The 69,127-nt window shown below is 52.8% G+C and overlaps 2 protein-coding genes across 2 annotated transcripts; one reads left to right on the top strand and one right to left on the bottom strand.

Moving 5' to 3' along the window:
• Window positions 1-17,355: 17,355 nt before the first annotated feature.
• ASB2 (ankyrin repeat and SOCS box containing 2) lies at window positions 17,356-46,343 on the top strand. Its single transcript, XM_061182838.1, has 9 exons — window positions 17,356-17,626; window positions 24,654-24,752; window positions 27,914-28,080; window positions 28,906-29,061; window positions 31,101-31,346; window positions 34,383-34,554; window positions 41,727-42,291; window positions 43,288-43,441; window positions 46,207-46,343. The coding sequence occupies exons 1-9, from the start codon at window positions 17,421-17,423 to the stop codon at window positions 46,341-46,343; spliced, it is 1,902 nt and encodes a 633-aa protein (XP_061038821.1). The 5' UTR covers window positions 17,356-17,420.
• Window positions 46,344-51,638: 5,295 nt separating this feature from the next.
• Window positions 51,639-52,532, bottom strand: FAM181A (family with sequence similarity 181 member A). Its single transcript, XM_061182837.1, has one exon. The coding sequence runs from the start codon at window positions 52,515-52,517 to the stop codon at window positions 51,639-51,641; it is 879 nt and encodes a 292-aa protein (XP_061038820.1). The 5' UTR covers window positions 52,518-52,532.
• Between the last annotated feature and the right edge of the window lie 16,595 nt (window positions 52,533-69,127).

Here is a 69,127-nt window from a genome sequence, read left to right as displayed (position 1 = left end):
TGTCCCTCTTCATCTCTTGAAACCAAAATAAACTGATATTAAGAGACAGCCAGGGCTGGGGGCCAGGACACCAAGGCTGCAGAGGTGCTTATTTTAGCGGATGATGTTCCATCACTGGGTCAGAACTGTCCCAGGACTCGGCACTGAACCACATCCCAGCTCCCACCCCCTTTTCCCCTTCTCTGGCTCTTCCTCTCCCCTCTCTCTCTTTCTCTCCTTCCTGAAAGAGGTATCGCTGTCATATGGAAAACATGCTGGACTTGGCTCCCTCTCTGGTCCCTACTAGGTTTGGGACTCTATGAACTGCCTCCCTCCCCAAAACTTTACTCATTGAATTCAGATTAAAATAAACATGGAGGGAAGCCTGAAAGGGAGAGGTCTGGTGTGTGTGTGTGTGTGTGTGTCTGTGTGTGTCTACGTGTGAGAGTGTGTGCAGCCAAGAACCAGGATGATGCTGGTGGACATGCCACAGCCCTTCCCAGTTTAGATCCAGGAGCTGTGTGGCTTGCGTGTAAGCACATATAGCAACAGCCATTTAATGAGCACCTACTATGTGCCAGGAACTGTTGTAGGTACTGATACTCAGCAGTGAACAGAAAGACTATTCCAGATGGGACAGGCAGGCAATAAACAAGTGAAAAATAAATGTGTAATAGTTAAGGGGGCGTGATAAGTGCTATGGAGAAAAATGAAGCAGGGTAAGGAGATGGAGAGGGAGGGAGGGGAGGCTCTATGTAGGATCAGGAGAGTAGAACGCTCCTGGTGCCATGCGTGAGCCTGGGGGCTTTCTCTTGGTGGCCCAACCTTCTTTCTGCGGCCCTGCAGGTTGACCAGTTGTTTGGTTTCTGCCTCTGCATCTATGCCCCATTTAGCCCTTTCTGTCCCCATAAAAACCTTCCCTGGAGGACTGTTCCACAGGACCACCTCTGGGGCCTTGCACAAAGGCTCCAAAGATCACCGGGGCCAGGACTTCTCAGATGCTTGTGTAATTTGTAATCAGGGACACATAAATTAAAACTGCAGTGAGCTACCACTATTGCCCATCAGAATGGATAATGTGAGAAAAGATGGAAAATGCCAAGTGTTGGTGAGGATGTGGAGGAACTGGAACTCTTACACACGGCAGATGGGAAGGTAAGTCGGTACAGCAACTTTGGAAAACTGGTAGTGTTCCTGAAACTGAGCCTATGCTGATTTTCTGATCCGGCGATTCCTGTTTTAGGTGTTGACCCGACGGAAATGGGTATGGATATTCATCAAAAGATAGTCTAGAAAGTTCACAGCTATGCTATTCATGATAGCCGAAAACTAGGTACCACCCAAAGGTCCATCAGCAGTTGAGTGAATTAACTGTGATATATTCATAGCATGGAAAACTACCCAGCAACAAGGAGGAACAATCCATAACTACATGAAACAATATAGATGGACTTCACACTATACAGTTCAGTGGAGGAAGACACAGGCGTGACTCCATTCATATGACGTTCAAACAACTTGAACCGCTAGCTGTTAGGAGACTGGTCACCCTTGGCAGGAGGTGGTAGGTGGTGGTATTGAGATGGGTGCGGAAGCAAAAGGGGTCTTCTGGGGTGCTGGTAATATTCTCTCTTTGACGTAGATGCTGGGGTGTCTGTGAGTTGATTGAGCTGTATGCTTATGATAGGTGTGCTTTTCTGTGGGTATATTATTCTTTAATGAAAAGTTTTTAAAAATTGGTGCTGTTCAGGCCTTGCCTCGGATGAACGAAATCAGAATCTCTGGGGGAGAGGCAGGCGTGGCTAAGTTTAATAGGATTCTAACGTACAGCTAAGGTTGGGAATCACCAGGTTAGCCTAACCTGTTCATTTTGGAGTTGAGTGACCTGTGATGTCAACAGACAGGCCAACCCGTGTTTATCTCAGGGTCTGTGGACCTTTATCTGCAGCATCAAGCCTCCCAAGTGGGATGAGTGAAGGACCAGCGGAACAGCAAATATTCACCAATTTATAGTCGTAGCCTTGCAGGGCTCCTTGTTCTGCCCCAACATTTGGATTCCCATTACCTGGGGGATAGAGCTGTGACTAAAAGCATTGGCTTTTGCATCAGGCAGATGTGGTTCAAACTGCTAAACCGTCACTTATAGATGCTGGGATTATGGACAAACTCCCCAGCCTCTCTGAGCCTCAGTTTCCTCATCAGTGAACTGGGGTGACAGTAGCACTTGCTGGAAAAGTTGTGTGAGTGCAGCCAGAAGACGTTATCATATATGAGTCAAAGTGTATCTGGCCAGTCCCCTCCCCCTGCTGTCCACCCCCAATGCACTTTCTGTTCCCCGTGATGCTTCACCCACCATTTGGGCTCTTAATTTTCAAAAGATGAGTGCAGGCACAGGCAACAGGATTTGGAGACTGAGTTTCTCCAGCTTTCTTGACTCTAAGTGGTTTGTCTGGACTGGCAGGGAGAGGCAAGGCAGAGAGTCACCTGAGAAGGGACCCTGTGTCTGCCCATGGCCCGGCCCTCCCTGGCCAAATCTGAGGTCTGTGACACATTGACAGCAGAGGAACCTGTGCCCCATGTCTGGCAGGGATCCCAAGGAAGCAGCAGGACCCCAAGGATGCATTCCATGGAGTCCACTAGAAATCCTTCCTACTGAGAAAAATTCCCAGACATTAAAGAGCCCTAGACAGCTGCCACCTTCTCCTGCAACCCGCCACCATGGCACACAGTCTGGGAGGGGCTGAGTGTGAGCTGTCCTTGAAGGGTCGCCAGCCACAGTGGCCTGGGGGGACTGTCCCAGCGGGAGTGATGTGAGTAGCTGGGAGACAGCCTGAGACTAATCGTGTCCTCCCGTCCTCAGCCCCGGGTCAGCCCTCCAGAACACTGACCCGACCACAGGGCACCCTGAACTCACTGAGATTTATTTCCAGATGAACTATGCAAAGTGAGCCACGCCAGGGGGTCATAAATCCAATATCCTGAAAGGGGGAAGGGGTCTTTGAAATTGAAATTATTTTCCATTTAGAGGAATACACCAAGTGACACTTCCAGCCACCTGACTCTGACACCTGAGATCTGAACGCAGATGCAGGCATATGGGTGCCTGGCATCCTGTGTGCTCAGTGCGTGTGCCTCTATGTGTGTTGTTTTTTGCCACCCGAGGCTGACATTTTGTGGCACTCCATCGATTCCAGAAACGGGGTATTCTTCCCTGGCCCTGGAGGAAGGGCTCCCTTCTGCTGTGTGCCTCCGCTCAAGGCTTGCCCACATGCTTATTTGCCCTTTGTAGCTCCAGCCCCACCCCATGGCCTCCAGCAGCTGGATCCTGGTACCTCCAAATATCAGGCTCTGCCACCTGCTACATGCGCGGTGATTTCTGCAAAGGCCCTTACACTGAACCCTCTCATCTTCCCTTCCCTCTCGTTCAGCCCATCTTCCTCCCTGCCTTCCTGCCTGCTCTCAATCTCCCTCCTTCCTCTCCTCTTTCCCAGCCTCCCTGTCTCCTCTCCTTCCTCTTACTTCTCTTCCCTCCATCCTCTCTTCCCACTTTTCCTCTTTTCTCCCCGTTCTCTTCCCTTCTCATCTCTTCTATACTTCCTTCCTTGCTCTTGTGTCTTTATCTCCCAGCTCAGTGTCTCTTACCCTCTGCATCTCTCTTCTCTCTCACTCCCTCCTGGGGAGTTCCAGAAACATATCCATATATGGCCTCCATGTCAGGGATCACAAGTGATGACATCACGGGAGGGCCAAAGCTCCGAGATGCTCCCCAAAGTGCAGTCCGTAGTTGACGCGCCCTGGAGGAACCAGGATCGCGGCTTCCCCAGTGTAATCTTTAAACAGGAAATCTGAGATTCATAACATCTTATAGCTTGGCTTGCCATCATTGGTCATGCGGTGGGCCCGAAATAAACTCCCTGCTTCAAAGGAGAGTGTTTCAGAACTGCCTGGCACAGCAACCAGGAGCCCAGGGCCAGGGCAGAAGGCAAACTCAGGGAGCATGATCTGAATTAAGACACTCAAGAAAATCTTTTTTATTACCCCTGAATTGTACCCTTGTTTCAGAGCCTAACAGGTAATGCATGCTTTCAACTTTCTTATACAGAAAGATTGCTTGTCTGGCTGGGGCTTACCGCTGCGGTGCCTATTTGTAACCTCTTAAAGTCAAAATATGTTCTTGCGTCTCCCTCTTTCTCTTATTCTCTTGAGTTATAAAGCAAGCTGGTGACTTTCATTTTGGATTTGGGGGACAAGAATCGGCTGTTTGCACGTACTTGTCCGATCTTCTGGAGGATTCTTGCTCAGAATATCACTCTGCTGTGCACTTCTAAAAATGGAAATGTAAAAGGAGTTATCAATGATGCTATTGTTGGTTCCATAGGCCTTGGGCAATGTCTGTGTCAGACAAATGAATTTCAGAAATGCTTTTAGGTTGAATGAAAGATATTTTCATGCATGGGGGGGTGTCAATTTCATGTGCCATTTATGGAGCATCTATGTGTGTGCAGTATTGTGTGTGGGGGGAGCAGGTGATAGCAACCTTGGATGCCATGGGCTATACCTACAATGACGTGGGGTTTAGGAGAGGGAATAGAATCTGCAAACAAGAACTATGACACCACGTAAAGAATGAGAAGCGTTGTGTGTGTGTAAACATGAGGACATGTTCAAGGAGGTGATGGTCTTTGAAAGGATGGGTGGATGTCTTCAGGTGGGTGGAGGGTGGGTGGGAGAGGGACCTCCAGGTGGAGGGGTGGCTCGGGCAAAGGCAGACAAGCCGGGGTGGGTCTGGGCTGATGGTGGGAAGCGCAGTGTGGCTATAGCAAAGGGTCAGGAGGTGAGAAGCAGGGGTGATGCTGGGAGGGGAAGCCGGGGGTGGGGATGGGGGATGCAGGTCCCACCAGGCGAGGCAGGAAGATGGAACATTTTCTGATCATTTTTGAGCAGAGGAGGCATGGGTGGAATCTGACTTCAGGCAGCTCCTCAGGAAGCCAGCGGGATGGCCCGGAATGAGGAGGCAGGGAGGCAGTGACCCTTAGGTAAGCGATGAAGACCTGAGTCGGGGCAGAGGCCAAGCCCCCTGCCCAGGATGGAAGAGCTTATGTGTGGGATAGGGGCTGAGGGAGTTCACAGGGGCCCAGGCAGATCCTAAGGGGCCAGCCCACCAGCCATAGGCCCTGATCTCTGCTGTCGGAGGCCTGGGGCAGAGCGCAGTGAGGCAGCCAGGGGCAGATGCTCCAGTCACTTCTGGAACAGTTGGACGGGTCCCGACAGCTGGTGGCAGGTCTGTTTACAACACAGCCTCCTCCAGGGGCTGGCAGCTGCCTCCACCTGGCACCCTTCTAGTTTGCATCATCCATTCTTGCACAAACAGGCCAGCCCATGATGCCCTCCTCCTCCTCCTTGGGGTGGGGACCCCGTGTGATCCACCCCTGGTGACCTTACAATTAATAAGAGTAATCAATATCTGTGAGTGTTCATTGAGCGTTTACCGTGAGCCAGGCACTGAGTCCAGGGCTTGCGGTGGTTGCTCTCAATGACTCTTCTCATGGGCATAAGTTAAAGGTGATGGTTACTCCCATTTCCCGGATGTGGAAACTGAAGTCCCGAGAGGTTAAGGGTCTCGCCTAAAGCCGGACAGCTAGGAGGGGTTGGAGCTGGAACTCAAATCCTGGCCTCTTGGCCGATGGGCCTCCAGTGCCCACAGTCTAAGCCGTGGTCTCTGCAGCCTCCCAGGGGACTGGCACTGAGGTAAACAGACACGTCCTGGCACCTTTGAAGCATCATAAGGTGCCGTATATTGTGGACAGGCTGGATCCAAGAGAGTCTTCCCAAAGGAGGCGCAAAAATATCTCTGGACCCACCCACTGTCCTTCCACTGCTGAGCTGTAGAGGGTCAGGCTGCCCGGAGTGGGCGGCTGTCGCAAGACTTGTTTATATCTTTACTTCTCATCCTCAGCACCTTCTTCTGGACTCATTAATGCCTGGGAGTATCAGTGAAGTCATTAAGAGCTTTGCGGTCGAGGGAAACGTTTTGGGGAAATGGTGGTAAGGTAAAAGTCAGGTGATTCCTAACCTGCCTGAATTTTTTAAAGAAAAGCACACAGAAGAGAGGGGTGGAAAAAGAGAGGAGAAGTAGAGAGAGGGAAGAAAAAGATTTAAATAAAGGCAGGAGAGCAAAAAGCAAACAAAAACAGAAAGGAGAACAATCCTAGCTGATTTTGGTGTGATCTCGAATAAAACAATTTCCAGCCAGTCCTGCGTGTGGTTAGGCTGGGTGAGGAGGGGGGCTCTGGGAGGGCACCCCTGCCCCTCCTGAGACTTCCCTCTCTGAAGCCTGGAGTGAGAGCTTCCAGAACCTTCTGCCACCCAGGGGCCAAGATGAGGGAGAGTCCCTGTCCTCCAGGTACCCAGAATAGGGCTAGGCAAGGCCATACTTGGGCTGCAGAGGGGTGGCGCAGCAGCTGTCAGAGGTTCAGCCCCAGACCGGTGAGCTGGCCCCTCCTCACCCCAGCCCAGGGTGCTGGCACAGATGGCAAAGCAAGGCATTCGCTGAGCCCTGGACAGAGACTGGGGCAGGGCCCTGGAGTCCTGCGTCCAGACCTGTATGTGCCAAGCCAGCCAGGCTGGCTGCAGCAGGAAAAGGCAGGGAGATGGACCAGGAGGAGCTTGGGAAGGCGCCTAGCTGTGCCAGGGTCAGCATAGCTAGGGGTCACCTCCAGCCCCTGCAGCGCCCAGGGGTGAGAGACGTGTCCTCCACTTGGGAGGCTGAGCTGACGGTAACCCACGAGCCTAGAGACTCAATAGCATGGGGCCCACAGAGATAAAACTTGGCATTCACTGATGCTTTTCTTAGCTGGTGCTCATGGCACCGCCTCAGACTGTGGGCCTTTGGGCCTGTGTGGAATTTATGCTTCTCCTCGGAAAATGGAATCTTTTCTACCAAAAACAGGAAAGAGGATTTTTTCCTCTTGTTCTTTCTTCTTCAGTCTCTCCCTCTCACCCTCTTTCTCTCCTCCTGTTTTGGGGTAGCTTCCTCAATGTACAACAGTAAGTAAATAATCTTCTAAAACTTGTCATCAGGGTCCTCGACCACTTGTGAGTGATTCATCCTGATTCAGGTTAGCAAGGGGCGCTCAGCTCATTTCAGATGGAGTTTTGGTCTCCAAAACCTACAGTGGGCACAGAGGGTCCGGGGGTGTGGTGGCGTGGGAGTGGAAGCAGCTTTGGACAGGTTCAAATCCCTGGCCGTCACCTCCGACCTGGGTAATTTGGGCCTGTCATGCCCCGTCCCTGGGGCTCAGCTTTCCCTCCTGGGCTATGGGGTCAGCTGTGGTCAGATCCCCTTGGTAACCTCCAACAACCCTGGCCCAGCTTCAGAAACCTAAAGTCCTAACTCCCGAGAGAAGCCGGCAGTGTGTAACCAGCATCAAATTTTCTTGGATTAGCAGAGCTTGGAGGGGCTTTGGAGCCTTAGAGTCTGGACAAAAGGCTCAAATCCCATTAGCTGCCAGGCCCTGGACACCAGCAGCCAAAGGCTTGTCAGCACTGCCTGTTACAAAGGCCCACCCTGGGGCTTTGACCTGGGCCCCTCTGGGGGCCAATGAAGGTGGCCTGGATTCCACTCTCCCTCCCCGCAAGGCCGGTTCACTCCTTAGCCAGAGCAGAGACTTCCAGAGTAACTAACCCCTGGCCACTGCCCTAAATATTCGGTGTCAGAAGGTCCGATGAAAAGAGGGGCAGGCAGGCTCTCTGCCACTTACAATCTGGGCCTCAGTCTCCTCATCTGGGCAATGGGAAGAATCCTCCCCTGACTCCGGAGGTTTTGAGAAGTCAAATGGTGCAATACATGAAATTGGCCAGGAAACAGTGCAGGGACCCACAGCACCAGCCTTTTTATTTTTATTTTTCAAAATTTTATTGAAGTATAGTTGATATACTGGAGCCAGCGTTTGGGACCCCGCAAAGGAGGCAAAAGAGGAGCTCCTGGAAGCCTCAGGGGTGGAGCCAGTCTCCCCTCTTCCAAGCGGGCCTTGGATCTCGACCACCGCTCCCTCCACAGGCCCCTGGCTTGACTGGCCGGGCACACTACACTCTCACTTTCCCTGGGAAAGGGCTATTTTTTTCAGGTGTACAGCAAAGTGATTCAGTCATATATATATATATTCTTTTTCAGATTCTTTTCCATCATAGGTTATTACAAGATACTGAATATAGTTCCCTGTGCTATACAGAAGATCCTTGTTGTTTATCTATTTTATATATAGTAGTGTGAGCACCAGCGTTTTTTACGGTTTAGGTTTTAAAGCCATAGGACCCAGGAAGGGAAGAGAATGCTTTAATGTTTTACAATCACGAGCTCTCCAGCTGGAAGTGTTTCCCCAGATTTCCTAGGACCCCTCTGGATCCTGGGGGAACAGCAGATCAGAAAGATAAGCTTTGACGTAAACATACTGGGCATTGCAAGGAGTGGGGTTGAGGACCCTGGGGGCCAAGGAACAGCCCAGGTCAATTCCTCACTTCCTCATATGGCCCCAGGCTCGCCAAGCAGCAGGTGTTTAGGACTGCCTTGGGCTAAGGTCATGTGATGTGAGGCCCTGGAATGGATAGATAGATAGATAGATAGATAGATAGATAGATAGATAGATAGATAGATAGATAGATAGATAATTAATTTAGTTTAACCCAGGCCTTTACTCAAAACTTAAAAAAAAACTGGAGGCTGTGGGTTACATAGGATGAGGACTAGGTGTGAAGTCAGAAGATGTAGCCTCTGGTCTCTTCCTCATCAGTTTCTTCCTGCTGTGCCTCAGTTTCCTCATCTGTAGAATGGGAACAGTACCCTCATCACAAATCTATCACGCAGCTCAAGCTAACAACATACGTGAGAGTGTAAATCAGCTGCAAAGGGAGGCATTAGGGCTGTGGTTCTCCCAGTGCTTGTTGCAGTGTCTGAACCATAGTGCTTTGCATAAGAGCTGAATTGCACAGTCCACACTCACACCTAAAACATCCAAGTGGACCCTGCCTGATATACTCATCCCGCCCTTACTACGTGCGGCCCTGATCCAGGAACTAAGTGCTCACCAGAAACCCACTATTGTCATTTGTAGGTGGTCACCTCATACATGACTTCAAACCCAGGATGGGGAGGAGTGGGTTGGGCTGTGGGTCCTTCTGAAGTTCCTAGGACAGCAGGTCGTGTCAGCAGGAAGGGAGGCGGCAGAGGGAGGGGCCCTGGGGAGCAGTGGATTTGGAAGTGGTGGGGAGAAGCCATCCTGCACCCAGGCTGGGTTTAGGGAGAGCGTGGAGATCTCCCTCCTTCCCAAGCTCTGACTCCGTTACTGACCCCTGGGCCCACCCAGCGGGTCTCTGCAGCGTCCCTCGGGGCTGCCCGGGACAGCCCGGGGGCCGACAGCCACAGCCGACCCTCCTGACCACAGCTGTCAGGGGAAAACAGTTTGCATGGAAACTGCCAACTGGGAACGAGTTCCAGGTGACAGCATCTCAGCAGGAATGGGTCAGAGCAGAGAACCGCAGCATCCTGGGAGCCATGGACTAATGTTAGCAGATTTTACTGGACCACCGGCCACATGCCGAGTGCCCTGTCCCACATTTCTATATGTTACCTCGTTTTGTCTGACAGCACCTCTGTAGGCCAGATGCTATTATTATCTCCATTTTACAGAGGGGCAAAACGAGGCAGGGGGGGTGGAGTAACCTGCTCCCCATCACACGGCCAGCTGGTGGCAGAGCGGGGTTTGAACTCAGGCAGTCAGACACCTGTGGTCACGCCCTCTACCACGCACAGTGTCTTCTCATAATAGCTGTACTTCCAAGGTTTGACCTAATCATTCATTCACCTGCCCATCCAACGTTTATTAAGTACCTACTGTGTACCTGGCCTTGGGTATGTCCTGGGGTTATGGCACAAATGTGATACAGGCTTGCTCTGTGGAAGTTTCCAGACTCTCTAGCGAGCCAGGCCCACAGTGGGCAGTCAGAGCACTAGAACGTCAGGGGTGCCCTTGGAGGCAGCTCTGGATGCCTCAGCCGTCAGATCAGGGAGACTTCCTGGTGGAGGAGCTGCATGAACTGCGTCTGGAAGGATGACTAGCCAGGGGATGAGGCCGGGAAGGGAAGGGAAGGCAGATGAGCGGAGGACAGGAAGCCGCTTGTCTGGGCTCTCACTCCTGACTCAAGTCCCCGGCTGAGGGGGAGCTTGATGCCCTGGAGGATGACCACCAGTCCCTTTCCTGCCCCCAACCCTCCCAGCCACACCTCCCACCCCCAGTTTCTGATAAAACATCCAGGAAGCCACTCTTCCTGCCGCAGGCCCCCAAACGGCTACAGAGACCCCACCGCAGCTCCCAGGCAGACCCTGGCTGTCAGGGAGCCTGGATTTGCAGAGAGGGGAAGGAACTGGGGAGAAGAAGGACCACTTTTCAAATGCTATTATTTAGTCCTCACTCCAGTCCTGCAGGGGTCCATGTTTCTATGCCCATTTCACAGATGTAAAGACTGAGGCCCAACTTAGAAGAGCACTGGCTGTGGATGGACCAAGCACTGTTCTGAGTGCATTACTGTGTTAACTCAAGGAGCCCCGTCACAGCCACTGTTATCCCCATTTTACAGCTGCCCTGGGAGAGGTGGGGGCTCCCCTGGAGCCAGCATTTGGGGCCCCACAAAGGAGGCAAAAGAGGAGCCCCTGGAAGCCTCAGGGCTGGCTCCAGTCTCCCCTGTTCCAAGCTGGCCTTGGATCAGCCACTCTCGACCACCGCTCCCTCTGCAGGCCCCTGGCTCGACTGGCAGGGCCCACTACACTCTCGCTTTCCCTGGGAAAGGGTTATTTTTTAATCCCAATCAGCCTCCCAGAGGGTCCCTTGAGACCGCTGGCCTCTCTCCAGGACTCAGGCCCAGAAGGTAGCCTAGCCCCCAGGCTGAGGCCTCAGAAATCAAGCTGGACAGCACGAAGGTGAGGAGAAACTGAGGGCAAGAGACGGGCAGGGCATCACCCAGGATCTCACCTCCTCACCCCTACCCTCACTCTGCCATGACATAGATACTCTTTTAGGTCCATTTTACAGGTGGAGAAATTGAGCTTCTAAGAGGTCACAGAGCTAATAACCAGCAAAGCTGTGATTTGACCCTGGCCAAGCTGACCCCATCTGCTGCTTCTTTTCTTTTTTTTTTTTTTCATTTTTTGGCCGTGCAGCGTGGCCTGCAGGAACTTAGTTCCCCGACCAGGGGTCAAACCTGTGCCCCCTGCAGTGCACACATGGAGTCTCAACCACTGGACCGCCAGGGAAGTCCCCCATAGGCTGCTTCCTAACTGCCCCCTCATGCTAAGGCTGAGCAGTTCCACCTGCCAGTGTCCTTGGCAGCAGCCCTAGCCTGTAATTGCACAGGCCCAATGACGGGGAAGTAGCCTGGTATCACACACTTCCTTCCCAACGGCCAGGCCCAGCGCTAGGCCTGTCTATGCTTGAACCTCTTAATTCTACTACCACCTCCTTAACAACAGTACTTACCAGGGTCTCCGTTTTGAACGTGAGAATTCTAAAGGTGGGGACTTACTCAAAGCCCCTCAAAGGCTAAGGATCTCAGTGAGAAAATCAAGAGATGTCCGGCCCCACAGTGAGGGTGGGGAAGTTCTTCTCCCTCAAGGTCCCTTCAAGGTCAACCCCCATCTGTGGGAACCCACCATGGTCCCCACCGCGCGGGTGCCGGGTGGGGTGAGGATGGCTATATTACCCCTGCCTGCTCAGAACCCTTGTGAGTGTCACTTACTTGGATAGGTGTCCCTGGAATTCCCAGAAGGAGCACTGAATTTGAGGTAGGAAGCTTGGGCTCCAAATCCATACCTTGCAGCTGCCTGTCCTCATGCAAACCTTTCCCTTCCCCTTTCTGAATCTTAATTGCCTCGTCTCTCAAATGGGATCAGTCATGTAGGGGCATCAAGTCTTTTTGAAAAGAGCGAGGACGCAGAAGAATTAATAAGTTAATTCAACAAAAAATGTTCTTACTTTCTAGGGCTGTTGTCAGGGCAATGCCATGGAACAAGTGACAAAAGGGAAAGTCTCTGGACGCTGTCTGATCCATGGGGGAGGGCCCGGGGAGTCTGGAATTAGCTGCGGGAGATGGCAGTTCCAGGTAACCATCACCTGGCTGCCCTCGCCTCCCTAGGAATCTGGTCAAAGAAGGGGTGCTTGCTGGAGCCGGGTGCTGTCCGTGTACCTCTGAGCTACCCACACCAGGCTGCAGGGCCAATGCTGCCTTAGGGTGAGGGGCTGGAGGGGTCCCCTCCCAGCTGCCTGCACTTGACCAGCACATGTATATGGCTCCTTCAACACGGTGAAGTGGGTTGTCTCATTCCCATTTTTACTGATAAAGGAACGGAGGCCCAGAGGGGAAGTGACTTGACCAAGGTCACATAGCTAGTAAGTTGCAGAATTGAAACTAGACCTAGGGTTCCTGACACTCAGATCTGAGATCCTTCCATTCCTGCTTGGTTCGCTATTCCCCCATGACCAATGCTAAGCTCTATACATATGGTGGACCTGTTGAAGTGACCATAAGGGACCCCCAGGGACAGAGAGTTTGGTGTTCACTAGCACAGAGCTAACCAAACATCTCAATGAGTTGTAGAAGCTTTAGAACTGGAAGAACCCTTGGAAACTTTCTAGCCAAAACCCTCTTTTTGCAGTGAGAAAACTGAGGCCCAGAGAGGGACAGGGATGTGTCTGAGGTCACACAGTACTTTAGCATCAACTTGGAGACTATAACCCAGGTCTCTGACTCTTAGTCCAGTGCTCTTCCCCCTCGCCCCTGGCCTGGAGCAGATGCCCTCAGGCGAGGGCACCACGACGCTGGGCAGGCACTGGGCGTCGGCACTTCCGGTCAAGGTAGCACCACATGAACTGAGCCTCTTCCTTGTGCCAGGTGGGGGTAGAGCCAAACTCCAGCCCTGGAAAAGCCAAGGCAGGGACCTCAGGCACAGGGAAGCAAAGAAGGGGTGGGAAGCAGGGCCTGGGTCAGCTGGGGGTGGGGACCACCTGGCTGCACAGTGCCCCCTTCCAGGATGGAAGAGATGGAGGGCAGGTTCTAGTCTATCCCGCCATTTAACAGATGGAAAAACTGAGAGCCTGAGAGAGAAAGAGAGATGCTCGTGGCTGAGCTGGGACGTAAACCCCCAAGTCTCTTGATTGCCGGTCTTGGGCTCTTTACACAATAAACAAAACTGAGGTTGTCGGTGCTGCAAAATAATAATAATGGTAACAATAATAATAATAATAGTACCCCAAACATTAGGCACAAAGTGATTTTGAGGTCAGAATGCCCCTTTTCCCTCCCCTAGTGTGGAGCACAGAGCAGCTACATGACAGTTGATGTGGAGCTGCGCTGGCTACCTACTAAAATTGTCAAGGAAGCCTTGAACATTGCAATGTTTGGCCGCCAGCCCTGGAGGCTTTGAGCTCTTGGTCTCGGGTGGGACTAGAGCCTTGGCATGTTTTCAAGACACTCGGTCAGGCCTAAGAACCATGCTTTAAGATGATTTTTGACTGCATATAGCAAAAAATCCACCTACCATTGGCTTCAACCATAAGGATCTTCAGTCTTTACCTAATAAGCAGGCCGGGATGGGCAGACCCAGCACAGGTTCAGCAGCTCAACAATATAATGAAGGACTCAGAAGACCTGTCATTCACTCCGTCAAACTCACTGTTGCGACACTGTCCCTCTCATGGTTACAAGATAGCTGCCACCACTCCAAGCAGCAAGTCCTCCAGCACAAAGCAGGGGTGTGGGCGAGGAGTCTTTTTCTTCACTGCTTTCTCTTTTATTAGGAAAAGGAAAGTCCTTCCTGGGAGACCCCAGCAGAATTTCCTTTATGTCTCTTTGGACAAAACCAGGCTACATGCCTACCCCTAAATTAGTCACTGGCCAAGGGGGTGAGATTGTCCCAATTGTCTTGGAACAGTCATGCTTCATCCATGGAAGAAGGCACACTGCTGCCTGAACAAAGCCAGGTTCTGCTATCAGAGAAATTGGGAGAAATGGCTGTTGGGTGGGCAATCAAGAAGGTCTGCCGTGCCCTACGATAGTGGAGACAGACAGCCAGCTGCACAGCAAACTTGAACCAGGCATTCTCCCCTCGTAAGGCACTGGCCTTGGGAAGATGACCCAGGGTCAAGTCCACACATGAACTGCTGACCACAGCCCGGAGGGAGAAGTTCTAGCAGCAGAATGCTCCTTGGAAGAAACTGGGTAGGCTTCCTGGAAGAGGAGGCACTTGCTCTGGGCCTTGAGGAATGAGAAGGAGTTCTTAAAATGCAGGAAGGAGGGAGATGTGTCCAGCACAGCTCAAGCAAGGGCACTGGGGTAGGAGCCACGGTTGGGTTGGGGGAGAGGTGTGCCCTCGCCTTACTTGGAAAGTCAGGGATGCAGAGAAAGAGGGTGAAGGGAGAGTGGGGACTGGATTTTGAAGAGGTGGAAGGCCAAGGCAAGGCATGCAGGCTTTATTCTGTTAGGCAGAGGAAGGACTTGGTGAGGTCTGGGGTGTGGGGCTGGGAGACCAGCATGAAGGCCACTGCGGAGGCCGAGCAGGAGGAAGTCAAGGCCTGAACCAGGCAGAATCGGTGGGGAGAAGCAGGTGGAGGGGAGTGACACCAGGAAGGCTGAGGCAGGACACAGAACCGTCGTCCCCAGATGCCCTTGTGCTGCTCATCTGCTGCCTTCGGAGCTGCAGCCTCTTCTAGCTGTGTTTGGAAAACCCAGATTTGTTTGATAATAACAACTCTCATTTGCTAGTGCCTTACAGAGCAGTAGGTGTTACTCTTAGGGCTGTGACAGGAATTAGACAGAAGAACATCTACCAAGGGTTCAGCCCATGTCAGATCCCACCCCTCGCCCCGCTCCCACCCCAGATGGGTGCCCCCCCTCTGCTTGTGCTTTATGGCTGGTCCTCCTGCCATGTGGTGGTTCCCAGTCACCCGTGGAGCCCTTCGAAGAAGTGTGATGCTCAGGCCACACTCCCAGAAATTCTGACTTAATGGGTCTGAGTCGGGGCCCAAACACCAATCCTTGTTAGAACCAGTTTTATATTCTTTTAAGTAGATGTGTTACTGTGGTATAATGTACAGAAATGTACAGATCATACCTGAACGGCTCCAGGGATTCTTACAAAGGGAACCAACCAACCATGTAACCACTTAGATCAAAAAATACAGCGTGACTGGCCCCCCTCATGTTCCCTCCCACTTAGTAACCCCCAAAGGTAACCACTCCCCCGACTTCTGTCACCATAAGTTAGTTTTGCCTGTTCTTGAGCTTCATACAGATTGAATCGTGTATGTATGTTCTTTATTATCTGACTTCTTTTGCTCACTCAGGTTTGTGAGATGCATCTTGTTATTGTGTGTAGTGGCAGTTTGACTATTTCAATGGTGCATATTATCCATCACATGAATATACCACAGTGCAGTAATCCATTCAGATGCTGATAGACATTTGGGGAGTTTCCATTGGGGGTTATTTTGAATAACGCTGCTATGAATTATTCTCAAACTTGTCTTCTGGTGAACATATGTACACCTGTCTTGGGCATAGAGACTGGAGTGGGATTTGGGGGTCACATGACATGTATATGTTCAGCATTAGCAAATGCCATCCCATTTTGACACTTCTGCCGCGAGTGGGGAGCATTCCGGTTGCTCCACTTCCTCTCCAACACTTGCCATTTCCCATCTTTTTCACTTGAGTCATTCTGGTGGGTGTATAGTGGTATTGCATTGGGGTCTTAATCTGAATTCTTCCCAAACACTTAGGAAGTTAAGCACCCTTACGTTTAGTGGTTGGCCTTTTAGATGTCCTCTCTGTGAAGTGCCTGGCCTAGTCTTTTGGGTATTGGTTAACTAGAGCCACAAGAATTCTATATGACAAAGCACCCCCAACAAGCGTTTATTCTCGTGCTCTGGCTCTGCAGGTCGATGGGCTGATCTAGGTCAGGCCAGGCTGGGCTACACAGCTTGGGCTACTCAGCTGCAGGCTGCAGGCCCACTGGACAGAGCTCCTCTGTGCAGGTTGGGTTATGGCCGCCCCAGGTGGGTTCACTCTGGGGCCCAGCTAAAGGGCAATGGCTCCAAGGGGGAGTCCTGGCGATGGCAGAAGAGCAAGTGCCACTGCCCACGCGCATGTCAAGTGGCTGCTTTATCAGGTCCACTAACACTCATTGGCCAGAGCAAGTTACATGGCCAAGCCCAATCTCAGTGGGGAAGGAGGGGCAACATTCTGCCTCCAGGGGAAAGGGGAGGGTGAATATTTGCTGAGCAAACCGAATTACAGCACTGGTATTTTGGATATTTTTTTAAAAGATCTCATGTGACTCTAATCTTCAGTCAGGGCTCAGAATCACTGACCTACAGTCACACTGCATGTCAGCCAGTCAAAACAAAAATCAGGCTCAGCTGATTTTACTTCATTTCCTAAAAGCAGTTGACTCAACCAAAGTCCATTTCTCCTTAAGGCAATTTTTTTAAGAAGACAGTTCCTGGAATTACATGGCAAATGATTTTAACAATTGGTTTTAACTAGATCATGTGATTCATCTCTAATAATCTCAACTCCAGCACAAGGCAGAGAAATGCGTGGATAGGGTGTTGTTGGATGATTGGAAGGAAGGAATGTGGGCACGGTTGTGTAATCTCCTTGAGGGCAGGGATTCTGTCTCTTGGGATCGTTGTTGTTGTATCACCAGTGCTTAGAAGAGTGTCAGACATAGAAGAGGTGCTCAGTAAGTAATCTCTCAGTTAATGATGCATGCACACGTGTATAGATAGGCTGTCTGGAATGGAAAAATGAATGGTGGATGAGTGGATGGTTGGTTGAATATATAGATGTATAGATGGATGGATGGATAAATGGATGGGTGGTGGATAGACAGATACATCTGAGGGTGAATAATGGAGAGATGGGTGGATGGTTGGATGATTGGCTAGACAGATGAGTGGATGGATAGGAGCATGGATGTTGGATGGATGATTAGATGGTTGGACAGATGGATGGCTAAGTGAACAGAGGGAGGGTGAATGGATAAATGAGTGGGTGGGTGGACAGCTGGATGTGTGGGACGATGAATAATTGGACAGATGGGTGGCTGGTTGGATGGATAGTTAGATAGGCTGGTGGAGTGATGAATAGATGAGTGGGTGGATGGATGTGTAGATGAATGGGTGGTTGGGTGGATCCTATGACAAAATGAATGGATGAAAAATGCTTGTGTGATTGCCACAAGAAAGCACAGCCTTCCCTGTGTGTAAACATAGCTACCTCGCAAAACTCTTAGTGACCAGGGTGGCTTTGATCTCCTCACAGACTTTTCTGATTTGATGCTTGCTCCTCCCCGCTGAGTGTCTTCTGGAGGCCAAGGTGAGAGGTGGAAGAGAATGGCCACGGAGATCAGTGCTCGGGGCAGAGAGCGTGCCATTGGGCAAGAGGAGTATAACCTGTATAGCAGCCTGAGCGAGGATGAGCTGGTCCAGATGGCCATTGAGCAGAGCCTGGCTGACAAGACTCGGGGCCCAACCACCACTGAGGCCGCTGTGTCCACACGTGTCAACCGCGAACCTGCACATTTCTACCCGTGGACCAGGTGAGCGAGGGGAGGCCAGATGGGGCGTCCATCAGGCACAGATCCCAAACACTGTTAATCCAAGACCAAATTATCCTGGTCTCTAAGATGCATTTTCACACTGTAATGACTTACATTTGTTATCTAAACTTACTGAGCTCTGAAGGTGCCAAGTACCACCTTGGGTGCTGTACACACTTTGCCTCATTTTATCCTCTTAAGGACCTTCTAGGAGGTTGTATGCTATATTCCCATTTTACAGATGAGGAAACCGAAGCTCAGGGCTGAGTAACTGGTCCAAGGTCACACAGCTAGCAGACAGTGGTGCAGGGATTGGAGCTATCTGATTCCAGAGCCCATGGCTTGGCCTTGTACCACTGGCTTTATGTTTGGATGCAAAGGAACTGATGTTCTGAATCTGGCCAGGGCTTCCAACCCTTCCTATGCCATCTCCCTGGCAAAACATGTCTGAGAAGCAATGACATCTGCCCAGCAAAACCATCCTGCCTCCTGTTCTGGCTCCCCCATCTCAGCACGACCTCATCATCCCATTAGCAGGACCATCTACAGCAGTACCATGTCGCACCAGTAGAAATATGACATGGGCCACAACTGCAGTTCCACAGATGCAATTTTGAATTGTGTGACCTTGGGCAAGTCACTTAACCTCTCTGAACCTCAAACAATAATAGAAATAACAGCAGCAACAATAAACAGACTTTTTCCGATGTCCAGAGTCAGTCGACACGGATGAAGGTGGGTGACGGTACATCTTGGCCCTGTGCCCTGATGAAACCTACCAGGGTGTTCCCCAAGTGACTTTGGCCCTTCCAAGGCTGGACCACTTCTGCCAGGAAGGCTGGGCAAAGGCCTGGGATGCCCATCACTCAGGAGCCCCCTGCTAAAGGGGAAGGCAGGCAACCTCCTTGGGCAGCTGGAAGGAATATGAAGGCTCCAGGTTACTGAGCTGACCACAAGGACATCCCATCCTGGGACCCAATCTGAAAAACAGAAGCCCAGAGCCAAGGACTCACGGTGGCTGATGCTCTAGAGACCCTGGTTCCTGTTTTGGCCAGTTCAGCCTAAGTCAGACCACAGGTTCCTCTTTCTCAGAGGGATCAGATAGAGAGAAGAGCAAGTTCCCTCCAGCGTGGTCTGCAGCACAAGCCGTACGTCCTGGGGCCTCTGCAGCCTTCTCCCCAGCGTGGGAACCCCCTCCAGGAGTCCTGTAGACACTTGAAAACATTAGAACTGGGCCCTGACCGCCTCCTTCCTCTAGTGGTAAGGAAGTGGAGGCCCAATGTGGGGTGTAAACATTTATCCTGAGAAAGAAAGCGCTCACGCAGCAGGGAAAGGACTTATCCAAGGCCATGCGGCCCTCACCCAAGATCCAGGCGCAGTCATGCAGGGCAGGAGGATTCAACCTGCATCTCCTCACTCTTGATGTGACCTGAAACCTCCTAGGCTCTGTTCTGCCCTTTCATCTCTGAAAGGAGGCTGGGTTGGGCCCTGCTAGGGAAGCAAATCCCTTTCATGTGATTGTTAATCAAATTCTCCTCCTCCTCCACATGCCCAGCCCACAGGCGTTCACTTGATCCTGACAAAAGCCACGCAAGGTGGATGTTTCTGTGCCCATTTTATGTATGACAAAACACGCGCCCAGCAGGGCCAGGAACTGAACCAAGGTCTGTCCCACCCTGAAGTTCAGACACTTGACCAGCTCTGCTGATTCTGCAAAAGCCTCTCTCTATTTCCTGTCCCTCCTCCACCTTGAAGAGACTTCTCCCCACAGAGATTCAGGGTCCCCCAAACAAGAGACACACGGATTTGTGCTCACACTCAGACATGGTGTTACAGTAAGTATGGGGCCCGATAGAGTCCGTGGCCACTTTTATCCCCAAATATCATAGTGTTCATCTAAGTAGACCCACAGCAGGTTTAGAAAGCGGACATCACATATGTCCCCAGAGGCTCCACTTGGCCAGCTCCGCCTCATCTTTGACCAGCCTCCCAGGTCAAGCAAGTTGCTCTCTTACTTTCCTGGCTGTTTCTTTCACTGCCCTGACTACAACAGTTTCTATGTATTTATTTCTGCCATTAACCTGTGAACTCCTTGAAGGCAGGGGCCTCAGCCGTCTTCCTTCCTGTGAGGCCTTGTGTCTAGCACACAGGGCCTGACCCGTGGGAACACCTCACAGCTCTTTGTGAACGGATGAATGGGTGAATGAGTGAGGAGGCAGCAGACTAGAGCGGGAAGAGAAGTGGGTTGGGAGGTTCGGCTCCTTCTTCTGTCACCTACTGGCTGTGTGTCCTTAGGCAAGTTACTTGACTTTTCTGAGCCCCAGCAGCCTTATGCCTAAAATGGCAATAACAAAAACTTGCCCAGGCCTACCTTGCAGTATTCTTATGAAAGCTAATCAGATGAGGTGGGTGCTGTCCCACATCCTGCAGCCTGAACAACTTCGCCCCACTTCCTCCCTGAGGACCCTGAGTGCCCGTCTCAAGGCTGCCTCTGTATCGTGGACAAGCTTTTGTGTCACCCTAGAAGGCATTACCCGGCCTCCTGAGGGTGTCCCCAATGACACTGTATGACCTCCTTGGGGACAGGGAACAGATATTACTCACTTTTGTATCCTCAGTACCTGGCAAAGAGCCTGGATCATTGTAGATGCCCAATGAATGTTTTTAGGCAAATCAATGCATTTTTAAAAAATATTTATTTATTTGGCTGTGCCGGGCCTTAGTTGCGGCATGCATGCGGGATCTAGTTCCCCGACCAGGGATCGAACCTGGGCCCCCTGCATTGGGAGCGTGGAGTCTTAACTGCTGCACCACCAGGGAAGTCCCTGCATTTTGAATCCAATAAAATTCTCTAGAAATATAATTTATTGTTATCAGCTTGTGACCAAATGTGGACGTAAAGGTCAAGCGGGTCTTTGGGATCCTAGAAATGAAAGCCAGCTCAGCATCCCAGAGAAAATATAATATTCCCTTTTAAAGTCATTTTCCAATTGGTTCCTCTCCCACCACAAGGTAAGGGGTGAAGTTTGAACATGTATGAGGATCATTTTCCAAGCCTTGGCCCGCTGAGGGCCCCCTGAAAGGCAGACCAATGTCCCATCCAATGGAGAAGTAGGGTTCATGCACTCATGAAACAGGGAGCCCAAGGGTACCAAAATAGCAGTCCGAGTGGGTCCAGGAAGCTGAGTCTTCCAGTCTGTTTAAACTTCTGCATTTTATTTAAGGTTAAATTTCTAAGAAGAAAAAGGAAGAAAGCATGAAGCAGGAACTTGCTTGGGCTGACGTGTGCACAGCTGCAAACAATTCAAATAAGCCACCTACACTTACTGTACACTTGCGATGTGACAGGTGCCTTCCCTGCACCCGGATGTGTATCAGGCCTTGTTCCTGTTCTCCCTAAGCTTTCAGTCTAATGAGGGCAAAGGCCCAGAGGTACATAATGATCCAACAGGATGGATGCAGCAAAGAGGCTTGCTTCAGTGTCAGAGGGACACAGGAAGGGTTGATTTACTTCTTAGTCAAGGAGGTGGGCTTTGCAGGATTAATAGGAGTTTACCAAACAGGCTAGAGGAAGCAAACCTCTCTGAGCCTCAGTTTCCTCATCTGCAAAAGGGAGCCAATTTCATCTCCTTTACAAAGTGGACTAGAGAATGAAATGAGATGACTTGTGCTATGTGCCTATCATAAGACTTGGTACATAGCAAGCTCTCAATGAATCTTAGCCATGGGTGGGAAGGCAGAAGTTGCTGCAGCTTGGAATCCATGTTCTCTACATGTGAGTCCTCTCTGGCCAGCCCAGAAAGGATGGATTGGCCAGTGGGTGAGGGGGAAACAGAACTCTCATGGGGGGAATAGGCATGGAGGTGGCAATCCTGTGTGAGCTCTTCCTCTCTCCAGCCAAGAGGGCAGGGGGCTGGTTCTCCAGGAATTTGAGGTCTTGGCATACAACCACACAGCACCAAGATTACCATACGGGACACTATCCCTACAAAGGCTTTTGTTTGCTTGTTTTGTTTCATTCATTTAAGTTTATCAAGCGCCTACGGCGCCAGGCCCTGTACTCATGACACCTGTGCTCGACATAGGGTTTGTGTGAGGACCTGGTGGGAGAACAGGTACAGGATGCTGCTCGGTGGCAGGCATGGGAAGACTCTTGTATTTGTCAGCTCCCTCGGCTATTAAGACGCCTGCTTGCCACCCGCGTTCAGCCAGGTCCAGGCCAATTTAACACCCTTCCTGGGACTGGCCTGGGCTTCTCATTAACTCAGACAGGGCCCACTGAGAAGTCAGGGGGCCTTGTCATCACAGCCCTGGTCCCCACTCTCACCGAGCCTGACCTGTGTCTGACGCCGGGCCCAGCTGGACTCCAGGACAGGGCTGTTGGGAGCTGGTGATGGTGACATACTACCGACCCCGACCTGCCCGCCCACACAAAGGACGTGGGGCCCTACCTGAGCCCCTTCCAGGGCATGACCTGTGCCCACATCCTGCCAGGTTCCTCTCGCTTCTGATGACTCAGCCCTTGTGGTTTCCTCTGCTGGGAATTTCCCTGCTCTGGACCTGAGGTGAAATGGGGCCTGTAGCCTTGATCAGAAAGAGCACGGAGCCCGGTCCGCGGCCTGGCTCCCCTTCCGGCTCTGAGCACTCATGCTGCCCGCCGCTAAAGCCTAGTTAACACGCTCAATTTCAGAGCGCCCAGAGCGAGTCCCCCTGCCTCTCTCCCAGCCCCTCCCTTGCGGCTCTGTGGTGGTATGTGTCCTCACCCCCCCGACCCCATGAGCCTCTGAACATCTGACGATCAACAAAAAGAAGTATGCCATTGATCTGCAGCCCCAGGCCCTAGCACAGAAGGTGCAACCAGCAAGAGCTGGGACATTCTTGCTGAACGTTCCTCCTCTGCACGTGGGACCAATACACCATCCAGGTGGCGGGGAGGATAGAAAGGAGGCGAAGCCATGCCCCATCGTGAGGGAATGTCGCCATCTTGCTGCCATCCCCACCAGCCTCACATTTCCGTTGTTGCTGATATTATTATACCATCAGAGATATGTCCTAATTTTAGGGTGGTGGGTAGGTTTTCATCAATGAGTTTTACCTGGTTGAAAACATTCTAACAACAAAAAGTGATGGGAGGCCACACATGGATCAATGATGACAGTGACTGGGTCCCCAGGGCCATGTAGAGATAGAAGCCCAGGGCTTTGTCATGACCACAGGGCTGGGGACTGCTCAGGTGGGCCTGGCCTCAGGCTGCTTCCATCTTACCTAGCATCCTCCGCTTTTCAGGGCCGGGAGCAAGTGCAGATAATGACACTGAAACAGCAGCTCTCAGGGCTGGGGAAAAGGGGCCCTGGCAGGGCCAGTCTCTGCGCCCCCGTCCCCAGGATGTGGTCTGAGATCTGTATGGCGTCCTGAGTTTCCACGTGAGTTCATTGCAGTGAAGGCTCCACGGCAACCACAGCAGCGAGGAAACCCCTGGTCTGGTCCTGCCTCCTCATTTTGCAAAGGAGGAAACTGAGGCACAGAGAGGGGTGGGGGCTTGTTCCCAGTTTCAGGGCCTGTCCGTGTGGCGGCCTGAGAGCCAGAGAAGGGACAAAGGGGCGGGAGACACCAAGCCTCTGGAGGAGGGAGCACGTGTCGGAGCTCCGCGGCAGACAGGAGTCGACTCTGCAGCTGCGTGTGGCCCTGAGGCCGTTTCCTGCCTCTCGGAGCCTCAGTCTCTGAGTCTAGGAAAGGCAGTGGCATTGGCACCCGCTCTAGCATTCATGGCATCATGCTCGGCCTCGCTGCTCAGGAGCAGGTGGGGGAGAAGGAAGGTGGAAGGTGATGACCGTGGTGTCGCAGGTGAAGGGGGCTGCTGGCATCCTTCCCCTCTCTCTCTCTGCTCCCTCCCTTTCCCTGTGCCCCGGCCTGGCTGAGGGTGTCCACAAAATCTGCAGGGCCTCAGGGTCACAGTTCCAGCACCTCCGTGGCCCACGGGATGCTGGTCACCCGTAGCAACATCCTTCCCAATCCCGCAGGGGACCCCGCAGAGGGGCGCAGGAGACCAGGCCGGGTCCGCTGGGGTGTTTGTTGCCCCAGGGTCTCCAACCAGCTGGAAGAAGGGCCAGCATGTCCTGTTCCCATTCCAGCTCCAACCAATCCAGATCTGTGCAGTGGCCACCTCTCCTCCTTTCATCCCTCCTGTCCTCACAACAGCCCAGTGGGATGGGAAAACTGAGACTCAGAGAGACGAAATAATGATGCAACGAATGGTGGACACGTGTGGAGCCCTGTGCCTGGCCCTCTGATAAGCACTTTACACCATTCACGCACTCAGGCCTCACCAGACTAAGTCCCAGAGGAGATGCACCTGTTCGAGGTCACACAGCCAGGGAGTGCCAGAGCCTGGATTTGAACCCGTGTCACTCTGACTCCAAGCCCTGACTCCGATGAACTTCTTCATGCATCCTTTTGCTCTACCCTTTGTACTGCTTGTTCCCGACCCTGGGACAGCAGGACCCTCTAATGAGGGTGTGAGCCAGTGAGGTGAGGGTGGGAGCACAGACCTGGCTTGGCGCCCCAGCTTTGCTCTCCTAGCCCCCCACCCCGGTGAATCTCTTGTCCATCCCTGTGGGGACCCAGCCTGGCCGCCTGGGACTGAGCCCCTTTCATCCTGGGACCTGCTGCTGACTACTCTCACATCCTCCTGGGTGAAGAATGTCACCTTGCTTCATATCTGCCTCCTGCGTGGTTGGCTGGGGAGGGGGACCTTCGGGGGTGGGGTGAGGTTAACCTCATTGTTGTCTTATATGGTCATTTAAATCTCCCAGGGCTTCCTCCAAGGGCCAAAAATAATCTGGAGACACAGCAGCTGTGTCCAGCGCACAGGGAGGACCTGGCCATCTGCTTTGGTTCAGAGCCCTGTGTCTGTCTGTCAGTCTCTCCCCCTCGCTCTCCCTCCATCCTCGTTCCTGCCTCCGGCCATGACCCGCTTCTCGTATGCAGAGTATTTTTCCCTCTTTCACTCCTGCCCTGCACCCTCCAGGTCCGCTGTGTCTCCTGAGAGCGCCCCGACCTCAGCCCCCAAGGGCCTGTTCCAGGAGGTTATGCAGAAATACAACCGCAGCAAGTCCTCCCAGCTGGCGTAAGTGCCCCCCCACCCCACCGCGCGGCCCCCAGACCATCCAAGCTCATTCTCCTCCAAACTGGGGTGGGGGTGCGGGGATGGGAAGCAGTCCCACAGCCCCCAGGAAGAGGGGTACTCTGGAGGGACTCCCAGGAACACCCCTCCCAGGTGTGTCCCCCTGAGACTCAGCAGCTCCTGCCGAGCTGGGCTTGGTGGTCGCAGGCGCCATCCTCTAGGAACTGCCAGCCAGGCTGAGCTTGTGTTTAACCCCTCACTTCCCCCAGAATGGGTCCTGCGTGCTGGAGTAGCCCCGTAGAGCTCTGAACCTGGGGACCCAGCGAGAGGGAGACTGGGGAGACAGCCCTAGTACTCCAGGGGCTCAGAGCTGAGGCCGATGAGCCAGCCCCCCGTTCTGTCTCACTTTCCCGCATGCCATCACCGTGGGTCTACCTGAGCACACCCACGACACCCACACCCACAAGTTTTGGTTTGCTCTGTTGCTTTTATTTATTAAGTGCCAGGTGCTAAAACCAAAAGATAATCCGAGCTGCAGGAAGGGCTCTGTTTGCCTGGCACCGGGGTGCTGGGCTAGGTGAGTCCTTGGAAAATAGCTCTGTGCTGTTTCCTTCTCTGCTCGACCCTAGAAGCAGCTAAAAGCAAAAAAGGGTCCCATCGCTGGAGCCCCTATTTCCTTGATTGGTTAAATTGTGGGGAGGAGACAGTTGGCCCATGTTTTGTTCCTTCTTCGCAGCCCTTTTCAAGCCCTGCCACCCCTCTCTTCCTTGGCGCTGCAGGTAGGATTTTGACAGTCTGGAAAAGCGAGACCCAGGTTCTGGTCTCAGTGCTGCTGCCACTTCCTGTGAGGCTGCCCGTGAGTCGCTGGCCCGCTCTGAGTCTCCCTTCTCCGTAGAGGAGGTTGGAGAGGACAGAGTGGCCTCCAGGGTCCTGTCCAGCTCCTCAGTCTCTGATGGTCTGATACCCCCAGCAGTTCCCCCCAGCCCTGGGGCGGGCACTTTGGCCGAGCTCATACAGAAGCTGGCGGTGTGTGTGTCTGAGCGCCCCAGGGTCCTTGCACCACAGCTGGACGAGGCCCAAGCTGAGTGGTGGGTCCTGAGAATGTTCTCATGATACCGCACACCCGCCAAGGCCACAAGGACAGCTAGCCCTCCTCCCTTCCGCTTCAGCCGGTCCCACAGGAGACCTTCCAGGAGAGACAGGACACCTACCCCACTGGGGATTTTCCTGACACCGACAGGGGCTGCTCTGGCCGCTCGTAAGAGGAACTCATCAAGGTGGCAGTGATGGCGTTGATGGGGACTTCAGGGCTTATCTGGTCAGTTACCCATCGTCCTTGCTGGGTCTGTCCTTAACCGGCATCTGTGCTCTGAAGCTATTAATAACCAGAGAGGCTGAGAGTCAGGAGGAAGTGCCGCTCATGCTGGAGGGAGAGGCTGAGAGTCAGGAGGAAGTGCCGCTCATGCTGGAGCGGGGAGCAGCTGGGAGGGTAAAGGGGCTGGCCCTGGAGACACTCTGGGCCGATCGTGGCCTCTGACAGGGATGACGGCCCTGGGACAAGGTCTGCCTCCGGTCTCACCTCCTCCATCAGGGAAATGGGACCACTTACGCAGCTCATTCCCCAAGAGTGGACCCACAGCAGTCTGTCGTCCTCACTGACTCTCCAAGGATGGGGGGAGCCAGCTCAGTGCATGAATGAATGAATGAATGAATGAATGAATGAACGAACGAATGAAGTGGCTTGGATGAGCCAAGCTAAGAAGTTGTCTTTCACATTAGCCCTGAAATCTTTTTGACATTCAGAAGTTTTAAATTGTGAAGGTGTCAAACGTATTAATCCTTCAGGTACTTAAATCTTTCAGCAGCTGAAAGTTCTAGAGGTGAGGAGAAGGGTCCGGAGAAAGGAAAGGGGTTGGGAAGACCCCAAAGAGATGCTCACTGTACGGCGTCCCCCTCTGAAGGGTCTGTGCCTTTGTCTCAGTGCAAACAGGCCCCGAAGGCGGAGGTGCTTGGTAAACTCTGGAGCGCTATGCTCAGGGAAGGAGTTTAATTATCACTAAAACCTCCTGTGGGGTCAGTTCTCCATCCCTTTGGGAGGCCGACACTGGAAGCCCGAATCCTCCTCGTAGAAATGGTCTTGGTATAGCAGATGCAGCCACTGAAAGCTGCAGGGACAGAGGGGTCCCCTATTTCTCTTTTGGCCACCAAGGAGCTCTGTTTAAAAGGGACCCTTGGTTTCCATCTGTGGAAGTGAATGAGCTGGCCATGTTTCTAGTAGAGTTTCCCAATGTGGTGCCCAACTTGGAGATAAAGACATGGAAACACTCCAGGCCCAGGGATGCTCACAGGGGGATGGAACACTGGCAAAGCCCGGTCCAGAGCCCTCACATCTATCTTCATAGGCCAGTGTGTCCTCCAAACGCTCAAAGGAGGCCATTGCAAAGATTGTTTTGAAAGAGATATAAATACAATCCCCAAAGAAACAAGCAAAACTCTAACAGGGAAGAGGCTGTCTTTTCGGAAATAGAAGGGATGAAGGAGTGAAATAATTGTTGGGGTTCTTAAATTCTGAATCCTTCCTTCCTCTCTCCCTCCCTTCCTTTCATATTCTCTCTCTCTCTCTCTTTCTTTCGAGTAGCAAATATTTATTAAGTACCTATTATGGACCAGCCACTGAGCTGGGCCGTGGGAACCAAATCATAAGGGATAAAAGAAGGACACGGGCCCTGTGGTCTTGGAGCTCATAGTCTCATAGTCCAGTGGGGGAGACAGACAGTGGGCAAACTATCAAAGACACGTAAAAGCCAGTGGTTAGCTGAGGGCTTAGGACCGGAGGCAGGGAGAGGCTGACCCGGGCAGGCAGGCTGAGGAAGCCGTGATGGGGCTGAGAGTCGGAGAGGCCAAGGTCGGGGCCAAGGTCGGGGCAGAGTTCCCAGGGCACGCCCATGTGGGTTAGGAAAAATTATTCTCCTTATTGAGAGGACACGGCTGCAGGGGCTGAGCACCTGTCCCAGAGCAGCAGGGACAAGCAGGGCTGTGCGATCCCACAGCCAGCCCCACTCCTGGTCACCAGCAGGCCCTGCTTTCCTTCTGGGAGAAAGGCCACCTGGCCCTGCCTCTGCCTGCCCCAGTCCTGAGGAATGACCTGCCCCTTGCTCTCACAGGCCCGTGGACCCTGTGCTAAAGGCCATCAAGGAAGGCGATGAAGCGGCCTTGAAGGCGATGATCAAGGCGGGGAAGAACCTCGCAGAGCCCAACAAGGAGGGCTGGCTGCCACTGCACGAGGCGGCCTACTACGGCCAGCTGAGCTGCCTGAAGGTGCTGCATCAAGGTGAGGCGGTGGGCTCTGTGCGCAGCCACAGGTGGGAACGGGACGCACGGCAAGGGCACTTTCCTTGCGGAGCTTTGCCTCACCACAACCATGGTGAAGGGGGCAAGGCAAAGTTACCACCCCCCTTGCAGAGTTAAAGTCATCAAGTTGGAAGCAAGGAAGTGCTTCCCCGCCCATCCCGCCACCTCTCCAGGCCTCCCAGGACAGGAGGGCCTAATTCCCAGAAAAGGAATAAGGGAGGGCTGACTTGTGGGAGAGCCACTGCCAGCTTGTTCGAGAATGTTCCAGAAGCTGATTTGGTGTGGAAAATACCGCAGCTGTGCCTGTGCCCTGCCAAGGCGGTCTCCAACAGCTGTGAGACCCTGGGCAAATCATGCCTCCCCTCTGAGCCTCGGCTCTCCCCCAGGCCAGATGTGGTTGGGTAACACCTGCAGGCAGGAGTTACCTCTGCCCTCAAGAAGCACGGACCCCAGGCAGCCCACCACACTCCAGGGCAGAAGTGACTACATGAGACTGACTTCTGGCAGTGGCTGGTGGGAGTGTAAGGGAAGGACAGGGTCATTCGGAGAAGGAGGGGGTTCAACCAGGGAAGGCTTCCCAGAGGAGGTGGCATCTGAGCTGGATTAATATGACCGGGAAGCTGAAACAGCCCTGTGAAAGTGACTGAATCCAAGGCCAAGGGGATGAAGGCAGTGTGGATGGTAAATTCAGGTGGAGGCCACTCACATCTGTCCCTGGAACTGGGAGGAAATTGGGACCACCCCTGTGTTGGAGGGGGAGGTGGGTATCTTCCTCCTTTTGAGTTTCCTGGTCTATCCTCCCCAGCATACCCGGCAGTCATTGACCAGCGCACCCTGCAGGAGGAAACGGCCCTTTACCTGGCGACATGCAGGGGACACCTGGACTGCCTCCAATCCCTGCTCCAGGCTGGGGCTGAGCCCGACATCTCCAACAAGGCCCGAGAGACACCACTCTACAAAGGTGAGCCCACTGGGGTGGGCTTCCCCGAGGGAGGGTCCAGAAACTAGGTGGGCAACGGGGAGGATTGCTTGCAAAGTGTACAACTCCCCAAGGGGGTCTACTTTGATGGTGCAGCCTCATTCAGATGTATAACTTACATAGTTGAACCATTCATTCGGGCACATATTCAGTCAACATTTCCCAAGTCCTCCCATGGGCCAGGCACGCTGAGAGCCCTGAGATGAAAAGATATGGTCCGTGCCCATGTGCTCTCCCCATCCGGTGGGCGTCGATTCACAGATGATGTAATAGTCAGCTACTGGCATTGAAGAGCTTGGCACAAGGCACCTGGGAACATTGGGGAGGGGCCCTGATGTGGAAGAGGGCATCTGCAGGAGGGCGTCCCAGAACTGAGCCTGAATGGGAGGGATTTACCAGCTGGACAAGCAAGGGGAACAGCATAGGCAAAAGCAAAGAGGTGTGAGGGAATTTGTACCTCCAGGATGTTCGAGAAAAGGAAACATTCCTGGCTCACTCAATACATCATCCAAGGACATTCACTGGCTTCCCTGGCAGTACCCAGGGTCAAAATCCGAAAACTCATGACAGTTGGTATTTATTGAGTGCTTACTACCTACCAGGCTCTGTTCTTTTTTCTAACCCTCATATCCATCCACGTACGAGGTAGGCAATGCTAGTATCCCATTTTACAGATGAGGCCCTAAGGCACAGAGAACTGACATGAGGCAGCCAGGATCACACAGCCAGCAAGGGCAGATCTGGGATCTCAACTCCGCGAGCTGGATGCCAGCACCACACTCTGAACTACTCCACGATCAAGTGTTTAGTTCATGCCTATACACTTAAGCAATCAGCTTTGGGTCTTGCAAAAATGATAGGACCTTTACGCTTTGAAAAACTACAGAAATCTCCAATTTCCCCTGTGTCTGGTATCCAGCACCTGGAATATTCCATAGGCAGCAGGAACCAGGTCCACTGCAGACCTGTGGTGGAAGTGTCTTCCCTAGAACTCATGTCCCCCGGGCACTGAAGCCATCACCTGGAGCCTCAGCTGTCCCAGAGAGAGCGCCCAATATGCTGGGTGACTCACAGCTGAAGCCTGGGCCCTGGTCCTGCATGAGCTCCCCTATATGCCAACCTCCACCCTAGAGCCTTCGTATGCTACCTCACTCCACCCTCCCACGGCATCCTCTCGGGAAGGTTCCATTATCTGTGCTTTACAGGTGAGGAAACCAAGCCTGGGGTCCTGTTTGAAACACTACACAGGCAGCCCCCCTTCCTTCTCACCACCCCCTCTGACTGACTCAGAGAAGCTTCCAGGGATGGTTAATTTGGACAAGTGCTCAGCCTCCCTGGTAATAGCTCTGCCAGCGCTAAGGCTGCATTTAGGGCCTAGAGCAAGACGAGGCTTATAAGGGAGGTTTGAGCAGACTCAGAAGATAAATTTTAACCCAAATTAAGTGAGTAGCTTTTGAGGAGGTGTTTTGAGCAGGACTATGGCACTGCCCTCCTCCTCCCCTTCTGGCCTCGTGGAGGACTGAAGCAGGTAACACTGGAAAGGGAGATGAGGTGGGGCAGTCCGGAACCTTCCAGGGGACAGAGACTCCAGAACTGACTACCCGGATTTGAATCCCAATTCTGCCACTTACTATCTGTGTGACCTTGGGCAAGTCACTTAACTTCTCTGTGCCTCACTTTTCTCATCTGTGAAAGGGAATAACACTACATCCTTTAAGGGTGGTTGGGAGAACTAAATTAGTTAATTACATGAAGTGCTTAGAATAGAGTGCCTGGCACATAACCAGTGCCAGATACGTATCGGCAAATATTAATTCTGATTAGTATTACTATTACTTTTAGTTGTATATCCTAGGTTTATGCAGAGACGGAAACTTAGTACAGATCCAGTAGATATTTGTTGAGTGAATCCACTTATGGCTGATGAGTGACTGGGTAGATGGACAAACGAATGAATGAAGTCTTGGCTGGCCAGGTCCTGCCGGGGCCCTGCTGACCATCTTGCTTCTCCCTGGGCACAGCCTGTGAACGCAAGAACGTGGAGGCGGTGAGGATTCTGGTGCAGTACAACGCGGACACGAACCACCGCTGCAACCGAGGCTGGACGGCTCTGCACGAGTCTGTTGCTCACAATGACCTGGAGGTCATGGAGATCCTGGTGAGCAGAGGTGCTAAGGTGGAAGCCAAGAATGTCTATGGCATCACCCCCTTGTTCGTGGCCGCCCAGAGTGGGCAGCTGGAGGCACTGAGGTTCCTGGCCAAACACGGTGAGTGCTAGGGTCCCTGGGTCATGGAGTTCCCAAGGGGCACAGCTGGGAAGGGCCTCCAAGATCAACTCTAAGGGAAGGCAAGTTTAGGGGTCCTCTATGGATATACTCTGACTGAGTGATGCTATCTTCCGGGAGTACTGTGTTGAGAAGGATTCTGAGGCTGTTTCTAGGCTCAGCCGGAAATGTGTTGAGCTCCACCAATGATCCCTGCAATTAGGCACAAACTTGGAGTGGAGTGGCACATGTGCCGTATATTAGCCATCTCTAACCTAGCCCAACAACCTCATTTTACAAATAAGGAATCTGAGGCCCAGAAAGAGGAAGGGACTTATCTATCTATAGTCACGTAGCAAATTAGTGATAGAACTAGCCAGAATCTTAGTCTCCCGACACCCTAACCACTTCTCTTTCTATCATGGCCAGAAGGAACTTCAGACAACATGTAGGTCACCTCCTCACTTTATAGGTGATGAAACCGAGGACCAGAATAGGAAAATGATTTGTCCAAGGTCTCACGGAAAATTAGTGGCAGAACTGGGATTTGAACCCTGGTCTTCGCACTCTTTGCCTCTGAAAAATCTTTGTTCACTTAATGGGACAAAATAAAATAATATTGCCTGAAATATCATGTCCCAGTAACAGAAGACTCCAAGACTTTGGCAGACATGCTTTTGGTTAAAGAGTATTATATTCTGATCTACCCCAAGAACACTTTTGATTTCCTTTCTCCCTCCATGGGAAGTGACCCTTCCACTTGAGCAACAGAGAACACAGAGGTAAGCCAGACGCTGGGGCTGAGTTGGAATAATTTGTTGAGGACCTTGCTGTGTGCCAAGCACTGCCCTAAGCATGAATGCAGAAGAGGCCAGCGGGGTTTCCTCCACAGCCCTAAGAGGTAGGGAGTGTCCTCATGCCATTTCGTAGATGAGGAGACCGAGGCTCACAGAGGTTAAATGATTGGTCACAGTCAGAGCCTGGATTCCGACTGCGTCCATCTGACTCCAAACTGCATGCTCTTTGCACTCCGCCCCCCCCACCCCAGGCCTCGAGAATTTCCATCCTGGGACTTGGCCTGGATACGCGTCCACCTACTCAGCACATGCCCGAACAGTTGGGAAAACAGACCCAGGGCACTTCCTTGCCGCTGGGGACATATCTGGGCTGACCAGCCTGAGGACAAAGGGGCACAGGCAGGGTCCTGGGAGCCAGGAAAGGAGGCTGGGCAAAGGGCAGGGTGCTCAGCGGGCAGGCGAGGGGAACTGGCTAACGCTAAACATCTGCCCAGCTCTCCTGCTGACACCCTGAGTCAGGGTCTGTTCCCGTTGTGGGCTGAGTCCATTTGCAAATGCAAATATTTTTCTTGTGTGAGCAGGCGGCTTTGCCGGAGGCCGGCGGGGTTCAGGTTTCCAGGGAGCCTGACTTTGAGAGCTTGGCAGTGTCAGAGCCGCTGGCCAACTCTCCCTCGGGGTGGAGGCAGAACCAGCCTCTGCGGCCCGGCCCCTCCATCCTGGAGAACTCGCATTTGCTGAGCAGCCCCGCTGTGCCAGCCACCTCGTGGGGAGGTTGTCTTAGTTCACTCGGGCAGCTATCACAGAATACCACAGACTGGGTGGCTTACAGACAACCAAGGTTTATTTCTCACAGTTTTGGAGTCTGGGAAGTCCAAGATCAAGGTGCCGGTGGATTCAGTGTCCCATGAGAGCCTGTCCCAACTTCCTAGGCAGCCAACTTCTCGCTGTGTCCTCACATGGTGGAGGGGCGAGGGAGTTCTCTGTGGTCTCTTTTATTATGGCACCAATCCCATTCATGAGGGCTCCACCCTCATAACCTAATCACCTCCCAAAGGCTCCCCCTTCTAACAGCATCACACTGGGGATTACGTTTCATATGAGTTTTCAGGGGACATGAGTGTTTCAGTCTATAGCAGATATTTGCTTACATTGCCTTATTTACTCCTTGCAGTTGAGTAGGTACTATTATTCCTGGTCAACAGATGAGAAAACTGAGGCTTCTAAAGGCTGCCCAAGGCCACAGAGCTTGTAAAGCATGAAACAGAAACTTCAACTGGTTCTTGTCTGGCATGAAAGCCTGTGCTCTTTCCGCTAGACCAGAAATCAGTCATCAAAAATTTTAAATTACAAGAAAGCTTGTGATAAGTTGAACGCCCAGAGAGAGGGGACCTGTGGTTAACAGATGCTCTTGATTTCAGCCCTTACTGACATTTCACTGCCGTCTCAGTTCTGTTTCCTTCCAGAATAGGGAGGGACTGGGAACAGGCTGCACCCCTCTTTGCAGAGAAACCCCTGCATTCTCTCCGTCACCACCAGGAGACGGAGAAGACGCAGGGGACTGGGCTCACGGGAGACTGTCCCCAGGCTGGATTCCTCCCTCCTGCAGCACGGTGTAGTGTTTCCTTCAGAGGAGACAAGAAGTAATTCCTCTCTTATTCCTTGAAATGGAAGGCAGAGAAGAGCAAATCCCAATGAATAAAATTATTAGGGGTTTTCTTTAAGAGGAGGCTCTGTGCCCTCCTAGAGCTGTGAGGGCCTTCCTCAGGGCAGGATCTGGATCCTTTTAGGTGGAATGAGTATTGAGAGCATGGTCTCTGCCATCTGACCATCTGCCAAGGCTTCCACCATCGGATCATCTGGGTTCAAGTTTTGGCTCTTCCCTTATGAGCTGGGGGTTCTGGGGCCAGTTGCAGAGGTTCTCTGTGCTTCATCGTCCTTGTCTGTGACATGGAGATAAAGTTGTTACTGATTGCATGGGGTTACAATATGTTGTGGACTCAGAGAGATAGCATAGGTAAAGCACAGTGTCCGGCACAGAGCAAGTGCTCAGTAAATCCCAACATCGTCGTGGCAGCTCAGGATGGCAGACAGTGGGTCTCAATGTAGCAGAAAGGAGCTGGAGGTCCTCCGGGTGATCCAATGTATCACAGTGGTTAGGGCAGCAGCGCCCAGCCCGAGGTGGGCGTTACATCAAGGACAGTGACCGCCCTGATCACTCACCTATCCGCCTCTCCTTCGCCAGGTGCTGAGATCAACACACAGGCCAGCGACCATGCGTCTGCCCTCTACGAGGCCTGCAAGAACGAGCACGAGAAGGTAGTGGAGTTCCTGCTGTCGCAGGGCGCCGACGCCAACAAGGCCAACAAGGATGGCATACTCCCGCTGCACATCGCTTCCAAGAAGGGCAACTACAGGTCAGCCCAGGCCCCGCCTCCGGGCCCCCAGACTCCTCCCCTGCCCCGCCCATTCCTCTGAATGCCCCGCCCACGGGGGTAGGGAGGCCCAGGAGAGGTCAGAGCCCAGGCCACGTTTTAGGTGGAAAAGAGGAAGACCCCTCAGCAGTCAGCAAGCTAGAGTGAATGCTTACAACACCAGGAACAATAATAATAGCCAACACCTATGTGGCACTTTCCAGCACTTTACATTAGAAATGTGTTTAATCCTTTTAACAACTGTACTTTTCATAATTCTTTTAACAGATCTACTGAGGTAGATACAACTATCTTCATTTTTTCTCAAATGAGGAAGCTAAGACAGAGAGGTTGAGCGACTTGCCCAAGGTCACTCAGCTTGCAAATGACAGGAACTCACCTGTTCCAAACATCACATCTACTGGATTCCACACAGGAAGCCAGATATGAGTCTGGACTAGTGGATATTTCTGTTGGGGATGCAAAGATAACCTCTTAGGCAGCAGGCATACAGGGGGTACCCACAATAATACAAATAGTACCATTGATACTAGCTAGTTTTTCTTAAGCACTTACTATGTGCTAGGTACTTTGAGTGAGATGAGAGAAGCTTAAGTTTTCAGGGAGCAGTCTGGTGGGACGGAAGATGAGTGCACACACACACACACACACACACACACAAATTCATGACAAACGAAAGAGCATGAAGAGCTGAGCTCCATGGTGGTCCTAGAGACTAGCATGGGCTGGAAGCAGAGGTGTGCTAGAGCTGGCTTGTACGGCTCCTGTGAGCTGACTGATCACATCGGTAGTCTGAAATTGGCCATGGTGAGAGTATTTACACCATGGAAATTAATGATTCTTAGAAATCAGAGGCCCCTCCTCCCCCCAGAGAGCAAGCTGTTAAACCTCCACCTGCACCACCACTAGCTGGAGGGTCAGGGAAGACTCGCCTAGGAGGTGGAACTCTAGCTGCCCGTGGAGGATGCACAGGGCCCAGTAATTTCCATTCGACCAGTGTTCCCCAAACTTTGAGCATTCACAGACATTCTTCCTGATTTTAGATATCTGTACCCTCACTTCTTAGTATTTTCCTTTCAAGACATTATTATTTTAAATGAATTTATTTTCAAAAGGGAACGTTTATCACACTATTAAATTGTTAAAATGATCAATTTACAATTAATAAAAAAAACTTCTCACCTAAAATCCCATCTCGTGTACCCCAGACGACACACTTTGGGAAATGCAGCCCTGTCCTCAGCAGGGAGAAGATCGTGTGTGCTGGAGAGTGTGGGTGGTCTTCGCTAAGGCAGAGGGAAATGGGGGTGAGAGTGACATCCTGGAGAATGGAGTGGAGACACAAGGAGACAGAGCTGAGCCTCAGGGCCCCAGGCCCTGCTCTGTAGGTACCCGCACAAATGACCAACCAAGGATGCCCTCCCCGCTCCATGCCCCATTCATGCACAGAGGAGACCCCGCCTTCTCTGGACCAAGTAGCAGGCTGTGAGGCAGACATATCTGGGTTTGAATGCCTGCTGAGGCCTTGGGGAGGTTGCTTAACCTTTCTGAGCCTCAATTCCCTGTTGTGTAAAATGGGAGGTAGGTTGCACTGCCTCGGGGTCTGTTGCGGGGACTAGTGAAATGGATATACGTGGCTATAGAAGGGAAATAAAGCCCTCAGCAGAGCGCCTGGCACACAGTAGGTGCTCACTGGGTCTGCGTTCTCTCTTACGTAGGGAGGGTACATTCCATCATTTTTCAGTGAAGCCAGTGAAGGGATGAAAGCAACTCAAGTCAGGCAGAGGTGGTGGGCAAGATAGCATCTTGCTCTTCAGCTCCAGAAAGATCCAGCATCAGTCAACAAACATGGATTATCTTAACCTGACTCCAGAGAGATCCCGAGGGAAAGAGATAGAAGGGTTGACCCTTGAAACCTCCTGGTACACTGGCTCCCCATACTTGCCTGTACAGCACAGTCACTCTGGGCTATTTTTTAAATGACACGTCCCAGACACACGGAAGCAGAATCTCCAGGAGAAAAGGAGCCCAAGTCTCTATCATTGAAAAGCTCTGAGTCAACCAGATACAGCCCAGCCAGACCTTTTGGGGGGACCATTGATCTAATCCAAGCCTGATTTTGCAGAGGAGAGACCCGAGGACAGAGATGGGAAGTGGCTTGCCAGAGAGTGGCAGTGCTGGGACTGTCACTTGGCATCCTCCAGTCATGCCCAGTGCCTTCAGGTGGAACTAGATGTCAGCAGTCTGGCCCCAGCTGGTGGGGAGTTTGAAGGAGCACTGAGTGTGGCTAAGGATGGCCAGGGAGAAAGGCTGGGTCTCTCTGGAACCACCAGTGTGAATGGTTTATGCTCTCCCAGAGTCTCCTGCTTTGGACTCGTGCTGACTCCCAAAGCCATTTCCCTGGATATTCACCCTCCATCCTCAGACCCCAGTTCCCTCTGGACCCCAAGACTGAGAGGGGCCAGGCCACCTTTTGAGGGCTGCCCTACAAAGGGGTAAAGGCGATTCCCAGCAGCTCCTGCCACCTGGCAGGGTCCACGGCCAGGCAAGCCCCCAGTGCTGCACTCACTCCCTGGGCATGTGGCATGTGGCCCTCTCCACGCTGTCCTCCCTTGGCTGCTTGGGGATTTGATGTGAATTTCCCTAGGCCTTCCGCACTCAGCCACCTGCCAGGACGCCCTGCCTGTCCGTAGCATGGAAAGTGGCTCCAGCATCTGGGCTCGGTGCTCGCCAGATGGTGCCTTCAGCAATTTTAACTGGAGGGCGTGACATTTGGGCGTGGCTGAGAAAAGAGTCCCCAAGACCCCAAAGTCTTAGGCACCTCTAAGACACACTTTTTCTTTCTTTCTTTCTTTCTTTTTTTATAAATTTATTTATGTATCTTTTTTTATTTTTGGCTGCGTTGGGTCTTCATTGCTGCGCACGGGCTTTCTCTAGTTGTGGCGAGCAGGGGCTACTCTTTGTTGCGGTGGCTTCTCTTGTTGCGGAGCACGGGCTCTAGGTGCACGGGGTCAGTAGTTGTGGCACACAGGCTCAGTAGTTGTGGCGCACGGGCTTCGTTGCTCCGCGGCATGTGGGATCTTCCCGGACCAGGGCTCGAACCTGTGTCCCCTGCATTGGCCGGCGGATTCTTAACCACTGCGCCACCAGGGAAGCCCCAAGACACACTTTTTCTTATTTTTCATTTCCAGTTTAGCAAAGACACCTTATGAGATTAAAACTCAGCACCAAAGATAGACTTAATAAGAAGTTGTATTAGACAAGAGCAGATGGCGCAAGATCCCTTTAAACTGAATTTAGAATGGCACTGAAGCCACTGGTTCTCAACCCTGGCTACACACTGGAACCCTGGGGAACTCTTAAAACCCTGAGGCTTGGGCGCCACCCTCAGAGATATCGCTGTAAGCAATCTGGGTTGGGGCTAGGGCTGCAGGATTTCTAAAAGCCCTCAGGTGATTTTACCAGGCATCCCAGGGGAGAACCAATATGTAGTTTGTGGCTGACATATAATACTGACTCGTATTTTGGGCCTTCCCTAATTTTTAAATATTCTTTCTCTTTTACTTCTAATTTATATTATCTTTGCAAGCCACTTAAAACTCTTTCTGGGAAAGGCAGAATAGAGAACATTTAATACATTAAATTAAAATGCATTTTTCAACACATTCATAAGCAAGTTAGCATGCCCGTTAATTAAAAGGGAAACTGAGGCTCAGAGCTCAAGCCCTCCCAGAAAATAAGAGGACAGGCCCCTTTATCTAACCCCATCCACTCCAGGAAACTGGTTTACTGCTTGTGTCTTCTGGAGGAAAATGAAGGTTTGCAGCAAAGTTTCTCAAGGCGTGATGCATAGATCATCCACCTCAGATTCCGGGGCCCCTCCCCAGACCTGCTGAATTGGGCCCTGAATGACAGGGCCCAGGAATCTGCATTTTCAGGATTCCCTCAGGGATTCTGAGTTGCACAGGTATTGAGAGCACGCAGTTTGCATCCTCAGCAAGCTCCATTCTCTCTCTGAGGACCCAGAGACCCCTAGGCTTGCTTGTTCATCCAGCAGGTGGCACAGAGTGGCAGTGGGCCTGTTCTTCCTCCTTCGTGGAGGACCTGCTCCCCTGCTCCAGCTCCCAGGGGAAAAGCTGTAGACTTTCCCCCAGAGGGATTCCCTCGTGGGCAGGAGTCCCACTGTGCCCTTGGGAACACCCTCAGGCAGATTCTCCACTGGCGGAGCCTTTTCTGGCTCCATAAGGGCTCAGAAAAGAGGTAATCCTCCCTCAACACACACACACACACACACGCGCGCGCGCGCGCGCGCACACACACACACACACACACGCACACACACACTTCCAGATTGACACAGTGCTACCAGTGGTATTGGGAGCAGAGCCATTTGTGGGCGGCTGGTTCCCTTGTGAAAGTCAAGTCCATGGTCAAATTTACACTGAATGCTGGCAGAGGTCACACCACCGTGACCCAGTGACCCAGGAGGCTGAGCTGGTGGGTGCAGCCCCCGTGCTGGGGAAAGGAGAAGAGAGGGACAGGAAACTGGGCCTCCCAGACACCAAAGTTTCTGCCAGGCAATGGGTACATTTGTTCTCTTCTTACGGTGAATTTTGAGCACCTGTGGTCCCAGGACCTGCCCATGGGAGAAGTGGGAATGTCCCAGTCTGTCTTGTGGGGTGTCCCCCTCATCCTCCTGCCCTCCTCCCACCAACTGGGCTGTGGGAGAGAAGTGATGACATGCAGTGGGGGCACCAACACTCCCCAGGCCTAGGGGGACTGGGGTATCATGGAAAGGCCTGGCCTTGGGCATTCTGACACCTGCATTCTGCCCTGGCTTTGCCATCCACCTCCAGTCCAACCTCCACCTCCCGCCCCACACCTGGGTCTCAGTTTCACCCTCTGTAAAATGGGAGGCTGGACACACTGATCTCCAGATTCCCCCCCCCACCACCAGCATTACATTTAATCTCAGCTTGGCCAAGTCCTCCAGAAGCGTACAAAAATTAGATAATTTCACTGTGTTATTTTCTGGGACTCTAGGCAACGTCCAGTCACGTTCCCACATTTCTGCCACTTTCCCTTGGTTCGGCAGGGGACCAGTGGAGACCAGCTGTGACCTGACAGAGATACCAGCCCATCTGGCCAGTGGCCCCAGGCAGCCCCTTTCGCTGCTTTTCCCGTGCTTGGGCATGTTACGGCTGTTAGGGAGCATTTGTTGGCGATGGCTGTGGTCCAGGGTGAGGCCCCGGCCCCGCCTTTGACCAGCACCTCAACAGAGCGAGGTCAGGCCTCCTGAGCCTGCACAAATAGAAATTAGGAGGCAATTAGCCCCCCTGGGTGTGTGAATTTCCTTTTGAGGTTTGAGAGGCAGATTTTAAGCAAACACAGCGTCACTAACCATAATAATACTTTCCACTGAGATCCTAATGGGAGGTCCCTGGCATCACATTTCTAAGAAGCCAGAAGCCCCAGGAGCCCAAGTGCCAGGAGGCAAAGAGGTGTGGGAATGGGCCTGGTGGCACCTGCTTGCCCTGCCATGGCCACTTCCTTGGAGCCCACACAAGGTCACCTGTCAGCAGGGATTGTGTGGATTAGGGTCTGTAATCACATCAGTGGCAAGAGCTTGGCAGGTGGCAGGGGTCTAGGGGAAGACAGCAAATACAAGGGGTCAGGATTCCTGGGGTCAAGCCCCAGAACTGCTTTATGGCCCTTGATCAGTCACTTCATCCCTCTGAGCCCCGTCTGTTACAAAGAAGGCCACAGACCCACTCTGGCTACCTCCACAGCCTGCAGTGAAGGTAAAACGGGGCAGGCAAGTAATGTGTTGTGAAGAATGTAGAACCCTGTGACATAGCAGCTGTCTCCTGACTGCCACATGAGAAGCAGAGGAGTGGTTAAAAGTGTGGCCCTCACTCTAGGGGGAATCAGACTACCTGGGTTCAAATCCTGGCTCCATCACCTACTGGCTGTGTATCCCTGGGCTTCTCTTTCCTCATCTGTAAATGAGGTTAATGCTAGTACACATCTCACAGGGCTGTTGGGAGGATATAACAGATTAGCGTAGGTTAAGTGCTGAGAATAGCGCCTGATTCAGCAGAAGAGAGCAGAGTCAGGTGGCAGCAATCTCCAGCCTCAGCCGCAGCTGATCAACCCTCTCCAAGCCACAGGCAGGGCAGAGAGCCTGGGAGAGGCTAGAGTCAGCCTTCAGGGGAAGAGGCTTTGAGACTCACAGGACCGGGGAGGCAACCTCATGGTCACTGAGGGCTAACTGGGGTCTGGGGCAGGAGTGGCTGGGGCCAGACAGATTTGTCCCCTCCTATCCCCCAGGACCTGGGGGCTCCACCGAGGCCTCAGAGCAGCAAGACAGAGATGCAGGACAGCTCAGCCCTGGAGTCAGAGGAGGGTACAAATCCTGGTTTGTGTTTCCTGATGTATGGCCTGGGCCAGTCCCCTAACCGCTCTGAGCATTGAGTTTTGTCATCCGGAAAAATGGGAATGACGAGACATACTTTATGGGGTGTTGTAAAGATTAAACCGAATAGTGTTTGTAAAGCCTTTGGATGTCTCCTGGCACATAGTAAGCCCTTGGATATGGCTGTCCCTGCCCGCCCACGCCTACCCACACCCCCAGCCTACCTAGGCAGGGCAGGGTCTAGCTCCACGCTTCACGATGTGGCTCTACTGCCTCCTGAAGATAGTAGCTCGGACAGTCATTAGGTTTGGGGGCCTTCTAATCAATTCCCTCAGATAATTGAGCTGGGAATGGGCAACACTCCTTAGCCTGAAATAAGTCGGCAAGAGATTCTTGAAACCACAGGCCAGTCTGCCTGAGGTTTTTAAGGACTCAGACTTTGGAGGCTAAGGGTTGTGGGTTTGAAGCCCAGCTCCACTCATTACTGGCTCTGTGATTTTGAGAAGGTGGTGGAAGCTCTCTGAGCCTCAAGTTTCCTTATCTGTAAAGCAGACCCAGTCTCCCCCAAGTGGTAATTGTGAGAACGGCTGTCTCCGCGGCGCCCCCTGCTGGTGGGCCCGTGCCTCCTCACTCAGTGGTTGCGAGTGGCCGAGCCTGGCCCCTCCGCTCCTCCCGCGGTCGGGTCCGGCCCAGACGTGCGGGCAGCCCCGTGACCCGCGCGTGCCCGCCCCGCCCGCAGGATCGTGCAGATGTTGCTGCCGGTGACCAGCCGCACGCGCGTACGCCGTAGCGGCATCAGCCCGCTGCACCTGGCCGCCGAGCGCAACAACGACGAGGTGCTCGAGGCTCTGCTGAGCGCGCGCTTCGACGTGAACGCGCCCCTGGCGCCCGAGCGCGCGCGCCTCTACGAGGACCGGCGCAGCTCGGCGCTGTACTTCGCGGTGGTCAACAACAACGTGTACGCCACCGAGCTGCTGCTGCTCGCGGGCGCCGACCCCAACCGCGACGTCATCAACCCCCTGCTGGTGGCCATCCGCCACGGCTGCCTGCGCACCATGCAGCTGCTGCTGGACCACGGCGCCAACATCGACGCCTACGTCGCCACGCACCCCACCGCCTTCCCCGCCACCATCATGTTCTCCATGAAGTGCCTGTCGCTGCTCAAGTTCCTCATGGACCTCGGCTGCAACGGCGAGCCCTGCTTCTCGTGCCTGTACGGCAACGGCCCGCACCCGCCCGCCCCGTCGCCCTCCAACAGGTTCAACGACGCGCCCGCCTCGAACAAGGCGCCAGGCGTGGTCCAGGTAGGAAGGCGCGTCTGGAGGAGTGCGGCCAGGGCCAGTGCGCTCCGGAGGCTGGGGGGACTAGTGGTTCACTCGCTCCCGAGGCTGTGTGCACCGGAGGCGGGGTGGATTACACTAGGGAGGCAGCAGAAGATGGTGGTTAGCAGGATTTGGAGGCATTGTGGACTCATGGTCAGTGCACTTTGGAGGGAGTGTAAGCTAGTATTTAGCGCTCTTCGGAGGCAGCGGAACCCGGTGTTAGCATGCTTTAGAGGCAGCAGAACTTAGTGGTTCACGTGAGCGATTAGCATGCTTTAGAGGCAGCAGAACTTAGTGGTTCACGTGAGAAATTAAGTCCTTTCTTTGGTCTGCTGTTTTGGGGGAAGGAACAGTGGAGCAGGGGATTGGTGAGGAACTCTGCAAAACTGAGGGGTTCATCGCCCCCAGCAAACCTACACCTGGAATATGAGGTTGATTGACCAGGATTGGGGTGGAGGTGAGAGCAGGCTGGTACAAGGTCAGGTGAGGTGCAGAAAGTCAGTGACCCCAGCGGCAAGACCTGTCCATGGTGATGACTTAAATAAGCCAGAACGTAAAATGAAAAGGAAATTAGAAACAACCTCCTCTTGGAGATATTAACAATGGCTAATGGCCATCACTTATGGGCTATCCTCTGTGTGCAGAGAAGTTTACGTTTATATTACCTTAATTCTCATTAAAAAAAACCCCTTGAAGTTGGTGTCATATACCCATTTTCTAGACAAGGAAGTTGAGGCTTAGGGAGGTGATGTGACTTGCCCAAGTTGCCGACCTCCCGCTTTTGGCAGCAGTAGGCCTGTGTTGATGAGAGAGGGGTGTGGATGCGGAGAACTGGATTCTCCCCTGGGTGTGCCCAGTGTCTGTCCTCAGACACGTCCCCTGCCCTCACTGGCCGCAGGTTCCCACTTGTAGGATGAGCTTGCTGAGGCAGTGCCCTTGGTCCTGGGTGTCCCAGCACTGGTGTGTGTTCCCTTTCAGTTCTGCGAGATCCTGTCTGCCCCGGAGGTGAGCCACTGGGCAGGGCCCATCATCGACGTCCTCCTGGACTACGTGGGCAATGTGCAGCTCTGCTCCCGGCTGAAGGAGCACATTGACAGCTTCGAGGACTGGGCTGTCATCAAGGAGAAAGCAGGTAGGGGCTGTCACTGCTGCGGCTGGCAGGTCACCCTGCCTGACTCAGGCCCGGGACTCAGGGCCTGTGACTGTTACTGACATTTGATGAGCACCTTCTCGTACCAGGCTCTGTGCTGCGTGTCACGTCCCGTGTCGCCATGGTTCCTCGTTTTGTAAGTGAGGATCCTGGCCCTCAGACTGTCACTTGGCGAGCGTCTCACCACTAGTTAGTGGCAGAGCTGGGTTTCAAACCCAGGTTTGATCGACCCCAACATCCAGCCACTAAATCTCTCTAGGATGCTTTAAACAAAAGCTCCAGCTCCCCGCGGGGTATCAGGACCTTTAGAGTAAGTCGCCCAGGATTATGGGCCACTGGGAAGCAGTGTGGTGGGGTGGAGGACGGAGTGATGGGCTAGGGCATCTCAAACGGCAAAGTGCACACGAAGCACCTGAGCATCTTGTTTAAAAATGCAGAGTCTGACTCAGCAGGTCTGGGGCGGGGCCTAAAAGTCTGCATTTCAGCATGCTCCCAGGTGGTGCCGGTGCTGTCAGTTCATTGGCCACCCCTGGAGCCGCACTGGTCTAGGGGACAGGCCCCCGGAGCTCTGGAACCAGGGGCTTGCTGGGTGACCGTGGGCAGGACTCCCCTCTGGACCTCAGTATCCCTGTGTGAACAGAGCAGGTTGGGCAGGCTCAATGTCCAGCCCCATCCAGCTCTGCCAGCTTGGGGTGTTTGCAGGGGTGGGTGTGTGCCTGGCACAGTGAGGTGGGCTTTGGCCACGGTCCAGCAGCTGGGTGCAGTGTAGATGGAGCAGCCTGGCTGAGTCAGGCCAAGAATCCCTATAAGAAGTTATGGGCGGGTGAAGAGTCAGAGCCAGTTGAGCTGGGTGCTGCAGCTGATACTGAGGAGATGCCTGCCCCGAGGCAATCCAGCTGCCCCAGGGCTTTCTCTGGCTCTAGGGGGCACAGTCCTATCTCTGACCAAGTGCTTGTCAATCACGTAGCACAGAGGCTGACCCACAGAAAGTTATTATTATCCCACCATTGCTGCTGCTGTCCCCAGGTGAAAACGCCGCCTCATTACCTGTCCAGTTGTCCCACAGCCCAGTGCCCCAACTCTGACTTGCCAAGTTTCTCTTTGATCCCTGTGCCCCTTTGAACCCAGACTTGCCGTAGGATTTTCCATTTGCACAAATGCCTGGGAGCTCTTGAACTGAGGCCCTTAATAAAGTTACTGGGCTGGCAATAGCGGGGAGGAGGAGGGGGCGGAGGACGGGGGGGAGGGTGGGATGGACTTGCCCACTCACTGGGAACTCTAGATGCTCAATAAACAAACGTTCCTTGAATTAATGAATAATTGGTTGCCATCATGGTGACTGGCCACTAGAGGCCACTAGAGAATAGAGCGGTCCTTGCTTAGATGTCGTCCCACCTTTCACTGTCCCCTCCTCAAGCCCTGCCTGGGAAGGGTAATTTACAACTAAACTGTGTCCCTGGGAAAAAAAATATGCTGAACCCTTTAGTGTGCTACAAACATTTATTAACAGGAAGAACAAATAGTTCTTAACCAATACCTCTTTTGGTTACTTTAAAGCCCACCCTCCATCTGCGAAACACTTTCCCACGTATGTTTTCATTTAATGCTGTGACGTTGACATCAGAGACTCCAAAGCCAGCCAGGATACCAGCCCTGGTGGCCCTGTGTCCTTTGCCTACGAGTGGCCTTTTGGCTTCCCACAAGCTCAGACTTCATTCAGCCGAGAACGGGGCTGAGCATCCCAGAGGGCAGCCTCTGTCCTGAGATCAGAGGGCAGCGGAAGTGTCAGCAATGCCGTGATGGGGCAGCTAGTGAGACAGCCCAGCAGCTGGCTGGCCTCCCCCCCATCCCCCCACATTCCTGCTGCACCCTGATCTTCCCTGGGTGGCGGTGGCCTCTTTGGCTTGGCACTGCTACTTCCCCTGCCTGGAATGCCCTGCCTCCCTCCCTCCCTCACCTGGCAAATTCCTACCCACCCATCAGGACCCTGCTCAGATGCGCCATCTGGTGTGGAAGCCTTTCACCAAAGCTCCTGAGCGGGTACCCCTGCATCTCTGGCCCGAGCACGGGGCCAGCCACAGTGAAGGGGTCAGCATGTGTTTGTTGAATGAATGAATGGCATTCTTTGATTCAGCAAATACCTACCCTGTTCCCAGGGCTGAAATTAATTACTAGATGCATCAGGCCCTGCTCTTACCTCTCTCTCCCGCTCCCCCCGCCCCCCAGCTGAGAAAACTCCACTGAATGAGGTATCCCGGGGGCCTCCTGGAGGAGGCAACCCAGTGGGATTCTGGGACCTGCTGGAAGCTGCGCAGTCCCTGCCCCTTGACCCTGACTTCTCTGCACACCCCCAGAGCCCAGAGCTGAATTCCGTGCATGGGGGCACTTAAGAGGTCGTATTTGCTAAGGCTGTGGGGAGGGGTGGGGTCTGGGCTGATGTGTAGAGGAAGGGGCACAGGACAAAGGAAATGCCAGCTCTAGCCCCAAGTGTGATCCTCGCTAAGCCCTCACCTGTAAAATGGGTTTGGTACCTGCCCTGCTAACTTCCCTGGGCTGTGCAGACGAATGAGGGGTGACGTCTTTTCAGTTGGCAGGGGCCGGGGTTATGGAGCATGGGGGTAGTCCAGGCACCCGCTCTCTTAGCCAGCCACGTGGGTTGGGTACTTCCCACAAGCCAGGGGTCACAGAGGCAAACCCTCTGCCGGTTGCAAACGGCGAATCAGCATCTCTCTCTCTCCTTTTTCCAGAACCTCCAAGACCCCTGGCTCACCTTTGCCGGCTGCAAGTTCGAAAAGCCATTGGGAAATACCGTATAAAACTCTTGGACACGTTGCCACTCCCAGGCAGGCTGATTAGATACCTGAAATATGAGAACACCCAGTAACCGGAGCACGTGGGGAAGGAGCGGCTCCTCAGACTGTTTCACTGAGTCTCAGGACAGCAGTGTCCCCAAATCCAAGGGGACCTGGTGACAGACGAGGCTGTGGGCTGCCTCCGTCTCAGCTGGGGTAGCGCCGTGATCTCACCGGTCTCTGGGCCAGAGCTTTGCCCAGAGCAGAGGACGGAATGTGTCAAGTAGGAGAAGAACCATGTTTGTTTTCAAATGGACGAGGAGATCCCCGACCTTCTCTGCCATCGGGGATGGCAGAAGGCTCCATTCCTGGGGCCAGGAGATGGGACCAGGGCAGAACTTGGGGTGGTCTGGGGAAGGCAGGGGCCAGCAGGGAAGCCGTGGCGCCACCTCTGGGCTGTGGCTGGAGAGCTTTCGGGGGTGAGTCTGTCTTTCCCAGACAGCCTCGCTGCAGTGTCCCTGTGCCCCTCCCCCTTTGCTCTGTGAAACTCTCCACTTGACTCTGAGCTCTCTCCCCAAAGGTGTGGCCCAGGGGAGTGGGGTGGGGAGACCTCGGTCCCAGAGGGCTTCCTTAGGTACAATAAATGTTGCACAGATGGTGCCCTGCCCGGTGAAGTCCCTTTCGCCAGACCCCTCCGGGGCCTCAGGTCCTTAGCCTAGCTCCTGGCGGGAGTGGGGGAGAAGCAGGTGCTGGGACAAGGCACATGGACCCCTGATAGTGTCACTTTGGTTTGGGCTTCTGAAAGGCCCAAGAGAATGTGTCCTTCATTCACCAGAAGAGACCTGACAGCCCCAGGAGAGGGGGCAGCTTCCTGCCCTGTGGTTGGAGCAGCCAAGGCTGGTTTTTCTCTCCCGGTTCAGTTGTCATGGAAACTGGAGCTTCATCACAAACAGGGTCTCAGATCCTACAAGTCTCCTGACACCTGGGCTTGTCCTATACACGTGTTCCCTGGCACTGTCTTCACGTCTTACCCATTTTGCTACAAAAGGCTGAGATACTGGGGAAAACCATTCAAATACCGGCTCCTGTGAGCAAATGCCGGAGGGATGGACATCGTCAGCCCTTGCAAAGGCACCACACTTGAGAGACAGGAAGCCTTGTGCCCCCCGTTGCATCCTTCCATCCTCACGTGGGTGCGGGAGGAGCCCGGCAGGAACTGCAAGCCCATTTTGGGTGGTGCAGGTGAGAGAGCTGAGGTCTGGCACGGCTGTAGTGCTTTCTCGCTGTCTGAGTCCCGCTCGCCGAGATTGCCCTGTTTCCATGGAAGTCCCAGTGACTCATAGATGCTGCCTTCCCTGACTGCTTAAAGCCACTCAGGTGACACCAGAGCAGGTGACCTTCCTCAGAGTCTGCTCCGGCCTCGCCCCAGGAGAGGCTTAAGCGAGGTCAGACGTAGTTTCTGGCTTTTGGCAAACAAGCAGCTGGGCAGGTTGGGGGAGCACGGGTTCCAGGCCTGGCTCTGCTGTTGGCTCACTCCTCTGGGGCCTCAGGTTGCTATCCTTGTGGCCCCTGGTGGCCTTGCTGGCTCTGACACGCTGGCTTGCCATGGAACCATGTGTCTTCCTGAAGAGGACGAGTCTGCCAAATGACACCTTCCAGCCAGGGGTCAGAGGGGACTAGGCCACATCTTGCCCACTCCCTCCTGTACCAGGAGGGAAAACAGGCCCAGAGAAGGGAAGGGACTTGCCTGGGTACACACAGCAAATCCCCGGGATTCCAGCCCAGCAGTGCTTGGCTAGAGTCCCACGCTGTCTCGCTGCAGAGATCCTGAGGAAATATCGAAGGAAACCTGCGTCCTCCCAGACTGGGGGTGTTCAACCCCAGGGTCCCAGGGGAAGGGGCCAAGGAGAGCTCAGTGCATAGCCAGAGGAAAGCCCTGACTGAAGAATGCCTTTGCTGACCTGGGAGCCAGAGGGGGTGGCAGTCAATGATGGGACAGAGCAGAAAGATATTGTTTGGGGGCATTTGGGGTGGGGCTGGGTATCAGGCAAAACTCTTAAAACTACAGCACTTCTCAGGTCACCTTATGTCCTAGAGGGTCCTAACAGGCAGGGGCCACAGGCATTGGGCAGGATGGGGACGCTGGTCTGAGGGAGGTCTCCCCTGGAGGAGGTGAGTCTTGAGGAGGTGGTGGGAGATGTGGGAAGGGAGAGCTCAGCCCCTGGATTCAGCATCAGCACCGTTTATTTGTAGGATGTGGGGCCCGGCTTGGGAGGCACAGGAGTCGCCTTGGGTTCTTAGAATATTGATGTACGTCCATACCAGTCAGTCACAGCCACTGGTCAGGGCCCCTCCCCTCCAGTGCCTTGCCCAGCCCCTCACCTCCGAATCACCCAGCAGCTAAAGCGTAAATGCCCTGCTTCCCCCTGGGGGGTCGGTTCTGGGGGGTCGGTTCTGAGGGGTCAGTGCTCACACTGTGCCAGTGGTTCCATTTTTTGAGCATCTCTGCTGTCAAGAGGACTGTACAGACGCCACTCCCGTGCTTACCCAGCCCCTGGGAAGATTTCAGCCTCAGAGGTGTCTAGACAGCATCACCAAACAGTAAAGTGTCCTGAAAGTGTCTTCATTTTGTGAGGCGGAGCACATTTGACCCAGTGCTGGAGATCTGAGCCTGTGAGCAGGAGATGAGTTCCTGGGTTTCATGTTGAACCAGCACCAGTCACTTCTTGGTTAGGGAAGCAGCTGCTGCTGCTACTGCTGTTTTTTGTTTGTTTGTTTGTTTTTAATACCGAAGTTTTCCAAGTTGTGTTTTTCCCCAACTTGCTTCGACGTGGAAAATCATGGTGTCGGGTGCTTCTGTTGAGTGGCACCTTAGTAAAGGTTTCTGCTTCCAGACAAGGCTCCCAGAATTTGAATTAAGGCACTGCCAGGTATCCCCTGGGAAAGGTTGAGCCCCAGAGGAGCTGTGGGGACCCAGGCCCGGTGTACTCGAGCAGCATCCCAAGAAAACATGCCTCCCAGAGCTGGGCTCCTTCTCTGAAGGAGTGCGGGTGGCTGGATGACCCGGGCACCAGTTTCCGTGGGTTGCCCACTCTATAAACAACACTGAAATGTCAGTGTGGAAGGACCTACAGACACCGTCAGATAACTAGGAGAGGTGACTTTGGGTTGGTGCAGCTTTTCATCCTTTGTGAAGTACTAGAGTGCCCGGCACTCACATCATCCCCACAGCTACCCACATGGCAGGTCCATTTTCAATCAGTTTTTGGATGAGGATGTTCTGGCACAGAGAGGGTAAGTAACTTGCCCAAGGTCACACAGCTAGCAGGTGGCAGGGCCCAGATTAGAGCTTTTAACACCCTGCTGTACAGTGTGGAGGGGCTGAGCCTCATCACAGTGGGTCCTGCAGGGCCTTTGTAATGATGTGCAGGTGGGGAGAGAAGGGGACGTGCCTCCTCCAGGCCCCCTCTCTGTTCTTTAAAACCAGAGCAGCCTGAGGCAAGGGCTCCGGCTGAGGACTCCCTACCCCATGAGCCAGATAATTACTCAGGACAACCCTGCCTGCATCATGTGGCCTCATGGCTCTGAAGTCCTCTGAGACCATCAGGCATAAACCACCAGAAACCCACCGGCTTCCCAGTGAAGCCGCCCCTCCATGTGGATGCCCCTCTCCAGGGGAATCCTGGAGTAACAACAGGTAGGGTAGCAAGGGCCCTTAGCAATCACTAATCCTGGGGCCTCGCGTTAGGAAGGATTCTGAGGCCATATCCGGGCCCCAACAGAGAGAGTATGTGACCAGTTGATGATACTTGCCTTGGACTCAGAAGTGGTGGGTGCATCTGTTTGCTATCTTTGATCTAGTCCCTGCTTTACAGAGGAGGAAACTGAGGCACAGGGCGGGCATTAACTTGTTCAACAGGATGCTGTTGATTTGGGAGCCATAGTCCCCAACCAGGCTGGTCCCCCGCACCTGTCCCGGTCATGAGAACTGCGTTTTGATGAAATGAGCCGCTCAGCGCCCATGGCAGCCCCTACGCTCTCAGCCATGGAGCCACGCCACACACAGCAGCGCAGATCCCGGGCCAGCGTGCAGTGCGGGCCAGAGCAATGCCCCACCGACTGAGGTCTGCACAGGCATGCGGGTGATCCCTCGGGCTCTGGCTCTGCCGGCCCCCCACCTCCCAAGGCTGCTGGTTTGGGCACTATTGGGGCCAAACCGAGGGCCACTCCCCGCCACCAGTGCCCCCCTCTGTGCATTGTCACAGGCAGAGGCCCTCATCATTCCATTGACAGGGCACCTAGGGTGTGCCAGGGGCTGCATCAGGCCCGGGAAGAGAGCCATTGGCAGGTAACCTAGGAATTGGAATGAGCTAGACATGATGATGATGATGATGATTTTGCCCATGGACGTAGAACCAAAGACTGTGTTGAAAAAAGGAGCAATTTGGTCAAACAACCGGTTGTTTTGTCCACAAGGGGCTCCGCTCCTGCTTGGTCTTGGCCCAGTCTCTGCCCTGAGGCTGTGATCGGAGTGGAAGGTACTGCAGAGGGAACCATTCTCATCCCACCCCTCATCCTGCAGGTGGGGCAGAGAGGCCCCAAGAGGAAGGCTCCAGCCCCACATCCCACGGCAGAGCCAGGAGCACAGGTCCCCCTGCCCTGGTCCCAGCCTCCCTATTCTCTAGAGCAGTTTGGACCCTCTGGGTAGCCACACCTTCCCCCCTCTGTTCTCTGGCGTGGGGAATCAGAGCATCCTTCCCCGTGAACTGTCTCCACCCTCCTTCCTTGGAATTGAGCGTTTGGGCCCCAGTGCCCATCCCCAGACATCACGGAGGTCTCTGGGCCACTCCAGGCTTCCCCCACAGCCTCTGTAAGTGGCCCTCCATCTGGGCCAGCCAGCATGTCCTAGGCCTGGGGACCATTCAAGTTCATGGACCCAAGATGTGAAAACTGCAAACGAAATGTCTTTATTCTTTTAGCCTTCTTAATATTTACAAAGAACAAGAAGAACAGAACTGAGATTGGCTTACACAGTGGGTGGCAGATGCACAGGTGTGTAACTCTGGCTTCTGGAACGGCCGGCAGGCCAGAGCAACGCCCCGCCAACTGAGGTCTGCACAGGCCCGCGGGTGATCTGTCGGGCTCTGGCCCGATTGGAGAGGGGCTGGCCAAGCCCGGCTCCACCGCTCCCAAGGCTGCAAGGGCTGGCTGGGCAACTGCCTGAGAAGCCCCTGCCCCGATCCTGCCCTCCCCCTCCCCCCCGACACACAAAGGGAAGGCTCTCAAGAGGCTACACCACTGCCCAGCCCACTCCTCACCAGGAGAGCTCCCGGGGTCCCCAACACCCCTGCAGGCCAGCGGTGGGGACCGAGGCCCTCCCAGCCCGGCTAGAGGTAGCCAAAGACATTGAAGATGGGCGGGGGCATGGCCGGCTTGGTGGGGATAGGCTTCAGAACCACGGGTCTGTACACTTTCTGCCCGGGGCCTTCCACATCCTTGCAGAAGTGGGCCAGCTCGCCGGGGGAAGCCGAGCTTTTCCGCCAGAGGCCCAGGCTGGGGAGTGGGCTCTGAGGCAAGGCCCCCGGAGGGCCTGGGTAGACGGGCTGTCCATGGTACTGGAAGGGGCAGCAGCTCCAGGCATTGACACGGCCCACCAGGGAGACCCCAGGCATCTTGAGTGGCTCCTTTTCAGCGGGTGCCCTTGGGGATGCGGGCACTGGGGCTGTCTCGGGCCCCAGGGGCTCCAAGCCCTTGCGGTGTTTCTTACCCTCATAGGGAGGTCCCTCCCTGGGGCCCAGTCCCCCCTCCAACCCCACGGGGTAGCTGTGGGTGGGCCGTGGCTCTTCCCAGAAGGAAGCGGGCAGCTGTCTTTTCCTCATGGGCACCTGGCCAGGCCTGGCAGCTTCTGGATCCGGCCCGTGTAGGGTCTGCTCCTTAGAGAGACATTCCTCCCTGTAGGGGTTCCCCAACGCCTTCTCCTTGCAGCACCCACCCCCGCTGGGGCTGGAACTGTGGCCAGAATCAAGGGGCAGCCTCCCAGGCCGGTCCTCGGACCCCCTTTTCAGGTGAGGCTCGGCCCCTCTGCCGGGGAGGCCCCGCGGGAGCCGGGAATACTTCTGGGAGAAGCGTTTGAGCTGCTTCTGCAGGTACTTGCGGTGGTCCACCGAGCGGCGGCAGGGTGCAGACTTGTCCAGGGCCGCCTTGATGTCGCTGGATGCCAGGTTCACAAAGTTCAGCAGCATCTTCACGTCACTGTCAGATGCCATCACCAGGGGACCACTGCACGGGGCTTTCCATGAAGAGGGTGGCTCTGCAGGCGGCTGGCGGCTCCAGGGAAGGGCACGGAGCTGACCTGGAGGGACACAGCAGCCGTTGGAGTCTCTTTGAGCAACCACACTCAGCCCTCCCCAAAGGCCACATGGCTGCAGACAGTGGTCCTCACTGCAACACCCCTCAGCCTTAGACAGAGTCCTGGGTCACGGGATGCTCATTCAAGCCTCTAAGCATTCCCAGGGCATCTGTGATGCACGAACACATTTCGTCTTCTTGGGTCTGTTACCCTGCACATGCAGCTGAGGCTCAGAGAGGTCGGGCGACTTGCCCAAAGCGACCCAGCCACAAGTGGCATTGCTGGGGCTGGAGCCCACTGTGTCTCCCACATATCACGCCGCCGGCATGCACAACCTGCCAGCAAGGTTTTCATTTCTGAGCCGAGGCAACCGCTCCACTTTAAGGCAAGGCCAAGCCCCCTGTCTCCCCGGCGGTGCCCTCCTCCTCCCACCCCCGCCCCCAGCTCTGCTAGCATCCACCCCCCTCCTCAGTCCCCACGCTCCACCCACAGTTCTCACGCAGGACAGGCAGGACCCCTGTCTGGCACTCAAGCCGAGGCCTGCCTGGCGGGCTGATCTCAGGCTGTGGGCAGCAGGGACTCCCCCGTAGAAGCATCTGCAGCAATTTCATGCCTCCTCGGCCACCACCCGCAGCACCTCGCCCCTCCCCCAGGCCCCAGCCTGCCCCACGTCCCCACCCAGTGGGGCCTGAGACGCCTGGACCTCCACACTGACCGAGGGTGCGGGGCCCCGGGCCCCGCCAAGGTGGCCCGGCAGGTTCCCCGCCGCAGACCTGGGCCAGGCCCGGCGCGGCCGGCGAGCTCCGTGGTCCGGCTGGAGGCAGTTGTGCAGCCCTCGAGCGGGCTGAATGGAGGACGAGTCCCCGGAGCTGGGGGGCCCCTCAGGCCAATCAGGAGCGCCTCTCCAGATACAAAGCATCCCAATCAGGCGGCAGCGCCCCGTTCCCACATTCTTTGCCGTCACAAATTGTCACCATGGGGACCATCACAAAAAAGACAGCTCCCAAATGCAATCATTTCCCGGTAAATTTCTACCCTTCAGCCCACTCTCCCTCTCGGCCTCCACGCCCCTCCTCCCCTTGACCTCGGTTCCCTGTTTTCTCGAGGGGGCGGGGTGTGTGTGTGTGGGTGTGTGTGCGTGTGTGCGCCCGCGCGCGCGTGCGCGCACGAGCGCGTGTATGTACGTGTGTGTGCGCGCGCGCACGTTTAAAAAGTCCAAGATTGAGGAGGGGCTGGGCCCAGAAGAGATGGGCTGGCAAAGCTCCCCCAGACTCCAGGCCTACAGCTGCCATGCTCCAGTGCAGACAGACAATCGGATGGGGTGAGCCGGGGCGGGCTGCTTTCCCCGCTGTCCCTGAGTGTTGAGTGGCTCTCTCTGCTCTCTCTCTCCCTCTTTCCCTCTCTCCTCTGTCCTCTCTCTCTCCCCACCCCCTTCCCAAGGCATTGGGCACTGGCAGGCCTGCGAGGGCGGGCAGCACACTGATGTTGGAGAGGTAGCCAGGGAAGGACTCTCTAACGAGGTGCTGGGATATCCATGGGAAGGGAGCTGGAGCTCTCAGGAATCTTGTCTTTATGTTTGCTTCCTCAATTGAGCTGCACAAAGCCTGAATTGCCCATTCAGCGCGGCCGGACAAAAGGTTGGCGTTGCACGGTCCCCTAGCATTTGTAGTCAAACAGTTAGGGACTTAAATCGAGTCGTCATGATGGAGAAAGAGGTGGACAAAGCCCATAGAATTGCCATCAGCAAACATTTTCCTGTGTCATATTAGCCAGTCTCCATGGCTCCCCCTGGCCTGGGGACAATGGCACAAGTTTGCACACTTGGCTACTGTCACCGTGCCAACGCTGGCGGGGCCCGCAAGCAGGGCCGCTCTGAGCAAGCAAGGGAGCCTAGAGCCAGCCGCTGGCCCTGCCCACTGACTGGCCAGAGGGAAGGTGAGGCCGCAGGCGGAGGGAGGCTGCCTGGGAAATGCTGATGGGCGAGGCCTCCATGCCAGACAGCTGGGTGGGCCCCCACCATCTCACGCTCTGCCTCTTCTTTCCCCTCCTCCTCTCCTTCCTCTTCCTTTCTTTTTCCCCTTTCCTCTGCCACCTTCTCCTCCTGTCCCCAGCCAGCTGACACCAACCCACACCTTGGCATCACAACCTGTAAAGCCAAGGACTCCTCTCCAAGAGTCCCACTCCCCCAGACTGGGAGCACTGGCAGGGCAGGAGGACTCACCCAAGAGTGGTGGCCCCACCCCCTCCTGCTGGCCAATAGGCAGCCGCTGCCAGCACGAGGCGCCTGCCCACAGCACCGGGCTCCAGGCCGCCTCCTCTCTGGCCTGAGAGTCTCTACAGGCAGAATGACGGGTTCGGAGGAGAATTCAGTTTAGGCATTTACGAGCCAGTGCACTGTTCTCTATGCTCTCTTCCCCTGCTGCTGAGATGAAGGTGACCTCGGACCGCAGCATCCTGGATTATTGGCCCGTATCTGCAGCAGCGTCTGTGTGGCTGAGGGCTAAACCACTGTCATTTTAAACCCCTGAGATTTAGGGGTTATTTGTTTCTGCAGCATAACCCAGCCCACCCTGACTGGTAGAAGCAAGAAACATCCTTTCTGCTCCAAAATGCCCTGCACACACACGGCTGGAGAAAACACTCTAATGCCTGAGGTCACCAGGCTAGGCTCTGGAACTGCTCTCATCGCGGCTCCCCGCTGCCTGCTGCCTGGTGGAGGCTGGGTCAGCCAGCCTGATGTGCGTTCCAGTTCCTCCATAACCCAGCGCCGGCCCAGGAACCACCTTCTCCATTACTCTCTGCTGGGAGACTGGCCTCGGACCACCCCAGCCCCGTGCCTGCCTGGCCTCCTGCACACTCTGTGTCCGCTCCTGCCTGCCCCTCTCTCTGGAACGCCTTCTCCCTTCTAAGAGCGTCGAGATGCTCTCGGGCCACTCTGCTCAGATCTCAGCTTCCTTTTAGACTCCAGGGCACCTGCGGTCACTCCAGCCCATCTGATGCTGCCTGCCTGTGACAACGTCCCCTTACTTTTCAGCCAGTAATGGACCCTCGTCCCCAACAGGTCCCTGAGCTCCGTAGGAGTTGAGTCTGCATCTTTAAAAATCTCCAGAGCTCTTAACACTGGCTGTTCTTCCACCAAATACTTTTTTGAGGAAAGAGGGAAGGAAGGGAGGGAGGGAGAAAGAAATGGGGTGCAGACAATCGATACTTGTAGGGCATCTGGTACGCGCTGAGACGCATGCACATGGACCATCTCACGTGACCCTGAGACAGCTCCGAGGGTGTGCGTGTGGCCATCACAGAGGAGGAGCACGAGGTGCAGTTACTTTCCCAAGGCCTCGCAGCTACTAACTGGCAGAACTTGAACTTGAAGCCAGGGCTGTCTGTGTACAAAGCCCGTGTCAGTCCCACCAGCCCTCGCTGATTCCCTGAGCTGTCGGGAGGCCTCGCAGACCAGATTTTCTATGTCAAGTCCTGGGTTCAGCTCTTCCGTCCTTTCGTTGGAAGGTGACTTTCAACTTCCGACTCAGGAACATGGGAGCTATTGCTATCGGTGACCAGGCGAGGGGAGCGGGGCCAGCTGTGGCTTGAACTGTGGCCTGAGAACCTGATCCACGGCCCCACGTGGACGCAGCCGCACCCCAAGCCTCAGGCCAGGCCTCTGGCGCTGCCGGTGACCCCTGCTGGGGAAGGCTTCTCCGTGATTTTCCAACGGGCCGTATAGACAGGTGGGAAAACATCACTAATAATAATCATGCCTCACTCTAGAGAGTCCTTCCACAGTCATTCTCTCATTGTGGTCCTGGTCCTGTGCAGGGAGTGAATTGTTCTCCCTATTTATAGTTGGTGACACACGCAAAGACAAGCCTCAAACTTCTGCTACTTGGGCCCAACTCAGGCAACCCTGTGCCCTCAGCATTCTTCAAGGCCCAGCTCAAACATCCAGGAAGACTTCCACCAACTGCCAGCATTGTATACGACACCGTCTCCCATCCCTCCATGTACAGATTCAAAGATGAAGTCTAACCTCCTTGGCTTAACACAAAAGGCCCTTTGGAATCTGACCCCTACTGGGGCCTGGCACAGAGTAGCTTCTCATTAAGTGTTTCATGAATTCAATACTTCGGCCATCCTGCCGAATAGAATTTATCCTGTCGACTAGAAGCAACTGCTTCCTGTTTAGTGTTATTGTTTATCGCTTGCCCCACCCTCCCAGCCTTGCCTGGCAAGCTCCACGAGAGCGGGGAGCTTGTCTGCCGGTTCATTTCTGTATCTCTGCTGCCTAGAATGGCCTTGGCACAGAGCAGGCCTTCATGACTGACCCCTGTGGCTGCCATGGTTGCACTTGATGAGAAATTGTGTATTCCTTCTCGACTGTGTGTGCCTTGAAAGCAGGAAGCTCTGTTTCGCAATTGCATCCCCCTGTGCCACAGCAGGGGCTCTAGAAAGCTCTGTTGAAAGCAAGTGAGCTGTGCTGACTCGAACTTGAGGGTCCCGTCCCAACCATCTGCTGTCATTGCCATGGATCTCCTACATCCCAGTCGTGTTAACTCCGCCTCAAGTTTATCCACACTATTCATCACGAGGGACTCCATTCGGTACCTACTATGTGCCAGGACCAGAGGGTGCCAGGGTGGGTGCATTTGGCTTGCTCCTCTGTTCCCAAGGCAACTTACTGGAGGGAAGAGATCAACTTTGTCTTGATGATTAAGCATCCATTTTTGGGCCCATCCAGCGGTGAAACGAACGACACCCTAACTTTCCTTGGCTTCCCAAACAAACTACTAGGGACCACCCATCCAGAATCTCTGGATGTCATCTGACATGGTCCTCTTCTAGAATTAGCTGACACAGGTGCAGCCTGAAACTGAAAAGCTAAAGGAGGCAGTTGGCCGTGTCTTGTGCCAGCCCAGCCAGAGGGAGCCTAGGGAGGTGATCTGGGGCAGTGCACTTTCAAACTGCTTTTATGCAGAGAAGCCCATTAAGAAATAGTGTGTGGGAGTCCAACATGTAAAACAGTGACAGCAGTGTACGGTGAGTACAGATTGATTTTGCACACACAAATGCATACTTTCTACTTATTTTGCAAACAGTGGATTAGAGCAAGGAGTCTGTTTTGATGACAGGGAATGTGGAAATAAGGGCCTGTAGATTACATTCTGACATCAGCTGTACTGTCCAACCACCCCCGCTCAGGAAACGTACAGAGGCTACACTGGAGGCAAGGGCACAGTGGTCCAGCCTGCACCTCTGTGGATGTATGACGCGGACATCACAAGATGATTTATGTAACCTCCTTACATAATGGGAGTATTTCTATGAAAGACCAGCCTGAGGCTTGCTGTCAACTGTAATTAGAGCAGACGGGCTTCCTGCTTCCTCGTAATGGGAGGTGTCGGGTTGAAATTTGGCTGCTGGGCCGAGGGCTTCTGGCCTTGGCGACCTTGCCTCACAACTGAGGCTGAACATCAGCATGGCTGTGCCCTCAGAGCAGCTAGAGACCTCACGATGACCTGGAGAAGTCACAGCCCAGCTCAGACTGTCCCTGTGTCCTGGGCCACAGCTCGACTGCAGTGACAGAGACAAATGTCAGTGTGATCAAGTCCCATATTGGAAGTGATTTCACTGCATTATTATGAAGCCAGAAGGGAGACTGGCTTTGGAGATAAGACCTCTGAACTCTGCCCATACCTGGCTGTGTGATCTTGGACCAGTCACTCACCCTCTCTGGGCCTCAGTTTCCTGGCTGGATTACATTAGCAGCTCTCAGCCTCCATGTTGCACACATGGACATTGGTGTGGGGCGGGTGTGTCACAAGTCAGTGTTATTTACAAACGTTCCAAACTTAGAAAATGTGCTTTTCCCTAACATAAATTAGAGCAGATTCAGCATAATAAAATTAGGTGAATTCCTTTGCATTCTCTTGTGCTTTCTGGAAAGTTATATGAATGAGCAGGTGAGTCTGAGGACCCAACTCTCCAGGAAGAGAGGCTAGAGCCTCAAATTTTCATTCATCACATGGGGTCTCAGGAAGGGCAGGGTTCAGAGAAAGAATTTTATGTTGAATGAGGTGAGAACAGACATCCGTGCCTTGTTCTTGGTCTTAGGGGGAAAGCATTCAGTCTTTTACCATTAAGTATGATGTTAGCTATAGGATTTTTGTAGATGCCCTTTATCTGGTTGAGAAAGTTCTCCTCTATTCCTAATATGCAGAGAGTTTTTTAAAATCATGAATCAGTGTTGAATATTGTCAAATGATTTTTTTCATCAATTTATATGATCATGTGGTTTTTCTTGTTTAGCCTATAGATATGGTGAATTATACTGGTTGATTTTCAAATATTGAACCAGCCTTGCATTCCTGGGAAAAACACTCCACTCAGTTAGGGTGTATAATTCTTTTCATATATTGCTGAATTTAATTTGCTGATATTTTGTTGAGGATTTTTTTTTTTTTTTTTTTTTTTTTTTTTTTTGCTCTTCTCTATGTTCATTGGGTGTATTAGTGTATAGTTTTGTTTTTTGTACTGTTTTTGTCTGGTTTTGGCTTCATGGTAACACTGGCCTCATAAAATGAATTTGGCAGTGTTTCCAAATTTTTTTTCCTAGAGGAGTATAAAATTGGTGCTAATTCTTTAAATGTTTGGTAGGATTCTCCCATGAAAATATCTGGGCCTGGGGATTTCTTTGGGGGGATGTTTTTAACTACAAACTCAATTTCTTTAATAGTAATAGGATTATTCAGATTATCTACTTCATATTGGATGAGCTTTAGTGTTCGTAGTGTTTGAGGAATTGATCCATTTCATCTAAGTTGCTGAATTTATGTGCATAGAGTTGCTCATAGTATTCTTTTATTATCATTTTGATGTCTGCTGTATCTGTAGTGCTATCTCATTTCATTCCTGATACTGGTGATTTGTGTCTTCTTTTTTGGTCAGCCTTGCTAGAGGTTTATCAGTTTTATTGATCTTTTCAAAGAACAAGCATTTTATTGATTTTCTCTATTGTCTTTCTGTTTTCAATTTCATTGATTTCTACTCTTTATTATTTCTTTTCTTCCCCCTTCTTTGGGTTTGTTTTACTTTTCTTTTTCTACTTTCTTGAGCTTAGATAATTGAGATTTTCTTTTCTAATGTAAGAAGTTAGTGCTATAAAATTTCCTCTCAGTGCTGTTTTAGCTGCATCTCACAAATTTTGACATGTTTTATCTTAAATTTCCATCAGTTCAGTGTGTCTTTGGTATTTCTCTTGATATATCCTCTTTGACCCTGTGATGGTTAATTTTATGTGTCAACTTGACTGGATTATGAGGTGCCCAGATGTCTGGTTAGTCATTAGTTCTGGGTGTGTCTGTGAGGGTGTTTCTGGAAGAGATAAGCATTTGAAATAGTAGACTGAGAAGAAGGCATTGTCCTTCCCAGTGTGGGCGGGCATCATCCAAACTGTTGAGGGTCTGAATAAAACAAAAAGCAGAGGAAGGGAAGATTTCTTCTCTTCCTGCCTCCCTGCTTGAGCTGGGACATCGGTCTTCTCCTGCCCTTGAACTGAACTGAGACTTACATATTCAGCTCACTTGGTTCTCAGACCTTTGGACTCAGACTGGAAGTACACCACCAGCCTTTCTACATCTCTAGCTTGCATATGGCAGATCATAGGACTTCTTAGCCTCCATAATCACATGAGTCAATTCCTCATAACAAATCTCTCTCTCCCACATATATATGTGTGTGTGTGTATAGATTAGACAGATAGATAGATAGATATAGTTTCTCTGGAGAACTCTGACTAATTACAGATAATTACAGACCCACTGATTACTGAGAAGCATGAGAGGTATGTTGTTTAATTTCCAGTGCCTAGAGATTTTGGGAGTAATCTTTCTGCTATTGATTTCTACTTTGATTTCATTATGGTCAGAGAACATACACAGTATAACTTGAATTCTTTTAAATTTGTTGAAGTTTGTTTAATCACTCAGGGTATGGTCTACCCTAGCAAATGTTCCACAAGCACTTGAAAAGAATGTATGGTCTGCTGTTGTTGGCTTGAGGGTTCTATAAATGTCAGTTAGATCTTGCTGGCTGATGGTGCTGTTCAGTTCTTCTACATCTTTGCTGCTTTTCTGTCTGGTAGTTCTGTCAGTTGCCGAGAGAGGGGTGTCTAAGTATTCAACTATAATTGTGGATTTGTCTACTTCTCCTTTCAGCTTTATCAGGTTTTGCTTCATATACTATGCAGTTCCATTGTTTGATGTGCAAACATTTAAGATTGCTATGTTTTCTTGGTTGATTGATGCTTTTAGCATTATGTAATGCTTCTCTTTATCCCTGGTAATTCTCTTTGCTCTAAAGTCTACTTTACTTGATATTAATATAGCCAATCCTGCTTTTAAAAATTAATGTTTGCATGATATATCTTTATTCATCTTTTAACTTTCAACCTGCCTATATAGTTATATTTGAAGTGAATCTCTTGTAGACAGTATGTGATTGGGTCATTTTTTAATCCACTCTGCCAATCTCTTTTAATTTTTACACCATTTATGTTACATTAACTGTTGATACGTTAGGGCTTAAGTCTGCCATTTGGTCATTTGTTTTCTGTTTCTTTGGATATATCTCTTTGCATAGTTTTTTTAGTGGTTGCTCTACGTATTTCAGTGTACATACATAACTGTTACAGTCTATTAGTTTCAACACGTTGCCATCATTTTACTGTTGTCCTAAATCAGTGCTTCTCTACCCGATGCCAGGCCCCTCCTGAGACCAACAAATTCAGAATCTTTTTTACTGGGGCAGTTGGGGGGAAGGTGAGGCAGGCCCTGGTATTTTTAAAAGCCCCCCAGGTGATTCTAATGTGCAGCCAGGATGGAACGTCACTGCCTGGATGCTCTCTGAGACTCCTTCCAGGACAGATAAATTGGGCAGGTGTAGGTTCTCACAGAGCCTGGAAACACATCCAGGTCTGAAACTTCACTATAATTCCAAGGCTAGAAGTCACTTAGTACAGTGAAGCAAACCTGTGGATGAAGTTAGGAAGAATGAGACAGACACAGGGCCATCTCACCAAGGAGGGCCCTGCTCTTAGCCTGTGCTCAGTTTCTCTAGAAGTCAATGCTCCCAATTGTTCTAGAGGCTGGCCATTCACAAAACACCTGAGTCACTGAGTGAGCATCAGGAGATTGGGGAAAGGCTCAGGATCCCTTCGCCACCGTTCCTGGGGCCAGTTCCCAGCCAAAGAACCAGCCTTTTATCATTTCCTTCACAGATGCCCACTGTTCACATCCATCGCCGGGCAGACATCACAGCAGGTCAGCACCCTTTCCTGCTGGCCCCTGCAGTGGCTCTGTACCTTTCAGCAGCCTCCACCAAATAAGATAAAACCCGTGGTCAATCCCTACCCAGCTTATGGGCACCTTGAACTCTCTTAATTCACTTTATATCATGTTCATTCTTCACCTTCCACTGCCTCGAATCGAGGTTAGCTCAGAGCACACTTATCAAATATCTCAGTTACTTTATGGATCTAGCTTTCAGACTTCACTGGTTAATTAATTCCTCCTGGTCAGAATCACCGTCCACTCTTACATCCTCCTATGACACGTGGTTACATATCCTCTATTCAGGGGCTGAGCAGCAGGTGAGTCTTTGGAACATTTTAAGGAAAAAGTGAAGGGCGAAGCCCCTGAGGGAGGCAGGGGCCTGGGAAGCACTCTGGGCTCACACACACCTGGAGTGGAAGTTCGCTCCACCACTTCTTAGCTTTGGGACTTCGGGCAGGTCACCTTATCACACCAAGCTTCAGTTTTTCTCTCTGTGAAACGGGGACAAGGAGAGCTATGTGGGACTCTTCTAAGGATAGTCAGAGCTCAATGGCTCGGTTCCAAAGCATTTAATGAGCACCTACTATGTGCAAGGCATTCTGTGAGGCGCTGGAGATGTCGAAGTAAATAAGACACCCATGCAAACAGCCTAGCAAATAGACCTCTTACTCTATGCTAGAGAATGTTCCCAAAATGTCATCTATATTAACTCCTTCATAATGAGCTGGCTGTTGCTATTATCCCCACTCTACGGATGAGGAGACTGAGGCACAGGCTGACTAGGCGACTTGCCTAAGACCCCACAGCCAGAAGAGGTGAAGCTGGAGTCCAACGCCAGCAGATTATTATGGTTTTATGATTAATCATCATGTTCAATAAGCTCTGAGCCTCAGGTACTTCATCTTTAAATGGAGCTAACAGTAGTTCCCAGGCAAGGTGGATAATGGGAAATAGGAAAGATCATCTTTGAAAAAGACTAACATGGTGCCTGGCTGATAGTTAATGCCCTTCCCTCACTTTTTCCTCCCCTCTGAGCTGGGTCCAAAGCTGGCAGGTGAAGCCCATCTTGGGCATGTCTCACCCATAAAGGGGCTGATGTGACAGGAATGACACAGAAGTAGTGTCTTAGTACCCCTGTTGGGCACCCCCAATGGACCACTGCCCCACATTCTCGCCACTGCCCCGTACTGATCCCTGCCACCCTCCACATGCCCATCACCTTGACTGTATCCGGCGCCTTTCTGATGTGTCTCTTCACCTCATCCAGGGCACCAGCCAGGAATGAAAGTCTGTTTAATCTCAACTGCCAACTCGGATTTCATTGGTAATGGCTGGCAGGTGCCCCCTGGAAAGATTCTGAGGGCCCTGCAGGGCTCAGCAGTTAGAATGTCCTGATTGGCTAGTGGTGTCTTCTGTGGGCCTGGATAGAGATGGGCTAGGTGTCCCTGAATCCTGTTTGATATCACAGGATGCAAAGCTAAGGGTATGAAGCTTGGCATTCTAGTAACCCAACCTCTGGGGTTTTCATCAAGGGATCAGGGCCCCAGAGAAGGGAAGCGACTCCCCGAGGACTCAAGTGCTCACACTTCCCAGGCCAGAGTTCATCAATTGAGTTCACCAAACTGAGACTGGGGTGTTAGGCGTGCTGGAGAATGAAGACAGTGAGAAGTTTAGTGCAATGCAGAGGAGAGGTTGCCACAGGGAGTGGGGCAGGAAAAGGCTAGAAAGGAAGGTTGTCCTCCATGTATATTTGGATACAGTAGGCACATAATAAAGTGTGCTGAGTATATGATTTAATGAACAACTTGAACATGGAGCAAAATGATTGGTTGGTTTCTGAGTCATCTTGGGAACTCAACAGATAGTCACCTAACAACCTGTAAACAGCAGGTGCCTCCTCAGTGCTCGGCCTTCCCAGCCACAGCTCTCCCTCTCGGCTGCTTTGCACAAACAACACACTCTCGTCGTCAAAGAGGAGCCCTTGCCCCCTGGGAATGGGATTTCCCAAGAGAATGATGGTGGGGCAGGGGTCTGACTTCCCTTGAATACTGCGATGTGCTCAGAGTTTTATATCTGCCATCTTGTTTAATCCTCGATGAATGAATGAGTGAGTGAATGAATGAATGAATGAATGAAACTTTCTGAGGTGGGCATTGTCCTTCCCATTCAACAGATTAGGAAACTGAGGCTTGGGGAGGTAGAAGAACTATTTCTTATAACTGAGCTGATCAGCAGAAGAGCTGGGTTTGACCTCAGTCTGTGTCTACACCACAGCACCCCTCAGAGGAGGGGAGGGCATTGTCCCCTCTTGTCTGTCTCTGACCTCACGGATTTCCAGCCCTCTGCTCCCCGCCTGGAGCACCTGTCCCACTTTGGTCATATACAGTGGACTCCTTTTCATCATCTAACTGCATTTCCTGACATCTGATCACAACTCTGTGTGTATCCCAAATCCAACCCAAAACACCCCTTTAAAGAATTCTCTGAACAAAGTCTTGCCATAGGAGAGGAACATTTGCATGATTAGCAAATGGGCTGTTCAGGCCTGCTTTGTGCATGCCATTCCCAAGGTCCCCGATGAGTCCTGATCAGGTAAGAGGGGAGTAAGAAGAGTTGCCACGGTGAATGCAGTAGCCCCCTCACCTCCGTCCCAGCACCGAGCCTGAGCTCTCCTGGCCAACATCTCCCCCTTGTATTGTGTTCCTGTGCTTGGTACATGGTATAACCGTTCTCTTTGCTATTCCTCAATCACCAGGCACTTGACCTTTGCATTTGCTGTTCCCTCTTCCTGGAACTCCCTTCCCCTAGATCAGTGGTTGGTAAGCCACAGCCCGCCACCTGCTTGTGTAAAGTTTTACTGGGACCCAGCCATGCCCATCCATTGACCTGTTGTCTATGCTGCTTTTGGGTGACAGCAGCAGAGCGGAGGGACTGTGGCAAACACCAGAGGGCGTGCAAACCCGAAGTATTTACTATCTGGTCCTTCACAGAAAAGTTTGCCAACCCCTGCCCTGGATCTTTGCAGGCCTCACCCCTTCACCTCCTTTATGTCTCGCCCCACTATCCCCCTGGTGTGTCTTCTCACCCCCCCATCCTATCCTCCTCCTCTGCCTTATTCTTCTCCATCGCACTCACCTCCACGAAACACTCCGGATATTTACTCACCTGCTTTACTGTCCGCTGCCACTAGAGGTCAGTCGCACGGAAGGCAGGAACTTGGACTCTTGCTAACAGCTCTGTCCCAGTGCCTAGAACAGCACCTCACACAGGGTGCCCGAAAAATAAGTTCTCAATGAATGAATGTTTCCCACACTACTGGGCATGGGTCTGGCCCATACCTCTGGGCCTCTGTCTCAGTTTCCTTTGCCAGATCTCTTGCCAGGTCTCTCCCCAGGGAGGCTGAGTCCCATCATGAATGGACGCCGTCCCCAGGAACACCCAGCCTGGGTTCAAGCAAGCCCTGTACCACTTCCATTTCATGAAGGTCTCATCATATTAAAAACATTTCAAAAGACATTCTAAAGTGTCTTTTGAAGGTACAGAAATGGTGGTATTTTAAATGTTTACATGTGACGGAATAATGCTCTTCTAACACAGAAAATCACTGCAATATAATGGTGCAATTTGCAAGATAGTTACAGGGTTTATTTTCAATTTTAATTAATTAAATTCAGTTAAAATGTTAATTAACCTTTATTAAAGTAAGCTAAAATAATTAATTTTGAAATAATTAAAATGAATGTTAACTTAGATATTAATGAATAGTGCCCAGGAGGACACAGGTGAATGTTGCAGAATCACTCTTGTTTTTTATTTTTCTTCAATCCTGTCAAATCAAATGGTCATCTCATTGGAGAGAATGTCCAAAGCCTGGATCGAAAAAAAAAAAAGAGTCCAAAACCTCAACGCTGGGGAACTTCCACTGAGGCACCTGGAGCAGTGCAGGAGGGTCTCTGCCTCGGCGTCATCTTCACCTCCACTCCCACCCAGCCTGCCCCTGGGTCCCTGTGAGCTCCTATCAGATGCCCCCTGTTGGGAGCTGATGCTCCTTGAGACCAGAAAGCACTGGCCAGAGCCTTACTTCCACTGTAAGGAGACACACTGGGGCTCAAGTTCACTCACCAAATCCTCCACCTGTGCGGGGCAGAGGATAAGAGCTGCGCCCTGGGGCAGCCAGATCTTCTCCTGGGTAAGCAGTTGGCCCAGAGGACATAGTTTTGATGGCTAGTTGAGTGGTGGTCATAATTTCTTCTGCAAAGACAGTGCATTTTTGCTTTTTTTTTTTTTTTTTTTTAAAGTTGGTCATTGTTTATCTGAATCTCAATTTAACTGGGAATCTTGTATTTTACTTGCTAAAACTGGTGCTCCTACACGGGTAATTCTCATGAGTGAGCTGCTTTTTTTTTTTTTTTTTTTTTAAAGATGGGTCACCATAATGGTTTTTTAAATTAATTAATTAATTTATTTTTGGCTGTGTTGGGTCTTCGTTTCTGTGTGAGGGCTTTCTCTAGTTGTGGCGAGCGGGGACCACTCTTCATCGCGGTGCGCGGGCCTCTCACTATCGCGGCCTCTCTTGTTGCGGAGCACAGGCTCCAGACGCGCAGGCTCAGTAATTGTGGCTCACGGGCCTAGTTGCTCCGCGGCATGTGGGATCTTCCTGGACCAGGGCTCGAACCCGTGTCCCCTGCATTGGCAGGCAGATTCTCAACCACTGCACCACCAGGGAAGCCCCATTTTTGCTTTTTATTGTTGTTTGTTTTGTTTTGTTTTTTGGTCATGCCACGTGGCTTGCTGGATCTCAGTTCCCCGACCAGTGATTGAACCTGGGCCATGCAGTGGAAGTCTGGAATCCTAACCACTAGGCCACCAGGGAACTCCCATAGACAGTGCATTTTGTATATGAAAGCCCTGTCGACTGGCTCTTTACTTCCTGTCTTAACTGCCTGCCAGGACCCTAAGGGCTCCTGTGAGTCTCTTTCTCTCCATCAGACACCTTGAACCACAGGACACAGGTGGCAGGGACCTTGGAGGCCGTGAGAAACCCCATGGAAGTGGAGAGAGAGGGCTTTGGAATCACAGCCTCCCTTCTGCCACTTACCAGCTGGGTGGCCAGAGGAAAGCCACTCAAGCAATCTGAGCCTCAGTTTCCTCCTCTGTCACCTACTTGTCATGCCCTTGGAGGAGGCCCAGGTAACACAGGCGTGTGCTTAGCCCAGGGCTGGCGGGTGGTCAGCATTTCCCTTTGTGAAGGCCATTCATTTTATCCGAGCCCCTTGTTAATCAGATGAGGAAACCGAAGCCGAGAGGCGAAATGGCTTGCCCAAAGCACCCTGGTGTATTAGTGGCATGGCGAGCTTCCCAACTCCAAAACCAGTGCTCCCAGCCTCTCTTCCAAGCCCCTTTTCTTCACCACATGTTGGTTTGGAGAGGAAAGTGCAGGATTCTTCTGTGGGCGCTCGGCTTTGGCCTCAAGGGGCCACGAGAGGGCGCCCTCAGAATTGCTCAGGGTCTCCAGCATTCAGGGTGAGGGAGCCTTTAGGTCCATCTGCCCCAAGGTTCATGGCCTCCCAGGCCCGCAGCCCATGCTCCTGCCCCATCAGGACTCTAAAGGGAGCCCTCCACGTGCCACCCCACCCCAGCACCTTGAAGGGATTCCAGAGCCCCTGCTTATCTCCCTCTTGCCTCCACCCTCCAGCCCCTCCACCCCAGGATCATCTAGTCTCTGTTTCCTGAGTCGTCTTGGGATCCTCGGAAACCCCGCATTGTTTTTGTCCAGCAGGGGGTTCAGGATCACAGCGATGTTGTTTGCTCGTTGCTTCCACCCACACTCCCATCCCTCTACCCATCAACATCTGTTCAGCACCTGCGGGTGGGCGGGGCCAGGCCTGGGGGATGGAGGAGGGCCCAGGGGAGTCATGCATGGGACACCGCCCATGCCTCATAGAGGGAACGTTCCAGGAGGGGAGCAGACTTAGCTACAACACTGATGACAGGATGCTCTTCAGTGCCTTCCTGCGAAGCAAGCAGGGGGGCTCGGGGGTGGGAGCCCCAGGGCGGGCTTCTGGAGGCCGGTTCTCCTGATGTGAATCCTAAAGGAAGCAAAGGAGTTGGCCAAGTAAAGAAGGCCCCTGGTTCAAAAAAGCCACGAGGGGAGACCCTTGCCTCTGGGTGAGGACCCCCACTCTGGACACTTCTCCCCATCTGTAAGTGTGAATAATAATTAACACCTACTCTGCCTCTTCTTAGAATGAAAGAAGGCACAATGACTGAAAATGGAAGCAGGCTGGAAACTCTAAAAACCATGCCAACATGGGGATATATATTTCAGCACCAGTGTTTTCGTCATTCGCAGGGCTATACCCAGTAAGCCTCCAGTTCATGGTCTCCAGCACACACCCTCCCTCCCCTGACCTGCTGGCAGATGCATTTCCTGGGTCCCTAAAGACATTCCCCTCAGGGATCCTGCTGCTGACCCCACCAAGGCTGCCCACCCCTCTTCCCTACCTTGACTTTCCCCTGAGTCATTTTAAGGTCCTTGCATAAGGCCTATTAGAATAAAAGCAGGAAGAAAGGCAAGCCAGCCTCCCTGGAGGCCATCCTGCAGCTCTTAGAAGACTAAAGAAATGATCTGTAGACTGTGGAAATGATCCCAGGCGACTATGGGCACTGTGCCCCCTGCACCCCAAGGGTGCTGGCCAGGAAGACCCGAGTCTGGGGTGAAGAGCACTGTTTGAATGTTGGCATTGCCTTATCGCCCCTTTTCCATCTTTTTAAACAGCACAAATGACAAGCTATTTCCAAGTTTCATTCTCCAGAGTCCTCCTGGTCTGGGGTATGGGTAGAATGAGAGGTGAGCCTGCAGGATGCTGCAGCCGCCACCCCCCCCCCCGCCATGTGCTCAGTGGACCACTTTAAACATCACAGAAAGCATGCTTACATTCTAAAGCCTGCAGTTCACTTTGTTTTGGATTCTCTCCTCATCTGGCCGTGCATCACCAAGTGTATTATTCTCCACTTCTCCCAAATACATTCCCCTCCCGAAGAGCAGGATGGAGTCATCTGGGATCTCACCCAGGTGGGCAGGGAGGCATTGCCAGAGACCAAGCAGCTTCTCTGGGGGCTCCGGCTGGTCCGGGAGCCCCCCATCCCCGGGTGGGAGGCCTGCTGAGGGTCCTGGGCAATGGGTCCAGGATCTAGGGCT

The sequence above is a fragment of the Eubalaena glacialis genome, chromosome 2, assembly GCF_028564815.1.
Source record: "Eubalaena glacialis isolate mEubGla1 chromosome 2, mEubGla1.1.hap2.+ XY, whole genome shotgun sequence".
NCBI classification, from domain to species: domain Eukaryota; kingdom Metazoa; phylum Chordata; class Mammalia; order Artiodactyla; family Balaenidae; genus Eubalaena; species Eubalaena glacialis.
This window is presented reverse-complemented; position numbering and strand designations above follow the sequence as displayed.

What these genes read in the sequence shown, in the direction of transcription:
- ASB2 (XM_061182838.1), top strand. Translation starts at nt 17,421, where the DNA reads ATGGCCACGGAGATCAGTGCTCGGGGCAGAGAGCGTGCCATTGGGCAA. An exon ending in GAGGTTCCTGGCCAAACACG is followed by an intron (nt 31,347 to 34,382) that starts GTGAGTGCTAGG and finishes CTCCTTCGCCAG; the next exon opens with GTGCTGAGATCAACACACAG. An exon ending in TCCAAGAAGGGCAACTACAG is followed by an intron (nt 34,555 to 41,726) that starts GTCAGCCCAGGC and finishes CCCCGCCCGCAG; the next exon opens with GATCGTGCAGATGTTGCTGC.
- FAM181A (XM_061182837.1), bottom strand. Translation starts at nt 52,517, where the DNA reads ATGGCATCTGACAGTGACGTGAAGATGCTGCTGAACTTTGTGAACCTG.